The 72,089-nt window shown below is 34.7% G+C and overlaps 3 protein-coding genes, 2 long non-coding RNA genes and 1 pseudogene across 6 annotated transcripts; all 6 read right to left on the reverse strand.

Moving 5' to 3' along the window:
- Positions 1-10,168: 10,168 nt before the first annotated feature.
- LOC146899020 (PWWP domain-containing protein 5-like) lies at positions 10,169-10,558 on the reverse strand. Its single transcript, XM_085736676.1, has one exon. The coding sequence runs from the start codon at positions 10,556-10,558 to the stop codon at positions 10,169-10,171; it is 390 nt and encodes a 129-aa protein (XP_085592802.1).
- A 4,609-nt stretch (positions 10,559-15,167) lies between these two features.
- On the reverse strand, positions 15,168-19,449 carry LOC146899021 (uncharacterized; annotated as a pseudogene). Its single transcript, XR_015022539.1, has 6 exons — positions 19,316-19,449; positions 17,231-17,969; positions 17,004-17,136; positions 16,607-16,907; positions 16,394-16,498; positions 15,168-15,942 (listed from the first exon to the last, which is right to left on the reverse strand). The product of XR_015022539.1 is annotated as an uncharacterized LOC146899021 (transcript).
- A 656-nt stretch (positions 19,450-20,105) lies between these two features.
- LOC146899022 (uncharacterized) lies at positions 20,106-21,818 on the reverse strand. The gene has a single exon (XM_085736677.1). The coding sequence runs from the start codon at positions 21,816-21,818 to the stop codon at positions 20,106-20,108; it is 1,713 nt and encodes a 570-aa protein (XP_085592803.1).
- On the reverse strand, positions 21,714-23,564 carry LOC146899023 (uncharacterized). Its single transcript, XM_085733472.1, has one exon. The coding sequence runs from the start codon at positions 23,529-23,531 to the stop codon at positions 21,855-21,857; it is 1,677 nt and encodes a 558-aa protein (XP_085589598.1). The 5' UTR covers positions 23,532-23,564; the 3' UTR covers positions 21,714-21,854.
- Positions 23,565-54,820: 31,256 nt separating this feature from the next.
- Positions 54,821-58,337, reverse strand: LOC146899024 (uncharacterized). The gene is made up of 3 exons (XR_015021939.1): positions 56,976-58,337; positions 55,276-56,876; positions 54,821-55,139 (listed from the first exon to the last, which is right to left on the reverse strand). It is a non-coding gene; the product is annotated as an uncharacterized LOC146899024 (long non-coding RNA).
- An 8,629-nt stretch (positions 58,338-66,966) lies between these two features.
- Positions 66,967-69,577, reverse strand: LOC146899025 (uncharacterized). The gene is made up of 3 exons (XR_015021940.1): positions 69,414-69,577; positions 68,206-68,291; positions 66,967-67,266 (listed from the first exon to the last, which is right to left on the reverse strand). It is a non-coding gene; the product is annotated as an uncharacterized LOC146899025 (long non-coding RNA).
- Positions 69,578-72,089: the final 2,512 nt, after the last annotated feature.

A 72,089-nucleotide genomic window follows, 5' to 3' on the forward strand; every position in this document is an offset into this window, starting at 1 on the left:
ATTCAAAAGAAATTGTGCACTATATGTTTCACCTCAGATTGTTTGAGCTTCGTGCTGATAACGTGTTATGAAATTAATCAAAAGTATTGCAAGATATTGTACAACATAGAAGAGTAGAGAGAATGGGATAAAGAGAGAACAAAGAGAATGTTGTATTACTTCACAAGTGTACATTTACAATGGATTATAGGTCCTATTTATAGGACACAAATAAGTGAATGAATAGGAACTTTACAATCCACTTACTAGTGGGAGTTACAATCATGTGGAAGGGTAATGGATGGACATCCACTAACACTTATATTCATAACATTAATATTATTATTGGTTGAAAATGATAGGATGGACAGTGACATAATGAGATAATAGTGGTCTGGGGTGTGAATTATTAGTAATCAAATAAGTGGGGGAGAAGGAAGTAAAATTATGATGAGTGGAGAAAGAAATATAATAGTATGATGAGTAGCCCAATTCCCTAGTATAAATAGAGAAATATAAAACATAGAATAAACATTTTTGCTGAACCGGAGAAAAGAATAGAGGAGAGGAGGAAACCCTAACTAAGGAAAGAGAGACAAAGGCCGCATTTGGAAAATTCAAGGTATGGGGAATAATCCTTTCATTTTAGGGTATCTTATTTTATAACGGGGGTTGTTTAATTCTTAAGATGATGTTGTTGTTATGTTGTAAACTTTGATGAGAAAATGATGATGAACGAAGGTAAAAATGATGTTGAAAGACTTAAAATTAAGGGAAACTAGTTTAGGATTTTCGAATTGAGGATTGACCATGTGGAGAGTGTGTTAATTAGTAGGTTAATAAAAAATTAGTGTTTCAATGATATGGTAACCATAAGGTGATGATTAGTGACGAGTTTGGTGAGTTTTAAGTCAAAAACAGAGTTTGGGAAGTTCCCCTTAAGCTAAATCGCAACAAAACTGTGATTTCGGGTGTCTGACACGTGCTCATCTTATAGCCTAATTTCTTGTTTTGGGGGCGCACGGTCGTGCACCCTTCCAGGCTTAGGAAAACCACTTTTTTGACCACTTTGTGTTATGAATCAAGCTTAGGTGTCTTCATGAATGTTGTAGATATGGATGTTAGCTTTCAATTGGCTTTGGTTTGACCTCATTAAGGTATCCACAATTCGATTTATGATCAAAATACTACAAATGGGTCAACACGGTTGTGCACTTTCCCCAAGCATAGGGAAAACCAACTTTTCGTCCACTTTCAGTTCCTAGTTGTGTTTAGATGTCTTGATGAAAGTTGTAGATAAGATGTCAGCTTTAATTTGCCTTTGGTTTGACTCCATTTAGACATTTACAACTTGAGTTATGATTAAATTATTGTACTTGAGTCATGCTGTGTTTTTCATGAGATTTCAACACAACCTTTTCAATGGACTCTAAAACATCTATAAAAGCAATAGTGAGTTTAAGCCTGCCGTTAAAGTGTAAAGTAAAAGTAAGGGTCCTTAAACTAATATAACTAAATGAGAGATAGTGGTTAGACATAATTAGAAGTGATTACCTCAAAGTAATAGTGAGTCTAACACATAAACTGGTGAAAAGTGTATACGTGAGATAAAGAGAGATATAGAAGGGTAGTTCATGAATAACTGACAAAGATAGCAATAATACCTTAAATTAAAGGATAAGTTTAATGCTAAAACTACTTTGAAGAGTATAAACTAGAGTAAACCAAGAACACGGTGATAGAGGTCCAAAGTAATGAGCGACATTGATGAAGTGTCAATTTATGAATATAAGGTCTTAAAACTTAATAAAACCTAGTGTATATATGGAAGACATTATGCGGAATATTAATATGGAAGTAAACATTTTAATTATAATGGAGAATGAGGTATACTATTAGGATGAAAGTTGTAGTAATGGAGAGAACGAATGACGAGAGTAGATTCTAAAATGTAGTAATGACTAACGAAAGAAAGGGATGTGTATATATGCTCGTATAAGATGTTGATTAAGGATGAGAAGTAACTGTCGTATGATGATGATCTATGATGAGATAATAATTGATGAATGGTGATGATGAATGATCTAATAAATGGTACTTGTGAATGACGAGTAAAGACGATGACATACCTTGTTTTGGGTGACGAGTAAATGATGAAGTGGGTTGCGTTGTAAGTAGGAGTTAAAGCATTGGGTAAGGTCGGAGATGGTAATGAAAGTGAGAAAAGATATCAAGTTAATTAAGATTAATAAGACGAGACTTTAATAAAACAGTTAGTGTGGGTACATAGTGAGTCTAAAAATGCACGATTTAGTTAAAGGGGGTATAAGACGATAATAAAGGAGATTTTAGAGTGATGAGTTTTGGTAAATAAAAAACACCAAAGTAATTTCCTCAAAGCAGTTAAAGAGCCTCAGATAAATGTCAGGTATGAATGTAATGGGTTTAAAATGAATGAAGAATAGAGTGTGGTCGAATTAAGATGATGGATGATGTTGAGAGAATTGAGAAGACAAGATAGGAATAGAATAGAAAGTTGTGTGTTAAGTAATGAATGATGTCAAAGGTAACATTAGTGATGAGACAAGATAAGAGATAAAGACCTCAGTTAGAATGAAGTAAGGATGATGAGAGTGAATGAGGTTATAAATGACGATGAATGTGTGGCAAGGCACTAGGTTATGGTGTAGTTGTGACATAGAGTAAAGAGTCTGCTAATGGTGAGATGGAATCAATGTCTTATAAGGTTATTAATGTTGACAAGAGGTAATATGTCGTAATGTTGTTTTAAATGGGGAGAATAAAAATGATAGTTGTAACGATAATGGTAAGGTGAAAACTTAACTGAGAACGAAGAAAGAAGAGTTGTCGTGAGGATGAAGCACTTAGTGCATGGAGATAGTTAATGTAGAGTACATGTTTTAATCACGACGTTGAGTAATTATGATGTCGAGTGATAATTTAATGACTATGTTGTAAAATGTTGATTGATGAATAAATAACCATGTGTATAATGTTGTGTAGTGATGACGTAAATGATATCTATGATGATGAGTGATGACGAAATAACCCTTACCTATAACTATTAATGATGTGTTATATTTATTATTTAATGAGTCATCCCTCATGCATCATATCATATGTAATACCATGTTGAACGATGAATGACGAATGATGTATGTATGTTAAGTAACACAACTCTAACATGCAAATATTGATTATGATGTATGTATGTTTACTAACACAGCTCCGACATACAAATGTTGATTAGAAAACGGTACCGACATGCATATAGGTCTTAGGTATGAGTTGCATTTCCCGTCATACATGTTGATATATATTAATGTTGCTGTATTGTGAATGTTATGTGCATTTCTTTAATGTTTTGAAATTGATGAGTAATAGATAATGATGATGCATAACTTAGAATGAATGATTGTGAATATGTTGTAAATGATGACAAATGATGTTATGCCTATTTATATATTATTCATTTATTCCAACTAAACCTTATGATGTATATTCTCACCCCTTTGTTGATGTTGTATTTACGCGTCTGTACTCTTGGGGTACATATACTCAGAACGAGGAGCTCTAGTTGCGGGATACTTAGAAGGTGACGACAAGGATTTACTTCCGTTGTTATTATTTAGTAATTTTATGTAGTCGAAAAGTACGTGCTTTGATCTGTAAGACTAGGCTTGGGGTCAACGTTGATTGTTTAATTCTATGAAGTTTAAGTCTTGTGAAACTTTATGTTAGTTATTTTCCACAATAAATATGGAGGATCAGATTCTTTTATTTATGAAATATTTTGAAGTATTCGCCGCTGCTGAAATATGAGGCATTATTTATTTATTTAATGATATATTAATGAGTATGTGTAACATCCTTTTATTTAAATATATTCTTATTATTTAATAAATCAACGTTGTGAATTAGGGTGTTACACTATCCCTTAACCCAAGCGTAATAGATTAAGCCGAGATTCCCATGTGAGGCACGCAGATAGGGATAAGGCTTACGTTGTGACTAAAGGAGGCCTAACAAACTTGGGATCGTTCTCAAGGCATGACCTAACTAGATATGGAAAACCAAAGAGATTTACCCTAATCGTATGCTAGATACTCATATTGTACTCACTGCAAGTACATTTGACGTCCATTGCGGGGACTTGGTAAAACTAACATAGGCCAAATTCATCAAACCTAAACTCACATGTTATCTCAGACAACGTTGCAGCCATGCAACTGCTACTGGAGCAGCTGCAACAAAAAAAAGGAGAAGAAGAACAATAATGACATTGAGAATTGAAAGATGTACACCGAATGGTGATACGAAGAGACAATTGAATAGGCATGGATAAAAGAGAATTAGCCATTTCTCAAAACCAAAAAAAAGAGGATATTATTGTCTCTTAATATATTAAGGATATTAAAAAATAGGAGACAAATATTTATAATTAAAAAAAGTACAAGACATGTATTTATCATAGTTTTTTATGAGGTTTAATTTATCACTGATAAATATATAAATTAATAGGAAAAATATTTGTCAATAACAAATGCATAATAGATATTTGTCATTATAAATATATAAAAAAACATTGGATAAATATTTATCATTCAAAAATAAATCACAACAAAAAATATTTTTGGAGACTGAAAAATAATAGCTGGCCGCCCCTGCATTAACACAGTAAATTAATAAATTAATGAAAATAAAATGACTATCATTGAGAGATGCACAAATAAAACTACAAGAATACCAGGTTGCTTGGGCTCCAGTGGCAAGGAGCTCCTTTCAAGGACGTATCCGGGGAATACCGGGTTCGATTTACAGGAGGAACAACACTTGACCAATGCGCATGCCTCTACGCATGAGCCAAATTAGTCATCCACCCTTGGTGGGTCGGAAACCGGTGTGAAAGCAAAAAAAAAAACAACTACAGGAAGATGCGAGAGAGATTGTTAACCCTAAGCAAGATTTTCTAAGAAGTTAGTACCCATATTGTGAATAAAAGTGGTGCATAAATACATGAGTATGAATATTTGATGAGTTAAATTATAAACCGCTTTGTAAAAAAAAAATTGTACCAAATTATAAGTTGCTTTACGATAGCAATAAATCATTAATGTTACTTTTCCTATCATAACCTTAATTATTTATTACTCTCTTATTTCAATTCTTTAATTTATCTTTCTCATAACATTTATTAAGAATAGTTTTGTAAAACAACTCATATTATCTTTTTTCCGTACAAAATTAATTTATAGTATTTCTTAATACGTGTTAAATTCCTAAAACGTTGTATGATTTGAGATGGGGAATAATAAATTATGGTCCATTAAATGAATTTTAATGTCATAATTATATGGTTTGTTACTCTTTTATTTTTTTTCCGAATAATTTGAATGCCATAATTGTGAACATCGTATGTTTTAGATTAGGATTTTGGAAAAGATAAAAAAAGAAAAGTGAAAAGCATATGGAGCCAAGGGTGAAATGCCACATAAACAAGTGTTGTGATTGAAAATTTGAGAGGAAATGCAATTATTATTTTGCATGTTAGAAAAGACTCATTTATTTGTACCAAAAAAAGAAAAGAAAAGACTCATTTATTAATAGTTTAGATTAATTCTTCATTTGTGATACAAAATTACGTGATTCATTTGACACAAATAAAAAACAATGATTGCATAAAAACAAATAATGGGTATACCTTTTTTTTTATCCGATCAAGGAAATTGGTTTTTGCAATCAGAGCAAACAATGAATTGATCTAGGTGTTAAGAGATTAGTCATTCAAACATATTTGATTTTAAGAATTCGGACAAGTTTTCCGAAGAATATTAGTAAGTTACCAATCAACTATATATAATACTAGCATGTTAGCCAAATTAATAACTAATCAAAGTAATAATGTTGATATGTAAATAAATTAACAACTCAAAAGTCCCGTGAGCATAGCTCAGTTGGTAGGAGGACAATGATTTATTATATGCAGGGGCCGGGGTTCGAACCCTGGACACCCCACTTATTCACTTTATAAGTATAAGGTGAATTCTAGGACAAATAGGACAAAAAAAAAACTTTTGATGAGTTGTTAATTTTTTTTTGTCGGGTAGTCTAGTGGCTAGAATTCACCTTATAAAGTGAATTAATTTTTTTTTTTGTCGGGTAGTCTAGTGGCTAGAAAAAAAATTAATTCACTTTATAATGTGAATTCTAGCCACTAGACTACCCGACAAAAAAAAAATAAATTAATGAATTCTAGGACAAATAGGACAAAAAAAAAACTTTTGATGAGTTGTTAATTTTTTTTTGTCGGGTAGTCTAGTGGCTAGAATTCACCTTATAAAGTGAATTAATTTTTTTTTTGTCGGGTAGTCTAGTGGCTAGAAAAAAAATTAATTCACTTTATAATGTGAATTCTAGCCACTAGACTACCCGACAAAAAAAAAATAAATTAACAACTCATCAAAAGTTATTAAGAATGTTGATATTCAAATAAACTAACCACAAAAGATTACAGTAAACCACAAGATTTTCGAAAAAGAATTGTAAACCAATGCATCAAACTGCAGAAGCATCATACCCAAAACTTGATTGATTCTTGCTTTTCCTGCCTCGCTTTCCAGTACCTTTCTTTGGCTTATGAGGCAAAACCTTGAGATGAAAGCTTTGTAGTGCAAATCCAAAACGATACTTTCTGATCATATGAGTAAAAGCGCCATTAGTCTTTGCTAGCAGTTCAGTCTTAATTAAATTAAGGGCCCAAAGGAGCATAAAAGCTTGTTGAGAATAGCTGTTGAAGGAACAAAATATTTGTTTGTATATTTAAGAGTTAGAGAAGATTTCAAAGCATTATGCACTAAACTCAAATTTGGACTAATTTCAGAAGCTGGTGAAAGCTCCATCTCTAATGTTAACATAGATGAAATTCCAGCAGATTCTATTCTGAGAGACGTGCTTTGTTTATATTACCACATGCATTCATTTTATACAATTTTTAATAATGAGCCTTCAATGCTTTTTTATTAATTAGAGATGTATTACCACATGTATTCCTTTTGTACAATTTTAACAATGATCCTTCAATTTTTAATATTAATGCCCTTATTATATCTCACATACAAATGTCATTCTCAGGTGATATATATCTTTCGGAAGAAGTAATTCATTGAATATAATATAAGTTAAAGGTTTCTTTCAAAAAAAAATATATATAAGTTAAAGGTCAGAAATAAGTTAAGGGTTAGAACACTAGCTAATAGAAAAACACTAACAGAGAGGGTTCAAATTCGTTGTTAAACCACTTAAATTCTATCAAATCGATTTAATGATAGATTTAGTGACGATCGATGATTCGAAATGTTTTTTCTCCTCTCTAAATATTAGTGAGTGAAATAGAGCGTTCCATCACTATTGGAAACCGAAAAATCCGCCACTAATTCTATACATCCTGTAAATATGCAGTAGAAAACAACATTTTGATTTATATTTCTGTCATTATTTTTTTTTTTTTTTGCACAAACCAAAATGGAATTATATTAACACAACAGTAGCATTTTTCAAGCACAAGGTGTGCCTAAGAAACTATTACAAAATACAAAGTGTTTCAGAATCCAAAATAAAGAGAATCTAGCATTGGAGCTTATGATCTATTAACAGAAAATTTCCCTCTCCAATTAGGAAGAAGTATTCCATCACAAATTTTAGACTAAATACATTTCCGTCACTAACCAAAAATCATTAGTAAGGTTTTCTATTTTCTGTCATTAATTAGTGAGAAAATCCTACGCTTATATCATTCATGACATAATGTATGATTTCCTGCCCAATTCCATTCTTGATATTAATACTGCAAATGCATTCACCATATTAAACAAAATAAAAATTATAAATACAAAATAAGAAACCCTTTTAAAATTATGTTCATACGTATTACATACATTCATCCCCAAAATACATAGAAATTATAACTAATATTTATTTCTAGTACTAGCACATTGTTTTTTTTTTTTTTTGAAAGAATACTAACACATTGTTCTTGAAAACAAGTTTACAACCAAACTCTCAAAAAACCATATAGTATATTTGATTAGGGGAGATGCATTTTATAAACCGTTGCTCCTTGATTTGATTAGGATTGCATCTTTTTTTTTGAACAAACCAAAATGAGATATATTAACAAAAGCATCTGCTTCATAGCACAAGGAGTACAAAGAGAAGCAAAGCATAATTACAAAAACCAGTCTAAATAAGTCTAAAAAAGCAAAACACCAGTCAACCAATCCCCAAACAAACTAGGGGTTGATGCCACCATATATGATAACCAAAAGGAAAGCAAACATTTCTAGCTTTCAACCAGGTAAGAGAAGTGATTTTCACCTACTCCATAAGCTGCACTACCGATTTAACTTTATTAGAGAACAACCTATGGTTCCGTTCGCTCCAAATAACCCAAATACAACAGAGCCAAATTAATTGAAGGAATGAACGACGAGAATTATATCCACCGGTGGAATAAATGAATAGTTGAAAATGATCCATAACATTATGGGGATCCACAGAAAACACACCAATCCAATTTTCTTCACCAGTTGCCAAAGAGAGCCAAAAGTAGGACAATGAATGATTAAATGTGCTGCTGTCTCATTTGTCCACAGCCTGAAACACAAAGTTGAGAGTCAAGGGGAATAACTCCACGACGCCATAAATTGTCCTTTGTAGGCTACCTATTACGGAAAAGACGCCACACACATATAGAAACCTTTAAAGGAACACTTTTGTGCCACACCGCATCCAATATGTCATCATGATCGTGCATCTCTTGCCTCATAAGCATTTGATACACGCCACGCACAGTATAGCCATCACCTGCATCTGGACGCCACAACCAAACATCCTGTCTAGAATCCTGTAAAGACACATTAGCCAGTAAAATCATAAGTTCCCCCACTAACTCCTCCTCCCAGGCCATTAACCTACGCCTCCAACCCCAAGCATCCCCTCCGTCTTCCCAACCCAAAGCACACATCTCTCCCACCGTCTTGTCTTTATGAATAGACAAATCATATAACCTCCGAAAACACTCCATCAACTTCGTCGACCCTACCCAATAATCCGACCAAAAATACGAATTGAAACCGTTACCCACAACTTTCTTTACATTCGCTTCAAACCAACTCCCACCCTCCACACCTATACCCTCCTGAATTTTCACAATCTCTCGCCACCATGCCGATCGCATCTAAAACAAAATTATTTAATATCTTTGAAAAACCGGCTGACATGAATGGAAAACTTTTTAAGCAAATAAAAATCAATTAGAACTTTTAGTCATAAAAAAAATAAAAAAAATCAAATAGAACTTTATTTGCAACTCTATTTTTACTACGATCCTTCTCATTTTTAATTTTATTGAAACTTCATATCTTTATTTCATTTCTTTGTAAAATAAAATCTATATTTTTTTGGAAAAGAAATTTTTATTATGAATATAAAATTAACTCGTTATATAATATTTTACAATATTTACACACCATACATCAACTAATTGTGCTAAATTTGGATGGTATCTCTTATTTATATATATCATATAAACATTCAAAATAAATTATTTGATTTGAAAAAAAAACATATTATAAGTAAAATAAATCAATAATTTATCAGTTGAAATGTATTTTGTGTACTGCATTAAAAAGTAACACTACCAGAATCTTCGATTGCCTGTGGAATTACCTGCTGATTTTGAGAAACTTTACAGAAGAAAACCTTCATTAAGTAAAGGAGAAGACCAGCAATAGTAATTGAGTCTAACGAAAAGACACTTTTCAATCTTTCACAACGTTCAAACGTGATAAAAAAAATTAATAATAACTCATAGGTACAACCAAAATAAACAAAATGAAGAGTTAATCTAACAATTCGGTGGAATTATCATGCTAGCCAAATTAATAACTAATCAAAGTATGAAAGTTGATTTTTAAATAAATTAATAATAACTCATCAAAGTACATACGAACTACCCAAAAAAAAAATGTACTAACTTTTTTTTTTGGTAGTGAAAAAAAAAATGTACTAACTAAACAAATTAAGAATGTAGTTGATATTCAAATAAACTAACTAAAGAAGAACACAATAATTTCGACAAAAGATGCACAAAAGATTGAAACCAAATACATCAAACTGCAGAAACATCATGCACAAAACTTGATTGTTTCTTGCTTTTCCTGCCTCGTTTTGCAGTACCTTTATTTGGTTTATGAGGCAAAACCTTGAGACGGAAGCTTTTTAGTGAAGATCCAAAACGATACTTTCCGAAATGAGTAACAGCATTTTCTGCATCACAACGTTTCTGGAAAACAACTCTGACGCCGTTAGTCTTCGCTAGCAGTTCAGTCTTTGATTCAATTAAGGGCCCAAAGCAGCATAAAAGCTTGTTGAGAATAGCTGTTGAAGGAACAGAATCTTTGTTTGTATATTTAAGAGTTAGAGCAGTATGAGAAGACTCCAAAACATTATGCATTAAATCTAAATTTGGAATAACTTCTGAAGCTGGTGAAAGCTCCATTGTTAATGTTGACATAGAAGCAACCAGTAGCACTACTCTGCTTTCTACTGTGAGAGACGTGGTATATATACTACAAGTTTTCCTTTTATACTATTTTTTGACGGAATCTTTATTTTCTATGATCCTTGGTACGGTATTTTTTTAATAATCATAATGATATTTACGGTGGAATATTTTACTTACTTACTTACTTACGGATATTATAAATTATTGGTGTTATTTTTTTCAAAATTAAATTATTGATGATGTAAATATGAAGATTCGGTGGAATATTTTATTAGTTTTTATAATCAAATGTTTTTCATGTGTAAAAGAGAAATATCAAAATTTCATAATGATATTTTAAATATGACAAATAATATTTATACAACTATTTTGTGACAAATTTATCTATTATACTCAAATTATGTTTTTACTTTCTCTCTCTTTTACTTTGATATTTATGTCAATACCTACTTTTCTCTGTATATTTTGATTGTCAAATGAATCGTCCCACAAACAGTTCTTCATATAACACCCTTTCATTATATATTTCATTCCAAGTCAAAAGTTATATATTTCATTTCGAATTACTAATTCATTGTCTATAAGGTAAGTCAATATATATTTCATTCCAAATCAAAAAATATATATTTCATTCCGAATTACTAATTCATTATAAAGTAATTGTTTTTATTTGTTTTTTTTTACGGTGTAAGGTAAGTTTTTTTAATGACATTATATTTCATTCCAAATCATAAAATATATATTTCATTCCGAATTACTAATTCATTATAAAGTAAGTTTTTATTTGTTTTTTACAGTGTAAGGTAAGTTTTTTTTTAATGATATATATATATATATATATATATATATATATATATATATATATATCAAAAGAAATGGGAGAGACACAGAGTAAGAGATATAGAAAGCAAAAAATTCCAAAACATTTGAACAAGAAAACCCCAAAAAAGTTAAGAAAACAACCACACCAAGGTCTACAACCAGGGTCCGTTTAGTTTGCACCCATGGAAGTATAGGTCCAACTTGGACCACAATTTCTCACTATTAGATTCATCTATGCACAATACACCACCTGCACTTGATTTTTTCCCCCTTTTCTCTTCCAGTTTTCTCCATCAGGAACCCATACACCAAATACAAGCTAGCGACCCTCAACCGTCCTCCGCCGTGTTTCGAGTTCCGACCACCGCATTGTTGCTTGCGAGAAATCAATGAGTGATGATACATAATAAGAAAAAGAGTGAATATGCAAGTTTATAAAGGGTCAATCATCATTTCTATATCAAACCATATAAATCAAAACATATGTTTTTTGATATTATATTTAACTTATCTTTGGTAAAATAATTTTTATCCACTTGATCTTAGGTTCATCCACCTTCTCTTTCCAAATCCCCAATACTTAATATTTATCATATTGCTTCACTTAATTAACAACAATCATCAACATGATTTCCAAGATAGTTTATTGCTACAATTTTACCTCACATCTATTATTTCTTTAAGAAAATGTTCCTTCAATTTATGTGTTTTGTTTGTAGACCTCCATGGATCTGTTGATGACTGTTGTTTTAGTATGTGCGTGTGTGTCAAAGGTTTGTATTAATTAAGCAAAATCTGTTTGAATAAATATTGATTTTAGTTGTATTACTATAGGGTCCTCTTTGTGATTTTAGTTGCAAAAAATTACTAGTGAGAGTTTGTACTGTGAAGTGAGAGCGGTCATGGTTAGTGTATGGGTTCCTGGTGGAGAAAACTGGAAGAGAGAAAGGAAAAAATCAAGTGCACGGGGTGTATCATAGTATTATGTGCATAGACAAATCTAATGGTGAAAAAAAAAGGGTCTAAGTTGGACCAATACTTCAAGTGGTCCAAATTAAAATTACCCTTACAACCAAAGCAAACAGGCTCTACTGCAACAACACAGCCAACTCCTCAACGAAAAACTCAAAGGAGATATACCCCTACAAAAAGAAGAACAAATCTACGGGATGAGACACCCAAAGAAAGGAGGCACATACCCACCCCTACCCCCTCGCAATACGTCAGGCCGAGCACCACCACATAACCCTGCCATGTCCAACACATGATGTGATGCACCTCCCACTTATAGTAAGAGCAGAGCTAGCAATACGTCAGGCCGAGCACCACCACATAACCCTGCCATGTCCAACACATGATGTGATGCACCTCCCACTTATAGTAAGAGCAGAGCTAGCAGGACACTTTGCCAGGAACCACATTTAGGCCAGAAACGTAACTCTATCCACCAAACGCTCACCCATGGTCGAGCCACCAACAAAGATTAGATCATTTCGGGAAATTCAGATGGTCCCCATAATAACATTCCAAACTAAAAGCAATCGTATCATAACTCTTTTCTTCCAACCAAAACCAAGAAAGCTATGAAATTGACAGACAAGATCTCTTGGAGACACAAACTCCAACCTCAACCACCTAGCCCACTAATACCAAATTGGAGGCAAAAGGTACCCTACGTCTCACCAACTTTTATTGGGTTGGCACCGGAACCAGAAGTTTTTGCCAAGAAAAGGCAATACCTTTAGGAGGAGACCAAGATCTCTATACCTTAGTCACGACATAAACAATATGATCCTTCGATCTACCACCTATCAACACCTAAGATCCCAAGTCCAATGGCTACCTTCCCAGGACCCTAATTCTCCTACCAAGCCCTCTTTATGTTGGGGTAAGTAGAACAGTCTACTAAACCTCACTAAAAGGTCAATCCCACACCATGGATCATGCCAAAAAGAGGTCGTCATACCTGAACAAACAAGTGCTACTCCCTCTGAAAATCATTCCTGATCGGTAGCCTTTCTATCACCATAAATAGTGAAATATCAGTCCACAACGTGGATGCCTTCTGCAGACAACCAGGGTGACCCCGTAGGTGTGGAGAAGGAAAGCAATCTTCATACTGGGACTTGAGGACACTCTTCTAAATCCTAACTTTGTAATTGTTAAGTTTGTTTCTCCACTTACCTAGTAATGCCGATTCACATTATTCCCCTCATACCAAAACCACTGTCCCATTTAGGCAAACAAACATATGCCCAATTGACCCATGCTATCTTGTTCGCTTTCTTTGGCCCACTAAAAGGAAATCTCTTCACAAGGGGACAATCTCCTCCTCACCATTGTCGACATTTTCATAAGACAAGTAGAAGAAAGGAATTGAGTTAAGAACATAGTTGAGAAGAAATACCCTGCCGCCAAGGCTGATGTACATGTTACTCCAAGAACCGAGCCTACCTGCTATTAAGTTTATCAAGGGATGCCACCTGTTATGTGGTCAAGGATTAGCTCCAATAGAAAAAAAGATGTTTGGTTAACATTATAATATTCTCAGGAACCTTAAGAATATGGATTATAATATTACCAAATTTATTTCTAGGAATATAAAGATTTGAATTTTATTTTAAGGTATTCAGAAAAAAGATGTTTGGTTAACATTATTATTTTCTCAGGAACCTTAAGAATAGGGATTATAATATTACCAAATTTATTCATAGGAATATAAAGATTTGAATTTTATTTCAAGGTATTAAAAAAAAGATGTTTGGTTAACATTATAATATTCTTAGGAACCTTAAGAATGTGGATTATAATAGGTAGTTACACATAAATTTATTCTCATCTTCATGACAACTTTATTCCCACCCTTTTCTTGAGAAAATTTTTCTACTCCCAGAAACATTTTATACTTGGGAATAAAATTTAGTAAACTTACAACAAACGTAGACATGTATTATGTTAAGGGTAATTTTTTTTCTAAACAAAAGGGACTTGCTAGAGAAGCAAGACCATAATATATATATATATATATATATATATATATATATATATATATATATATATATATATATATATATATATATATATATCAAAGAGAAAGATACAAAAAATGAGGGGGGACAAACAACCAAACCCTCATAAAGAAATAACAATAATCTAAAACAAGTGAACCCCATTCTATTTCTAGAAAAATCTTCCCTAATCTGACTAGGAAGTTGATCCCACCAAAAAACGAGAATTCAAAGATAAACCAATGGCAGCCAACTTATCAGCACAATGATTCCTCTCTATAAATATAAGACACCATCACTACAAGAAATTCTGGATTTTCCTAGGAATTTTTTCCTCGGAAAACATCCCAAATTCGTCGGAAACATTGTTTTCCGAGGAAATTACCGAGGAAAGCAACCATAGGAAATTTTGGACTTGTTCCTACAACTTTCCGAGGAATTTCCGAGGAAAATATGTGTCAGAAAATTTCCGTGGAAATTGCCGAGGAACTGTTGGCAGGAAAACAGTTTGCAGACTGTCGTCTGACACATGCTTTCCGACGAAATGTTCCTAGGAAATAATTATATTTAAATTAAAAATTTAAATTCAAATTTTGATTTTGAAAAAGGCGCAGAATTATTCAAAAGAGGCGCCAAAATATTTGATATTGTTTCCGACAAAATTTTCGTCGGTAAATTAATTAATTAAAATAAAAAAAATTGGGGCAAAAACGCGTCAAAATTTCAGAAAAAACGAAAATAAAGATTACGCCAAAATTTCAAAAAAAAAAATATTTTCCGATGAAAGACATCATGTTGATAATTAATCACATAAAACAATATTCATAAATGCAACTAGCATTATCTTTGACAGTGGAACATAACCACTGCAAACCACCTAAAACACCCCAAAAGTGCCTGCCCCAAACTAGTCCCTAACCAAAAAACAGCAACTGAAATCTGCTAATAACAACAGCTGAAGACATTACCTCAAAAAAAAAGAAACTGTTGAATACACAACAAGAATAAAAATTACTCGCTATCATCATCATCCCTCACACCGTCCTCCTCATCATCAACGTTGTCGTCGTTGTCTTCATGTATTTGGTCTTCTTGAACCGATGGTGATAATTGACTCGATGGCGACGATGATTCAAATGTCTTCCTACTCTTCATGCCACCCATCCTTTTTGTAACCATCCTTTGTAATTTTCTCATTTCCTCTGCCTGTTTGGCCAACAATTCCCTTAACTCATTCTCTGATTCTTCTTTCCTTGCCAACGCCTCCTTTTGAGATTGCAACTCTTGGTTCATTCGTTGCATCATTGATTGCATTTCAAGAGGCAACTCTCTAGAACGAGATGAGGACTCTGGTGGAGGAGGAACATAAAACAAATTTCCATGTACCACATTGCCGGCTAACGGCCCAAGACCGTACATTCTACCCGGTCTTCCTTTTCCTGCAACCTTTGCCCATAATTTAAGTTTAATGGGGTAGGGAATTTCTGGATATGATGGAATCCCAGAATTCTCCGCCAAATACTTCGCTACATTCGTGTCATAATCATCCTATAAATAAAAGTAATAAATAATAAAGTCAAAATCGATACAAAACAAACACACAGCAGCAAGCTATTGTAGAGCATAACTTCTAGCTATTTGAGGATGTGCAGCAGCAACAACATAGTTTCTTCTCACTAAAGTCTAAACTACTAGAAATCCAATGTTTCCTGCTAGTGTTCTTAGAGCTGTGCTGTTAGCTCAACAACAAAACAACAACAAAACAGATGCAAAACAAACAAACACACAGCAGCAGCAAGCTATTTGTAGAGCATAATTTCTAGCTATTTGAGGATGTGCAGCAGCAACATAGTTTGTTCTCAGTAAAGGACCCAAATTTCCAACATACATTGCAACTTAGACAGACCTCATTCAGTCATCCAACCATAAACACAATCCATTAAAATGAATACTTCATCATTTGAACACAGCAGAGAACAGAAAATGATTACAAATTTACCCGGGTATTGCTAGCTCGAGCATCGACATACCGACCCTTACGCTGACTGAAACGAGTCTCTTCATGGATCTCTTCCGGATAAGGATCTCTTTGCAAAGTGTTTTTCTAATTGCACAAACAAAAATATTAACCAATTAGAACATTTGGCAAATTTAATATATACATATATAGAAATATAAATAGTTAAATATAAACAGTTAATATTTTTTTTACCAAATTTCTAGCATGGGTAGCGGTACTGACACAGCCTTGTGCGTGCAACTGTCCTCCTACATTGGATGCCCTATTCACCTTGTAAGCTTTGGACCGGTTGTTAAAATGTGGATCTTCCATCCAATACTTGTTTAATAACTCCCAACTTTTTTCTCCGATCCAAGACGGACGATAAATGCCCTTGCGTTTCTTCAATTCTTTCCGTTCATCATAATAAAAATCAGATAAACGTTTTGCAGCTACCTTATGAAAGTTTTTTTTCTACAAGAGCGTGATGATGAGGTTGCCATACACAAAATTTCTGCAATAAAAAAATTATTAGACACTCAATAATTTAAAAAATAAACCATATTATAAAGTAAATACAATTATTTAATATTCAATAAAATGTGTTTACCGAAAATTAATTAAAAAGTGTCGCCCTATCGTCGACAGTAAGATCTTTGTATACAGCCCAACACCTATTTTTAGGGTAAAACAAGTGGATCGCCAATCTAATATATTCTGATACTCCCTTGGATGGCTCCAACCTACAAAATTTGAATTGTTAATTAAATTATGCATTTAAAAAACTAATAAGAATTAAGTCAAACATAAGTAACAAATTAAATTTTTATTACTTACGTTTCAGGTGTCGGTGTAACCACAAGAAGATTATCCACATACTCCCATGCTTCATCGATGTGACGTCGTGGTGGTCGTGGTGGTCGTCGTTGTTGATCGCCCCCAGACGGTACCTCTTCATCTTGGTTGTTTTGTTGTTGTTGTTGTGGTTGTTGTTGTTGTGGTTGTTCAGCAAGTTGCATTAAGTCTAGGAAATTTCCCTCTCTCATAATGTCTTGCATCATCTCCATGTTTGATAATGGTGGTGGAACAGATGTGTTAAAGCCCTCTCGGACAATATATGGGGTGGTATGGGTGGTGTTGTAACCTGGCGAATGTGTGGATGGCGGAGTAAATTCGGGCATGGCAAAACCAGGCAAAGAATGTGTGGGGGGCTGACTAGTAGAAGCTTCTGAAAATGATGCGGGACGAATATATGAGGTGGTGTTGTAATTTGGCGAATGTGTGGATGGCGGAGTAAATCCGGGCATGGCAAAACCAGGCATAGAATGTGTGGGGGGCTGACTAGTAGTAGCTGCTGGAAGAATAGTTGGGAATGGAGTGGAGAAAGGTGGTGGAGTAGTAGCAGTAGGACTAGGAGTACCAGTCCGTTCATCAATGTTACGGAAGGCAACCCCCGTCGGCCGAACCCACTGTCTGGTAGGGTCTGAGGTTACATCTATTCTATTTCGAAACTTATTTTTCTTCCCACGAGGTGCAGCATGAGCCTTACCCCTATCCTTGTCTCGCCCAGACATCCCTGGCATAATTATACAATAAACAACAATTAATACACAGACACAAGAATCAGATGATAAAACACCAGACCTCAAATTTATGTCAATCATTTTTATAAGTTTTAGATAATTTTAAAATTGATAAAATGGAAACAACTATGGGTAATATAGAAAATACCATAACATCTTCTCAACGGCTGATTTTGTTTTGATAGCCTTTAAAGCCAAAAATAAAGTTCTAGCAACATCAAATGTAGGCTAACTAAGAATTTAATAAAAAAGGGAAGAGATTGAAATACTCCCAACATATTTTACCCAGTGCAGGAAAAGAACAGAAGTTTCAGCAAATTTGCTCACAAATTGCGCCATCCCTGTTAAAGGAGGACATTTTCGTTTCTCCGGTGGAGGTTTATACTCCAACGGTGGCCTAGGCTCAAACAGCTTCAACAAATTCGCAGTCAATCCAGTTGGATGACTCTGTCCAATCAGTTTGAGTTGAAGGACGTTGGCGCGATTCTGTGCTTTGGTGAGTAAGAGAATTCACAACAAAATGCCAAAAACTTATAGCAGCAAGACAAAACAAATTAGGAACTTGAATTCATAACAAAGTGAGATGAATATACTAAAACAAAACAAAGTGTGCAGCAACTATGTTGTACCCTTCAATTGGTAATCCTCAAATATACTAAAACATTCAATTTGGCATTCCCTAAAAAGCCCACATGATGAATATGATAAAGCAGCAATTGAAGATAATGAAGATGAAAGTTTAACCATTCCAGAAACACAAGTTGTCAAATTTTATCTAAAATTGCCACTCTAGTGTTGTCAACAAGAGTCTAATTATAGTACTGAGTTGTGAAACATTCGGCTGTAGATCATTAAATTATGAAGTCAACGTGCACACAAATTTACAACCAAAATAAATTAAGAATGAAAATTGGTTTTACAATGTAAACACTTTCAAATATAAAAGACTAAATTGACATAAGATTAAAAAATAAAAACTTTCTTTATAGCTTTAAATTAAGTTAAAGAACTCTAGATATAATTGTCTTATAGACTATATCTATCTATATAACTTCAATTATAAGACATCAGGTTCAAATTCAATTCCCCTCACTATCACTATCTCATAAACTCCTTATTTTTGTTATGTGGCCATGAACAACATAACATTCAAAGGCTCCGTAAAATATGTTTCATTTTTGGGTTATACATACATTAAAATCAAGAGTAAAACCCAATTTCTCACAACCCCTCTTCATTATATTTTTTACTTTAGGTTACAAATTAACTAATTAAATAAAAAATATAAAAAAAAAAAAAACAACATTACTGTGAGAAAGAAACTAGGGTTAGAGTGTACCTTGAGCTGGGAAAGGAGATTTGAAGCAGAATCGATTGAGTGAAGGAACCAAGGAACAGTGAAGAGTTATGCTTCGATTGAGTGAAGGAATGAGGAACGGTGAAGAAAAGGAAGTAGAGGAACAGCTCGATAGCTTCGATTCCGTTTTGGAGGTGAGATTGAGATTGAGGAATTGGAGAAGATGTCGCAGGGAACTCACAATTTGCTTCGATTACCATGCATGTGCGATTACCATGTTCGGACTCAATAACTCCAACCGATTGCTTCAATTCGGTTTTGGAGGTGTGTGGAGACTTAGGTTTTAGATTTCGGGGGAAAGTGAAATTTAGGGATTAAGTGTTTTGGAGGTGTGTATGGAGACTTAGGTTTTAGATTTGGGGGGAAAGTGAAATTTAGGGATTTGGAATTTGGAGGTGTGGAGGGAGACTAAAATTGGAATTTGGAGAAAGAGGGTGAGTGTGAAATCAAATTGGAATTTGGAGAAAGAGGGTGAAAAACCTGCGACCCTTCCTTGAGTAGTGAAACATGCGACCCTTTTTTTTATAAAATATAATTTGATTTTTTATAAAATCAAATTAATTTCTTATAAATAATTTAATTTCTAATAATTTAATTTCTTATAAAATATAATTTGATTTTTTTAATATATTAAATAGATAATAAATGATATGAAAAGTTAAATAAATACATTAGATAGATAACTATATGATAAAATCTTTACATTGAACATAAATGTTTCATTATTATGATAAAATAATTACATCAAAGACATCATGTGTTTTATCAAGGGTTATTCATCATTGTCACGATAAAAATCATCCACATTGTTGTCAGAGTTATTTGCATCTTCTCCGTTGTCTCTAGAATTGCTTGACTCTTCCCCACTGTCAGTGTCAATAAGTAACATTTGAGCTAACATTCCAGCATCAACTTGCTGACCGTCGACATTTCTGTCAACCAAATCTGTAACAGGATCAACTTCAATCACATTTGGAACATGTGATATTTCATCAACTTGGTAAGGTATTTCTTTATCTGGAACTTCTGTCTCAATTTGACCTCTTGGTTTACACTTGATAGCAGCACACCATCCATGTTTGCGTCGGTGATGAGAAGGATAAGGTACATAATACACTTGACTAACTTTACTTGCCAAAATGAAAGGGTCAAATGCATTATACATTCTGTTCATTCGTACATCAACAATTTTATGCTTTCGATCAATTTTCATCCCATTTGCAGGGTCAAACCAGTCACAATAAAACAATACAACTTTGTTAGGTTCATTTACATATAGGTAAGTTACTTCAAATATGTGTTTGATCACACCATAGAAGTCATCTTCACCTCCATCACTGATTCCTTTGACGTAAACACCACTGTTAATTGTTTTTTTGCCCACTGATCGTGATTGAGTATGAAATTTAAACCCATTGATAAAGTAAGTGTCCCATTGTTTGAGTTTTCTTACCGGACCTTCGACTAATCCCCTCAAATGATATGTTTGTGTATTCGGATGAGAATTTAACAATTGATGCTTAAACCATCCTTGAAAACTTGTATATATGTTACCGATATTTAATCCTTGAAATATCTCAATGTATGGTCCAACTTCGTTGCAATTAATCATCACATGAATTGTCGCTGACTGCAACTCTGCGTCGTTCATCCAGTAAAATTTCCCAGGATGACAAAGACGTCCGTGGTGACGAAAAACTGATAAGGCAGACTGAAACCCTTCACTTTCAACAATGACTTCATTTCGTGTATTTCTTGGGTTCAACGTCAGCCGATTGAAGTAATGAGAGATGAAATAGTTTGTTTCCCGACGCACGTAAGCTGCAATTATTGATCCCTCAACCCTTGCTTTATTTCTCACCATTCGCTTTGCATAACCCATGAACCTTTCAAAAGGATACATCCACCTATATTGAACAGGTCCACCGAGCCAAGCTTCATAAGCGAGATGCACCGGAAGATGTTCCATAGAATCAAAGAAACCCGGAGGAAAAACTTGTTCCAATTTACAAAGAGTGATAGGAACATTCTTATCCATTTTAACAAGTTCATCCATCCTCAAGGTTGAAGCACACAAGTCTTTAAAAAATTGGCTAATTTCAGTCAATGGGTTTATAACATTGTTTGGCAATGAACTAAACGCAATTGGAAGTAAGCGTTCCAAGAAAACGTGGGAATCATGACTTTTCATTCCACGCAGTTTTCCAGAGTTGACATCGGCACACCTCGACAAGTTAGAACAATATCCGTCTGGCATCCTCAATTCTTTCAACCATTGACAAACAGATTTTGCTTCATCAGCAGTAAGACTATAAACAACCTTGGGTTTTAGATATTTTCCATTTGGAAGAAATTGTAGCTCCATTTCTGGTCTGTTACAATGCAATGGCAAGTCCATTCTAGCCTTCTCATTATCTTTTGTTTTACCAGAGACATTCATCACCGTGTGAATTATATTGTCACAAAAGTTCTTTTCAATGTGCATCACATCAAGATTATGTCTTAGTAAATTATCTTTCCATTAAGGGAGATCCCAGAAGATACTTCTTTTTGTCCAATGGTGCTTTTCACCGTATTTTGGGTGTCTGACTCTTTTGCCAACATCTGTGAATTTTAAAAGTCCTAGTTCATTGACTCTACGGTATACTTCCTCTGATGTTGTCCTAGGAGGCGGACCACCTTTTTCTGTTTTTCCTTTAGTAAACAAATTTCTCTTCTTACGAAATTCATGTGTCGCTGGTAAAAATGGACGATGACAGTCAAACCACGAATGCTTTCTTCCGTGATGCAACCATATGGCCTTTGTGCGTTCCATGCAATGTGGACAAGCCAATCTTCCATGAGTCAACCATCCAGACAACATTCCATATGCAGGAAAGTTGTTAATAGTCCACATCAAAGCTGCCCTCATTCTAAAATTCTTCTTCCTTGCAATATCATATGTCGATACACCGTTCCACAATCTATTCAAATCATCAATTAAGGGTTGTAGATACACATCTATACCATCTAAGGGGCTCGTAGGTCCTGGTACAATACAACTCAAAAACAAATAAGGCTTTGACATGCACATCTCAGGAGGAAGATTATACGGGGTAAGAAGAATTGGCCAACATGTATAAGGCGTTGCTGATGCTTGGATATACGGAATAAATCCATCAGAGCATAATCCAAGCCTCACATTACGTGGATCTTCTGCAAAATCTTGATGTACTTGATCAAAGTGCTTCCATGCCACCCCGTCACAAGGATGTCGCATCACACCTGAATTAGTTTTATTGTAATAATGCCACGTCATTTTATCGGCCGTGTGAGTTGATGCAAATAATCTCTGCAATCTTGGTGTTATTGGCAGATAAAACATTGACTTGACTGAGACTTGTTTCTTCTTCTGAGAACCGACATCATCACATACTTCATACCTCGGTGCATTGCAAAATTTACACGCCACCAACGCCTCATCATTTTTACCAAATTCGTTGTCGTAAAATAACATGCACCCATTAACGCAACAATCAATAGTTTTAACTTCCAATCCCAACTTCTCCACCAACTTTTGAGCCTCATAATAACTCAAGGGCAAATTTTCCTTTATAGGAGTTGCGTCCCTCATGATTTTTGTATAACACTCTCCGCCTTCTTCAGCTACACTCCAATCTGACGCGGCAGCTATAAGCCTCGCACTCATGGATAACTTAGAATCAGACGACCCTTCAAACAACGGCTTGTTTACTTCTTTCATCATTTTGTAAAACTTCAATGCTTTCTCATTCGGGATTGTTTCCTCTTCACCACCCTCGTTGTAAGACAGGTTCACCCCAAGAGCATCACCGACCATATCTTCCATCACGCCAAAGTTTTCACACTCCATACGCGCCCCACTGCTTGAAGCGTGCATATTAACATCAGGCTCGGTATTATTTGTCGGCTCTTGTTCACCATGATAAATCCACACATAATAATTATCCATAAAACCAAGCTCCTTTAAATGGTTTAGAACATCTTTTGGGCTCCGAATCAACCTACACGTACATTTAACACACGGACATCTTATCCCTCCCTCCAATTGAAAGGCATCTTGAGACATGGCGTAAGCAACAAAATCACGAACTCCATCCACAAAAGCCGCCTTAAGTGTCCTTTTCCCCGGATATTTTCTATCGTACATCCAACTACGATGGAGAATATGCTGATCCATTTTCCGCGTCGCTGCAATTGACTCAAATTAGTTCAATTTTCTAATCACCTAAATATTTAGAAATTTGTACAAAATAAACATGCTATCGCATAAGAATTATATAATATTTTATATTCTATGACTAAAATATATAACATTTTCTAACTACAGCAACATTTTTCCTAACTTAATCTTTTAAATATATAACATATATAAAATGTATAATCACCTTTATTATACATTTTTCTTTACTAACTTAACAATATATAAAATGTATAATATTTTTATTACTAATCATACCATTGACGTAATTTTAAATAAATAAAAGATACTTTAAATAAATAAAAGATACTAACCTCAAATAAGCCAATGAACAAAGTGGATGCAAAAAAAGAAAGAAACAGCGGCCAGCAGCAACACCAACCTCAAAATGGATCGAAAGCAACGAAACTACAAAAAATAATGCAACATATTTTAATAACTAAATTAAGAATATATAAATAATATAATTTTATTACAATATAATTTTACTAACTATTTTCCTAATAACCATTTTAACTAATTAAACTACAAGATTTTCTACAAGCTAACACTTTCTTTATTATACTCTCAAACACTAATAAGTTTTTTTTTAAAGCAACACTAATAAGTTGAAATTTAATCTAACCCCACTGAATATTTTTTTTGAAGAAGTTAATCCGACTAGCATTTTTTTTTTTTTAGAAAAATCCCAATAACATTTTTATTTACAATATAATTTTACTAACTATCTTTCTAATAACTAATATTTATTACTAATCATACCATTGTAGCAATTATTTAAACTAATTTAGAAATATACCAACCTCAAATAATAAGTCGACGAACTAAGCGGAGGCAGCAAAATCAACGGCAACGAACAACAACACCAACCTCAAAATGGATCGGAACCAACAAAACTATAAAAAAAAAATGTAACTTATTTTAATAACTACATTAAAAATATATAAATTCAAACACATAAAATTGAAATCAATTATAAAAAAATAAAAATAATAACCTGAGCCAGCAACTTTAACAATGATAATAAAATGATGGAGAATAGTGTAAATAATGAAGAATAAAATTTGAATGATATTAAGAAAAATTTGATTGAGAATTAAGTGAAGAAAATGGTAAGGAAAATATTTGGAATTGGCCTGTGAGTTAGATCGAATGCAGAAGCATATCATATATACACAAGCTGCCAACGGTAACACCAACGGATCTCTGTGCTTTAATTTAATGTGTGGGGCCGGTGATTTCCGACGAAAATTTTCCTCGGTAAATATAGCCAATTACAAGCTGCCACGCACCCTTTTTTCAACGTTATTCTGCATGTAGGGCCGACGCTTTCCGACGAAATGGTTCCTAGGTAAGCACAGCCATTCAGAAGCTGCCACGCCCCACTTTTCTGTGTATATGGGACCCCCTTTGACTGGCAGATGATTTCCGACGAAATTTTCGTCGGTAATTCGTCGGAAAACATTTCCTCGGAAATTTCCTAGGTAACTTTCGTAGGAAAATCCAGAATTTCTTGTAGTGCATGGACATATAGGATATGAGGTTCAAACAATTTTCCCACCTGTTTCTTAAATTGCAAGGCATAATGGTTATAGACTTAAAATCTAGAATGACTAACATTGAATCCATTTCTAACCAAACAAGGTTCCAATCTTGTTGAGCAGCCATTTCAATTTTTATCATAGCACCATAAAGCTCAGTCATCAAGGAGTTTGAAGTACCCAGGTTATAAGAGAAAGCTCCCAGTAAATCAATGTTACAATCTCTAGAAAGACCTCCGCGGGAATATGGACCAGGATTTTCAATGGATGTTCCATCAATATTGCATTTGATCCAACCAAAAATGGGAGGCTTTCATAAAACTTCCTTAATTCTAGGAGCATTTCCCAATTTCAGCTTGACTGAGATAGTATTGAGAAGAACAAAATCTGAAATAGAAGATGTAGCAACCAAATTGGAATTATTGCCAGACATTAGAAATAATGAGGTTGATTGCTGATCTACAATTAATCTTCCTATACTTAAACATTCTTTGATTTCTACATAACCAAATTGTGTTGAGACAGTTAATGATAGCTAGGGGTTTACATATTCATGAACCAAACCAAACTGGATCCATATTTATGGTTTGGTTTAGTTCATTAACTACTTTTTTAGAAACCCATTTTATTTTGTTAATCCAATCCAGTACAGAACCAGTTCTTTAAATTTGAACCGGTTTTCTATCTGAACCCGGTTTTTTGTCATGAAATGGTTTTGTCAAGCTTAAAATTGGTTTTTTAAGTATCTAATTTCCAGAAACTGAGATTAATACAAACTTCAGCTATGCATTCGAATTTATTCACAGGTTTTTTATTCAACTTTATCAAGAAAAAATGAAGACAATCACTTATAATGGGTATTGGTTTCTTAAAATGGGTTCCGATTAACTGGATTTTTTTTAATGAAACCAACCGGGTCAGTTTTAATCCAACAAAAAGTGGGCTTTTATAAACAGTTGACCTAATTTTCCAGACCAGTTCATGGTTTCTGGTTTTCTTGCACACTCCTAATGATAGATGACATAACCACTAACTTGCAGAGGGGATACCAGCTTCTATTGAAAATATCAATTGCATTAGGTATTGAGTCAAAGTTGCATTTCATGCTCAAGATATTGCCAAGCCACTACCAAATAGATTATTGCAAAGAAACAATCAAAGAAGATATGAAGAGATGTTTCAGTGTGGGAGTTACATAGGCTTCACATTGATGGTAAAAGCCATCCTCTTCCAGGAGAGATTCTCATCAGTTGGAAGCTTGCTATGCAAGCTTATCCAAACCATTAAGATTTTGATGGAGGAATTGCATTGTGCCAAATAGCTTTCCCCCAAGGAATATTTTGGCCAACAAGACAATGGAAAAGATAAGCTTCTTTATTTAAAAGAAAGCTCACCATTGTGGGAATGAATCTAGATTAACTTGTCTTCTTTTTCAATCACAGGAATTATAATCTAGTCTATGCAGCTCTGCAAATTAGGAAAAAAATTGAATTATGCTATGAGGTATGTTCCATTTTGAGTTGTTGATGAAAAGGTTGACAGTTGACTGCACCCTTTGATGAATAAAAGGATGGATATGTAAAGTTCAGAAGTTTATATCAGCTCCATTGCCAAGAAGTCAAGAAGAGTTAAGAATCACCTCTGAATATTTGTATTTGATACTGCTCCAGATTGAAGATGAGATATGATGGTTATGTAAAACTCTATTTTTCAAAAAATGGGCCCAATGAAAATTGGATTGAGTTAGCTCCCGACAAAGCTTAAGATTAATTAGCTCATTCATTGATGTTTGACAGGGACCTTATATCTAGACCTCTCTCCTTTAGAGGAGACAAACCTCATGCCAAGCAATTGTAACTAGTTTCCTTTTGTTAATATCCCCACTCCAAATGAAGTTTTTGATCCACCTTTCCAACGTCTTGATTAAATTGACTGGCTATGAATAAATAGTAATACAGTGGAGGAGCATGTTGTGAATGACATTTCTTACTAACTTCACTCTACCTGCTAAGGGGCGGAGAGATGTTAATGGCAAAATATTTTTCGGGATTAACTTTCTATCCTTATAATCTATTATTTCATCCCTCTCTAAATAATAGTCGTTTAAGGTTTATGCACGATTATTAAGGAAATGATTAATTGTGTTGATTTTGATGGTAAAATTAGTATTATTTATTAAAACACCCTTACTAATTGTAATTAGTGGAGTAGTTAAGTTGGATGAAATTCAATAAATAAGGGTATAATAATGGAAAAAAATGCTGCATTGGTATTCTAAAGTGACAATTATTCTGAGAAAAAGAAAAAATAGTAAAGAGACAATTATTGTGAGACGGAGGGAGTACAATAAGTCTCGTTTTTTGGGATTACAATTTACAACAAGTATCATGATATGATCAAATAAACACGAAATAAGTTCTTAGAAGTTCCCATATAATGTTTTTAATTATATAATTTGATATTAATTAATATTTAAATCTTTGTATTTTTTTTTTGACAATATATATAGAGAGAGAGTGTGTGTGTGTTATTGTGAGATAAAATTGATCATTGTTAAATCAAGATCACAAACAATTGCTTAATTGGTTATAAGAGCAACTCTAATCCTCCTTGGGTAATATCCAAGGTTATGAGAACTAGAGTAGTGCAATAAGGGTGAATCATGATTACTCTATTATGTCCTATTCTCTGTCCTTTACCTCTTTATTTGATAGATTATAATCAAACACATTCATTAAATCTCTATAAGTAACAAATTAATTTTGATATGTACTTCAAATTATCAAATCTATCAAAGTTGAGAAGCAGTCAAAATTTTCAAAGAATCGCAATTCAACCTACTTGTGGTAAGCAATCTGAAGTGGCTTAGGATGTTCCTCAACATGACAGGAATCGGTTTACTTTGAATGGTGTACAAGCTCTGATCTGTTTCAGGAATCTCATCATCACAACATGATTCAGTATAAAGTGAATGGTAAGCAGCCTGTCCAGGCTAGGGAAACTAATAAGAACGCTCGACCTGTCATAAATCAAGTTATGTCACAGGGAGATTACTCTAAACACAAAGATGTTCGTGCTACTTCTCATGTTTCTGGCCCTACTGATGCTATGGATAGAAGCATTGAATGGGTCTTTTTGGACAATTCTGATAAGGAAGGGTTTAATAAGGAAGGAGATAATGTGGATGTGCCTGAGATTGCAGCAATCCAGAAGAGTGGTAACTCTTCAACATTATCTCTTCACAATTCTTTTGATTTGTTACAAGAAGAAAGTGAACTTCCTTCAGGGGAGGCACAGTTAGCAGACAAGGATCCTAATCACATTTCTAAGGCCACTTTGGTTCATAGTGCTGAAATTGTTGATAAGGTATCCGAGGAGATAGTTAATTTGAGTCAAGCTGCACACTCTAAGGATTCTGATGCTTTGAAAAATGTCTCCTACGAGTCTGCAATTTTGATCACAAACAATACTAAGTTGGTGTCTGATGATGGGTTGCCCGCATCCGTTCCAACATCTCTTGCGCAGTGCAGCAAGGCTGAGAGGCTTTTATTCCATGGCGTTGTCATTGTGTCTGCTAGCTCTGTTAAGGATCCTACTCTTGATATGCCAACTGCTCCACCTACGTAAGCTACACATGGTGATTATATTCTCTCACCTATCATTTCACCTATTACTTGTAACGTCCAATTTTAAAATTTTAATGATTGAACATTAACGAAAAATATCAAGAAATTTTCTAGAGAAGTATGTGAAAAATTAATTATAAATCCTTTGATAAACAAATTTCGTAAAATTCAAAATTCGTTATTATACATTCGAAATAAATCATAAATGGTTAGTATACTCAAAACTGGGCATTTAGTAACTACTACCAAAATCAGAGTACTATGTAGGCATTTTGTCCACTAATTCCCAAAATGTCAATCTAATATAATCAGCTTTCGATGTCATCGGCAATCTCCTTCCTAGTCTCTAAATCTGGAAAAAGAAAACACTCTAATGAGATACGAAATCCCAGTGAATAATACACACAAGTTTTAAAAACGAGTATTGTTCTCAGCCGGCGCGGTAACCGGAAAAATCGACCATGGTATCCGCTTACTTTCTAAAATAGTCTTTAAAGTATACATAGTTAATACAAATAAATCAATCAAAATATCATTGTTATATGAAGCATTAGCTCATCTAATATGGGGGTACAAGACCCATCCATATGGAGCACATAGCTCATCTAGGCAAGTAACTGTGGAGCACAAGACTCATCTGTATGGAGCATGTAGCTCATCCGAGTAAGTAACTGTGGGGTACAAGACCCATCCATATGGAGCACACAAGACTCATCTATATGGAGCACATAGCTCATCTGGGTAAGTAACTATGGAGTACAAGACTCATCCATATGGAGCACAAAGCTCATCTCATGTGGAGTACAAGACTCATCTATATGGAGCATATAGCTCATCCGGGCAAGTAACTATGGGGTACAGGACCCATCCATATGGAGCACAAAGCTCATCTCATGTGGAGCACAAGACTCATCTGTATGGAGCACATAGCTCATCTGAGTAAATAACTGTGGAGTACAAGACTTATCCATGTGGAGCACATAGCTCATCTCATGTGGAGTACAAGACTCATCTATATGGAGCACATAGCTCATCTGGGTAAGTAACTGTAGGATACAAGATCCATCTATATGGAGCACATAGCTCATCTGAGAAAGTAACTGTGGTGTTAAAGACACATCCGTATGGAGTATAAAGCTTTACTCATTCAAATATAGAATATACTATAACAATCATCTATTTAGCAGCAATTCATCAAAGAACGTGTGCATATATATATATATATATATATATATATATATATATATATATATATATATATACACGTTAATACAAGGTGGCCTTTTCATTCAAATAGGTTATAAATATGTATATAGTCAGTAATATATAAATGCAAAGAAACAATTATACTAATATATGAATCCAGTAAGATATATGTTCACATATAAATAGCAAATGCAACACTTTGCCTATATACGGTTCTGTCAAGAAGAAAAGAAGTATATATATGTATACGGAGGATATACCTTTTAATACTATAGATAGCAGCAAGGCCTTATGATTATCATATAAAGAATCACTCATATCAACAACAAACAGAAGAATATATTTATAACAGCAACCTAAGTCGATCATAGCCTGTATAAAATCAATTCATAGTCAATCTTTTAAAGAGCATATCAGCACCTCGCCGAGTTAATTGCTTCTCATAAAATCCTCCAATTGATAGGGTTAGGTTTTCATCAAATAAATCATTCAAATAAATTGTAATTCTTTTAAAAATCAATATACATGGAAGGGTTAAAGAGTGTGATTACACTCACCTGTTAAATCTAGACTGAATTGAAACCAACCAATACTTCTCTCGTCACCGACTCAGTGGTATTCGCCTATAGTTTCCCTTGTTTTTTCTACTTGTGGCCTCTAATTAGCATCCTTTTGTTTTGTTTCTGAGAGTGCTTTATATAAATCCAAACCACACATTAATAGGTAACTAACACACGGTTCCTTTGATATTAATTTTAATTTTATAGTATAACAACTATAGTTATCCATCCCTATAAGATAGCTGATTCGGTTTCCCATTTAAATGATATGCTTCAAGTTGGATTTCAACATATCATTTCATATAGTCTAGCTTCTACTGCTAATTTTATTTATAGACCAAATTCTTAAAAAAAAATAGCTATAATACAATAAATGTAAACCTAAGTTATCATACATTGTCTTATGTTAATTAAGATCATCAATCTAATTAAATTTAATCTTTTAAAATTACTATCGTAAATTTTCAAAGTTTAATAATTTATACTCCTTGGTTTTGGGATGTTACATTACCACCACTGATGAGAAACTTGGACCTGATAAAGGTAAGGTTACTATATCAGCTAATGTTGCTAATATTCCGAGGCTTGCAGGAAATGTGAGAAAATTCTAAGTAAATTCTGGGCAGATGATTTGAACACTGATCAGGCATCTGATAGCACATTAGAACCTGATATCAATGCTGAGACTGATGTTGATGTTGCCAATTATCTTCCACAAAATACAAAGACTTCAAAGAAGGGCAAGAGAGGGAGACCTAGAAAATTTGATACTCATATATTGTGATTAAAGGATTAGGAAATTTTGATACTCATATATTTTGCATACAGATGCTATATCTGATTAGATTTCTTTAGGGGCATGTGCAGCCCTATGCTTTTCAAGGCAGGCTTCACTTTTTTTTTTGTTACTTTAGGATGGCCTTTGGCTTCCTTTCTCACTTTTCTGTATACAGGTTCAGGTTCAGGCCTTAATCCTGATTTGCATTTTATTTTCATTGCTTTGAACAAAAAAAACCCTCCATGTGACGGCTATTTTTACTTCAAATACATGAGCTAACTGCTAAGTCATTATGAAAGTCGCAACCACTGCGATGGGATTGAAAACTAATGACTCCCATAAGACTGGCCCATCATTTGAAATGTCAAGTTGATTAAAAATCCTACAAAGGAATTCAAGAAAATAAAGTCAGAACCATAGTTGAAGGAACCATATGTGAGCATTCACGGTCTTAATATTCTGTGTTTATTAGTCGATCTAGAATGAACCCATACACATGTCCATATATAGATATATGTTTTTAAAAGATTTTTTTTTTTTGGCAAAATTTATTTAACTCTTGTCAATTTGATTACTCCAATGGTAAACTTAATCTCCTTTACAAATTAAGCGATATCATTGCCTAATCATTAGGTTAACTCTTTCTATAAATAGCCTCGGTTGAATATTGTGCTCCTTACCTTACTATCTATTCTTCCCCTCTGTTTGCTAAGCATTCCCTAATTCCAATAATTTTTTAATAGTTTTCCTTTCTTATTGAAAATCAAAATCTAAAAAAAAAAAAAGTCGTATTCAAATTCTCAGAGTTGGGATTTTCTTACTCAGAAAAGGCTTCAGTCTATTAGAAGTTCTTGTTGTATTGTTTATGAAGTTCATCATATGTACTGGTTGTGTAGCTATGGTCCAAGAGTTTTAGCTACTTGTTTACAAGTTTACCATCTTTTTGCTGCTAATACTCCTCATAGTTAATCATAGGCAATCATTCAAATACTCCTCCTTTTTCCTGCTAAAACCTACTAAAAATGAATGAAAAACATGCTAAGAATAACGTAAGATGACATGTCATCAGTTGTGAAGCTTCCAATAGTGTTTTTTGTTATAATCACTGAGAGTTTTCTGAGACAACACCCTGAGATTGTGAGGTCATATGAACTCCAAAGCAAAAAGGGAGTGACTTTGACTTTTGATTATAGACCACCTTGACATTGGCGGATCTTGAATAAATTTGTGGGGGGTACCAAAAATGTATGTATTATATGTTAAACGGTTTCAAGTTAAAACAAAGAGTAGATAACAGGTCAAGTGGTTGGTTTTTCTGGATCATAGTGTGGGGGAGCCGGTTCAAATCCCCCTGCAGGAACACTTTTTTATTAAAATATTAAAATTATTAAAATATTAAAATTACAATAGAATTATTAAAAATAAGAGGTTGTGGGACTCAAACCCTCACCATTTTGCTAAAAGAAAAGCCACCTTTCTATTGCGACCAAGTGAAACATGTTGTAGTAATAGGCGTAATATAATATATGTAGTAAACTTGGGGGATACCATGGCACCTGCGGGTCTCGAAAGAGATCCGCCCGTGGGCCTTGTGTCGGACCACATGTTCCAGACATTGTGATCTTTGCTGGTTTGTGTATGATGCTGGTTTGTGTATGATGTTTCCAAGAACAGTGTTTTCTTATGGCCTTGATATATTGTGCAAACAAAGGGGAGATGTATGTGTTTTGAGTAATTACTCTGATGTTTAGTGTGCTTATAATTCGGTATGTTCTCTTCACTGCTGATTTATATCTGATGTGGTGTGCCTCCTATGATGTTATCTTGGTGGTAGCAGATTTGCGTACTATATGGTAGTTATGATGGATGTTTTAACAAGATTTGTGAGCCTTTGATCTAGACATGTGAGCACTTTACATGCCTATAGCCTGTAACCTAATACTCTGTATGTTCTGCTACTTCTGTTCTTATATTTCTGTTTCTTAATGCATGATAGTTTGTCAGAATTTCTGGCTAAAAAGGGGGAGTAGTATATGCATGTGTTATGCTATTGAGGGGGAGTAGTTAAGTGATTGTGTTTGGTACATGCCTTATAAGGAAGTATTTCCTAAGGGGGAGTAGTATTTTTTTTCCTGATATACCATTGAATGGGAGTTTTATCTGTTAGCTAACTTGATGATGCCATGTTTAATTGATACTAGTTTATGTGCTTGATGTTTGGATACATGTGGGTGTGTTGTGTTTTGGTGTACTGATGTCTTACCATATGTGCTGACATCTTGATGTGAGCATTTATTTCTCTCTAGAGCTTTTTGTTTCTATGAGGCTAGGTTCTATCCATTTCTATTGCGTGTGCCTCTAATGTTCTGGATGATGTCTCAACATGTCCAATTATGCATTACTCTTAAAGTTGTCTCTTTTGAAGTAATGCTGAAGTTTCTTTTTACTTTCTTTCGTGATGAGTTCGTATGTTAAAGTGAAAGAAGGTATGACTGTATAATATCCTGCTCGTTTGTATCTATGCAAGTTCTTCGTTTTTTAAAGATATGCGCCATAAAGGTTGTTTAGCAAAAATTTGCTAAAGGGGGAGTTTGTTAGGTTTGTAAAATATAGTTGGCCGTATTTTGTTAAAACAAGTGTTCTAGCAAGATGTCTTGACATGTTGGTACGACATCATAGCGTACCTTGTTTTGCAATCTTGGAAGATTTGTTTAACATGAGATCACTGAAGATTTTATTGAAGATATGATTCACGTGGATTGTTGTCCAAAAATCATGTGATTCTAGAAGCTGCAGAGGTCGGTGTATGCATTACCGTATTTCCTAAAATGGATTTCAAAGACATTTAAGGAAATAATATATTTGCTCCTAGAAAACTGTGAAGACCATATTTTCGTTTTCCAGTGAAGAAAAGCCCATTCAGAATCATGACTATATAAAGGAAGGGTCTTTTAGGGTTTCATGTCTTTGTTAATCCTTGTGCTTTATTGTATACCTCTCTGGTTGCTGCTATTGATTATTAAAGCACATAGTTGGTTGGTTTTAGTTGAGTTGTATTGAGTCAAAACAATTGTTTGAGAAAATAGTCTTATTAGGGTTTTGATTCCTTGATGTGAGCCTCTCTTTGTATCACCTTGATGCATTAAGTTGGACTGTTAGTTGAGTTGTAAGCTTTGAACCACTCGTAAGCTTTTTAGCAAGAGTGAATTCTGTCTTTCACGGAGTGTGTCTCCATTTCATGTATAATTGTTGATTATCACTGGTGAGTGATTGAGAGGAAGTGAGAGGGAGGTCTCATATATAGGTGTGTCTTATATAAAAATACCACGGGTAGTGACTAAGTGAGAAGGCAGTGAGCTGGGATTGTTCACGTGTCAACCGGTGGTTGTTGAAGTGGATAAAATAGTCACAAGAAAGGGGGGTTTGAATTGTGACCATTTAAAAATTATCCTGCAACTTAAAAATTAATTCTCAAGTGGAAACTTGGAATAGTTAAGTTAATAGCAAACTTCAGAACGTTCTGATGTCTGAGTGCAAAAACAGTTTAAAGCAGACTTCAGAATGTTCTGATGTCTGAATGCAAAAACAGTTTAACAAAGTAAATGTGTTTGTGTGTGTTTGTGTTTGCAGTAAGTAAAGAGTATAGGGAAGAGAGAATCAACACACAGAAGTTTATAGTGGTTCACCCAATGTGGGTTAGTCCACTCCTCACAATCTTGTGAGAATTTCCACTATGATGCTTGAGATAACCTCTCAATTCCTGCACCTTACAATCTGTGTTCTGCTGAACACTTACAACTCTGTATTCTCTAAGCCTCAGCAGGCTTGCACCTTGTTGCTAAGTTACCCACTTAGACTTTTACAACCTTTGCTCAAACTAACACTTTAGTACCCGTAAAGCTAGATGAGACTTTTTCTTCTTGCTAAGTTACCCACTTAGACTTTTACACCTTTTGCCCAAACTAACACTTTAGTACCCCTAAAGCTAGATGAGACTTTACAAGATGTTTGGAGGTTGAATGTTTGAGAAACAAACAGAGGAGGGAGAAGAAGAAGTTATCTTTAGAAGAGATAACAAAAAGAATTGATTTACACTACAAAGAAGGTATACAGACCCTTCAGTGATGATCAATTCAGAGAAGAAAAGAGGGAGAACTTATCTGTAACAAGATAAGGAAGAATTGGTTTACACTACAAAGAAGGTAGAAGGAGCCTTCAGTGATGACCAATTCGAATGCTAAAGCTTCAAACATATTTAGGATGTTTTCTTGTATGCTTTGCATTGGTGCAAGTTTTGCTGAGCCTTAGATCTGTATTTATAGAGTCTTTGGGCTCAAATAGCCGTTGTAGGGTGTCCAATGGTGTTATGCCACGTGTCCTGGGCCCCACAAGCTTTTACTTGAAAATCTGGGTGAACATTCTGACCATCAGAATGTTGTTGCGTTCCCAGGATGAACATCAGAATGTTGCTGTGTTCTTTATCAGAATGTTGGAAATTCATGATGTTCTTCATCTGGGTTCAACATGGATGAATGTTGGATGAATTTCTGGGCTTGCCCAACACGTGATGTGAGATTTGTTTGAGTTTTATCATCCAAAAAGTAGCTTCTCCATATGCTTCAAAAGTTGCTGGAAAAGTAGGATAAAGTGAACCAAATCTGTCTTGGACTTTGTGCAGGAAAGAGAGGATAGTGGGTCTGCAACTTCAGGCCCATGCTTCCAGGAAATCTGCTTGATTCAGTTCAGAGTACAAGTTATCTCTGATGCAAGATCTCCTTTTGCTACCTTTTTCTTCTTTCTACCAACTACACTGTTCATGGCTGGAAGCATGTGCAGGAGTGAACATTCTGATCATCAGAATGTTTCATTTGTGCTCACTTAAGGATGATTTGTAAGATACGTTTGATGTAATCAATCCTAATAGTAGAGACACGACTGAAGTGCAGTGAATGCAACATCTAGGATGATATTCTCATTGGAATAATCCTAGTACTTTAATGTTCATAGTCTTGGATGAACATTAAAGATCCTTTTGACATAAATCTTTGTTCATGCCTTTATTGTTGATAGATCCATGAAGATGTACCTTTCTGGACCTCTAATTCATGTTAAGTGTGCTTGCATGCTCTTCACGTTCTTGATGAATCTGGGTTTGCTTATGAACAACCTTCTGGACTATTATCAGAACGTTCTGATCAACTTTCTGATCAAGATTCTGAACTAACTTTCTGAACTTCAGAGTTAGTTCATGAATTCAAATGTACTTTGATTTCTTGTATCTTGGTATGATTTAAACTTTGTTTGTGTCTTGGTTAATCACTCAAGAATGCACAAATACCAAGAACTATCAAAGTCCATTAATCTTTTAATCATCATAGATGCCTTTATTGCTTGATCCATGCAGAAGTACTTCTCTTGACATTTATTTATGTCACATGTGCCTTGCATGACCTTGATCTATGTTCTTGAGATTCTGGGCTTGTATAGAAGCAACCTTCTGATCTCTTGTGCGAACATTCTGATCTCTGAGCAACATTCTGATCTAACTTTCTAATCTCAGTGTTAGATCTTGAAATCAAATGTCCTTTGATTACTTGATTCTTGGTATGATTTAAGCCTTGTTCCTGTCTTAGTAAAACACTCAAGAGCACAAGTTAAATACCAAGGAAATAATCAAAGTCCATTAATTCTTTAATCATATTGGTTTATTATCTTTAAAATTAATTAGGGATTTTGCCTCAACAATCTCCCCCTTTTTGAAGATGATAAACCTATGATTTAGGATTAAGGATTTTGATTATATATATGAAGAATAACAGAGCTTGAAAATTTATTTTAATGCTCCCCCTCATTTTTATAATCCATTATCCAGAGTTTTTAAGAACTTTAAAAAGCTCCCCCTCAATTTCATAATATATTGCATAAAATAAACATATGCAGGATTGAACCAAAATCAATATTCATTCATTGATATAAAGCATGAAGTACATTACATGATATATATGGTTCAAAACAAAAAAGAAATTCATAGCATGTGATCAAGCAAAAAATGAAGTTTAAAAAACTTCAATAACTATTGATCACTAGACCTACTTAGGGCCTAAAACTAAGAAAAACTTAGGACCTTAAATCCTAAAGCTTCTCCCCCTTTTGTCATCTGCAAAAAGGATAGGGAGGATAACACAGACAGATTCAGGGAGTAGAATCCCCAGAATCAGAGGATGTTTCTTCATCAAAGATGGATTGGTCAACAAAGGTTGGTCCAGGAATGGCCAAACCAGGAGCATGGACTTTGACAGTCCAATCAGCCAAAGCACAGACAATTTTGTGAGTCTTGGTAGAGACTCTGAGTGCCCTAGAGGCTAGTTTCTCAGCCCTTGAAGGTTTAGAGGGAGGAGCAGGTGGAGCAGCACCAGAAGCTTCAGCCTTCTCTTTGTTGGCAGTCACAAAGGTATTGAGGGATTCAAAAAGAGCAGCTATGTTAGGAAGCTTGCTTGTAGTGGTGGTTTTCATTGGTGGTGGTGGTGGAGTGTATGAGGGGATGGTGTTTGGAGTGGGAAGATCAGAGACCAAGAAGTTGCTTGCACCAGCAACAGACCCCATAGTAGAAGAAGAGAGGTTAACATTCTGAGCTGTCTGAGCCATACGTTGAACTTCTTCAGATGGTAAAGATCCAGAGGCCAAAGGCATTGGATCTGCTGACATAGCAGGCTCATTTGAAGCATTTTGATCAATGTGTTGATCAGCAAAGAGTTGATTCAGCTCAGCACCTTGAGCATTTTGATCAACTGTTTGTGTTTCTTCAGCAGTTGGAGCAACTTCCACAAAGGGACAATTTTCATCAACTTGAATGGGTTCAGCAACTTGCACATTCTGAACTCCAGGTTCAGCAGCAGAAACTTCAACCTTCTGAGCTGCAGAAACTTCAACATTCTGAGCTGCAGAGACTTCAACATTCTGAGCTTCAGGAATTACAACTTCCTGAGCCACAGTTGATTCCTGACCATCTTGAAATACTTCATTGTTGAAGTCAGTATTGACATCTTCAATGTTAAGGTCAAACCTAGTTGAGAACTCCATTTGTGCAACTTGAGCATCTCCCTCAATTGACATGTTTGAAGCTAATATCTCAGCCACTTCCTGAGTATCTTCATCTACATTCTGAGTTTCCTTCTCAGTATTTTCTTCAACTCTTTGATCTGGATCAATAGAGTTTTCATCAGCAGCCTGAGGTATACCTTCATGAGCCTCAGTAGCTTGCTTAATATTCTCAACTTCCCTTTGAAGAGATGCATCATTATCCTTCTGAGCATCCTCTTCAGTTAGTGATTCTTCAAGCAAAGTTTTGAACTGAGAGCTTCCTTCTTCAACAATCTCCCTTGCAAGCTTGGAGACTTCAGAGAACATTTCCAATTCTGGTGGAGAGGAAGGTCTGATTTCTTCATTCTTAGGAGATTCATCTCTGATTTCCTCTACCTTTCTCTTCTTTCTGGTTTTCTGAACATTCTTATTAGAAGTCCTCTTAGCAGACCCAGAAGTTCCAGAAGTTGTGAAGGATGGCATGTTAGAGGTGGTGATGCGAAGTTGACCTAAAGTCTTTGATGTGAACTTCATGAAGTCAAGCTTTCGTTTTTCTCCCTCAAGAGGCACTTGTGCTTTCTGAAGATGGGGGTTAGGTGCATTCCATAGGGTAACCCAGCAACTGTTTGTTTGTAGGCCAAACAGGAATCAATCATATGTTGAATGATGATGAAGCAAAGGTTCAGCTTGGTTTTGTTCATGAGGTGGTAGATGATGCATAGGTCCATATCAGAGACAACATCAAAAGATCCACACTTGGGTACTAGGGTATGTCTAACCATGTTGTGAAGGATTTTTGGGACATCCTCTAGATTTGTGGAGTTAAAGGTGTGATTTTCTTTGGTGTACTTGACTATGAGTTGATTACGGTTAACTCTAACATCATTGTACCATGAACAAGAAAACAGTTTATTACCTTCATTTGGGATTTTCAAGGCTTCAGAGAGAAAGTCTTGAGTTATAGTGATCTGAATACCCTTGACAGATGAGATGAGAAAGTTCTCATTTTCATTCTTCTTCTGCTTCACAGTCAAGTTGGTGTAGAACTCTCTAACCAGATCTTCATATGTGTGTTCTTGCAAAGATACAAAGTTTGTCCATCCTTGTGGATCAGTGAACTCCTTCAGATTCCACCCCTTTGTTTCCAAACTCCCAAACTCAAAGTATTTTGTTCTGCTCATTGGTCTGAGAGCAATCTTCTCTGCTCTTTGAGCTCTTATAACTGCAGCAACCTTGGCAAAATCCTTTCCTTTGCCATGCTTTTTAGAAGAAGCTTCATCTTCAGCAGCCTCTACATCTTCTTCATCTACTTTTGTAGCATTTTCACCATCATGCTGAGATGAAGGTTTTTCCACTGAAGGAGAAGCAACTTTCTTTCCCTTCTTACAGGTCTTTCTTGCAGCCTTAACAATCTCAATGAGAGTTTGTTCAGAGTCCTCTTCTACTTTCTTTTCATCTTCCTTTTCAGGGATTTCCATTTCTTCTTCAGGATCTTCTTCAATTTCCTCTTCAGAATCTTCTACCTTTTCATCATCACTTGAATCTGTCTTCTTCTCTTCATCAGAGACTAGATTCACATGAGAGACCTTTGGTTCCTTTGAGGATTTCTTCATCCTAGTTGATCGTCTGGTAGGAATGGGTCTAGGTTTGGTGATGGGTTTCTTAGAGGATTTTGATTGGGAAGATTTGGGTGGATCACAAGCAGGGATAATCACATCTGGAAGAACAGTGTGCAAAGGAGTTTCATCCAAAGGTTGTTGATCAGAGGATTGACCAACAGCGTGTTTGGTGGTGGTGATTGAGAACGTTCCACTTGATTTGTTTCATCATCAGAGAACTTTGAAGTGGTTTTGGTTCTGGCCATGTTTCTTCGAAAAAAGTGAAGAACAGAGTGATTTGAAATTTTTGGAAATGAGAAGAAAGAAGTTTGGATTTGAAGTAGATGTGAAATAATCAGAGTTGTTACTGATTATATAGACCAAACGTGAAAAGAAGGAAGGAAAGAAAAAGTAGCAGTTACATTGGGAAGGAGGAAAATTGGAACGGACAGGAGAGAGAAGAAAGTAGCCGTTTTGAAAAGTGAAAGGGGATTGGTTGATTTGATAGTTAAGGTTTTGCATGGTGGTTAAACCTTAAATGTAACTTCTTATAACCAAGCATTAAATGCTTAAGATTATAGAAATATTTCTGGAGAAAATCAACACAAAATCTCACGCATGAGATTTCTGACCCAGATTTCAGGTTTTGAACATTCTGACCTTCATGAACGTTCTGACCTGATGGACATTCTGAACTCAGGAACATTCTGAGCTCTGGAACATTCTGATGAATGTCTAGATTGAGATAGATCTATCTGATTTGCATCAGATGACATCAAGGGGTTTAGTCTAAGGCCCTTAGTGATCTGTAATCAATCTTTATTGGGATTTTTCATGATTAACAATTTTTCTTTAAGAAAATTGAATCTATCCTCAACAAGGGATTTTGTGAAAAAGTCAGCTAGTTGATTTTCAGTATCAACAAAGCTTAATGCAATATTCTTTTCCTGATCATGGTCTCTAATGAAATGATGCTTTATTTCAATATGTTTAGACCTAGAATGTTGAACAGGATTCTTAGAAGGATTAATTGCACTTGCATTATCACAAAAAAATAGGAGTACTTGTGTACCTTAGTGAGTAATTTTGCAACTGATTTCTTACCCACAAAATTTGAGAGCAACAGCTAGCTGCAAATGCATACTCAGCTTCAGCAATGGTGTTTTGCTTTCTGCAAGACCATCCAATCAATTGCTTGTCGTCAGAGTTGACAAGAGCCACTTGTATTCTTCCTCTCAAATCAGCATCACTACAAGATCAAAACAAGAACCTTTTCTATACCAAAGGCCAAGATCAGTAGTACCTACTAGATTTCTAAAAATCCTTTTAACTGAAGTTAAATGAGATTCTTTTGCATATGTTTGAAATCTAGTACATATTGATGCTTACAATTTTATCTTTGTCTTCAATTTGCAATTAAAGTAAGATAATTATTCAACAGTGTTTAAAACAAACTTTTATGCTCAAAGCAGGGTCAATATAAGTTTAAGAGCAAACTATGCAGACCTTAGAGCAGTTTTTGAAGATTATAACAAGATCACACACAATATCAAAATGAGGATGAAGTATTTAAAAAATCTTCTAATGATCAATTCAAACATAAGATTCATTTGAGATCATGTTTGAAGAATGGTATTTTCATAAACCATATTGAAATCAAGAGAATGTCTTCACATTTCAGATTATTCTGAAGTTTGACAAATTAAGACATTTTTTATGTTTTAAATCATGATTCAACTTTTATGATTAAACATAAATCTTCCTATCAATTATTTAACACTAATGATGATTTAGTTTGCAACTCATGTTAATAATTCAGATAGAAATGTATCAAAATCATTTATTTCAAATGTGAAAAGATAAGTATTCACAAATTGATGTAACACATTTAAAGCATAAGACATCATGTAATGATTTTAAACATCAATTATGACTTGTGCAGTTGTAAATGAGTATCATACCATCATGAAAGGAGTGTGAACAAAGTATGAAACAATTATTGCATTTAAGTTTAAACATTTGATATAAGCATATATTAAACATGCATTCAATCATCATATTTATTATAGTGCAAATAAATGTGTACCTTATAGGATGATGTTCCTTACTTTGAGATTCAATGAAGAGAGCATGCTTCTCTTTCTTTGAAATACTTTCTCATTTGGATGGAGAACTCCAAGCATCAATAAGGATGTCCTTCTGAAGCAGTTTAATCATCAGTAGCCTTCTCTTCTTCTTAGTCTTTCCAACTTTCTAATCTGACTGTCTTTTAACATATCCAGATGTTTCAGACATATGATCAACAAATGAAATGCTTTGTTCATGAAGAATGTTTCCTTGAACATTCTGAACTTGAGTTGAAGGAATTGTTCCATCATTTTTCATCTGAGAGTCCTCAAAGACACTTGCATTGTGGTCTGAGCTAAATTCCTCTATATTCAGATCAAAACCAGCTTCATTTCCAGCTAGCTCATCCTCATCAGATTCTAGAACAGTTTATTGTTTATCAAACTGGAGTTCACTTATGATGTTTGTAACATCACTTCAGATTTTGAAATTGTTTCAGCAGTAGAAGATTTAAAGGATTCTTCTCCAATAAAGGCTTCTAGCTTTGTTAGCTTTCTGAGGTATTTTTCAGAAGCTTTTTCAATTTCATTAACTTTCTGAAGTTGTTATGCAGGAACTTCATCAACTTTTCTGAATTCATGTTTCAGTAGTTGAATCAGCTTCCTAAACCTTATTGGTTGCAATCTCAATATTTGAGGTATTGCTTTAACTTGCTGATTTCCATTCTCAGCAACATCAACTTCCTTTTGACGTTGTTCAACATTCTGAGCTTCATCAACTTTCTGAACAGCTTCCTTAGCAATGTCTGCAACTTCTTGGAAGGTTTCTTCAGGGATGTCTTGATCCATTGTTGGAAAATCCTCATTGTTGTCAAATTCTTTATGTTAAAGATTTGATAATTTTTTTTCATACACTTCACTTTTTCAGAGACATCTTAAAATGCTTGAATGTGAGTGTGAAATCCAATTCATATAGAATATGAGAAGTCTTCTTGTTCTTGCTTGAAAACAGAGGGATGAACTTTGAAGCTTTCAATTTTTTTGAATTGAGTAGCTTCATCATCAGGAGCATTTCCTTGAACATTCTGATCTGCAGACACCTGAACATTTTGATCTTCCATTTCAGATGTTTCTTGAATAGTCTGAACTGTTTTTCCCATCATCTTGAAACACATCAGTGTTGAGGTCTGAGTTTTAGATCATCTGTGTTGTGATCAAAACTAGTTGCAAATCCCATTTGCTTATCATCTAGTGTTTGAACATTTTCTCCACATATAATCTTGGAAGCAAATATTCCTGCATCACAGATTGACAAAGCTTTTGGTACCCATATTACTTTGGGTCCTTGAAGGTTAGTGTTTCTCTTTTTGAGAGATTCTTTCTTATGACCACATTCTGATTTAAGATAATCATATTTGTTGTAATAAGAACATCATGTTTTACCAATCTCAACCTTTTGAGACCAATATTAATTTAGGATAAAATGTCTTTTTGAAATGGTTGAATTCTTTTTCAAAATGATCATTTTTATTTACCTTCTCACTTTTGTTAGTGATAAGTTATGAAACCTAAACCAGCCTTTTTTTTTTTTTTTGAAAGGTCTTAACAGACTTTAAAAAGTTGAATATGTCATTTTCAAAATTTTACTTCCCTTTTAGAAATATCATTTTGTTTCAAAAATTCAGACTTTTCTAAATCTTACAAATTTTTGCATATTGAGAATCTTATGTTTCTCAAATATTTTAAAATGCATGAGTCACATTTTCTTTCTTTATACAAGAAAAGTTATTATTTTAAAAGTTCATACTTTTAAGATAAAATGCATGAGTCATATGAGATATTTTTAAACACTTTATATAAAAGATAAGGATTAGAATTTCTTTCCTCTTCACTTCTTGTGTTTGTCTTTACTCATGTGTTGACTTCTCTTTTTTCTTCAGAATCATCTCTGGTTGCCATCTTTGCATCTTCTTCTTCAGAGATCATTCAGATGTGACATGCACTTTGATTTGCAGGTTTTGACATCACTTCCTTATGGATCTTTTCCTCATACACTGTTAAGTGCTCAACCCATAGAGGCGGGCTCTGATGCCAATTGAAGTGGATAAAATAGTCACAAGAAAGGGGGGGGTTTGAATTGTGACCATTTAAAAATTATCCTGCAACTTAAAAATTAATTCTCAAGTGGAAACTTGGAATAGTTAAGTTAATAGCAAACTTCAGAACGTTCTGATGTCTGAGTGCAAAAACAGTTTAAAGCAGACTTCAGAATGTTCTGATGTCTGAATGCAAAAACAGTTTAACAAAGTAAATGTGTTTGTGTGTGTTTGTGTTTGCAGTAAGTAAAGAGTATAGGGAAGAGAGAATCAACACACAGAAGTTTATAGTGGTTCACCCAATGTGGGTTAGTCCACTCCTCACAATCTTGTGAGAATTTCCACTATGATGCTTGAGATAACCTCTCAATTCTTGCACCTTACAATCTGTGTTCTGCTGAACACTTACAACTCTGTATTCTCTAAGCCTCAGCAGGCTTGCACCTTGTTGCTAAGTTACCCACTTAGACTTTTACAACCTTTGCTCAAACTAACACTTTAGTACCCGTAAAGCTAGATGAGACTTTTTCTTCTTGCTAAGTTACCCACTTAGACTTTTACACCTTTTGCCCAAACTAACACTTTAGTACCCCTAAAGCTAGATGAGACTTTACAAGATGTTTGGAGGTTGAATGTTTGAGAAACAAACAGAGGAGGGAGAAGAAGAAGTTATCTTTAGAAGAGATAACAAAAAGAATTGATTTACACTACAAAGAAGGTATACAGACCCTTCAGTGATGATCAATTCAGAGAAGAAAAGAGGGAGAACTTATCTGTAACAAGATAAGGAAGAATTGGTTTACACTACAAAGAAGGTAGAAGGAGCCTTCAGTGATGACCAATTTGAATGCTAAAGCTTCAAACATATTTAGGATGTTTTCTTGTATGCTTTGCATTGGTGCAAGTTTTGCTGAGCCTTAGATCTGTATTTATAGAGTCTTTGGGCTCAAATAGCCGTTGTAGGGTGTCCAATGGTGTTATGCCACGTGTCCTGGGCCCCACAAGCTTTTACTTGAAAATCTGGGTGAACATTCTGACCATCAGAATGTTGTTGCGTTCCCAGGATGAACATCAGAATGTTGCTGTGTTCTTTATCAGAATGTTGGAAATTCATGATGTTCTTCATCTGGGTTCATCATGGATGAATGTTGGATGAATTTCTGGGCTTGCCCAGCACGTGATGTGAGATTTGTTTGAGTTTTATCCTCCAAAAAGTAGCTTCTCCATATGCTTCAAAAGTTGCTGGAAAAGTAGGATAAAGTGAACCAAATCTGTCTTGGACTTTGTGCAGGAAAGAGAGGATAGTGGGTCTGCAACTTCAGGTCTGATAGAGCCAAACCGCAAGTGCACGGCCTATCGAAGTAATAGTAGTAAGAAGAGTATCGTTCCACTAGGGAGTTGTGAATTCAATTAGCTTTTAGAGAATGATTAGAAAAGAAGAAAGATTATGAAATAGGGGGTTAATTGCTGAAGATAAATAACAATAATAATAAAAGAGCCTTGGGATTATTGGTTTATCATAATAACAAACCCTTCACTAGACAAGACTTAAACATCTAATTTCATGGTTTACACCTTAATTCCTAAAGACCGGTTTCCCTTAGCCCCTCACCTTTCCGATGAAAGTCCGATGAGAGTTTACTTCTAGTAACCAAGCCTATTTCACTGACATGATTACTAGAAGATGCATAGAGGATTGAAACTACTCTTTGTCTCAATAATTGCAAAGACTATTTCACTGTTTTGCAATTATTGTCTAGATTCACTTGTTCCAACATCAAAGCTCCGCTCTCGCTTTATGAATTGATGTTTGGGATGATGGATTAACGATTATCAAACCCTCCGCTTTCGCTTCCACAGTTTGATAATTGTTAATCCATGTTAAGACGGTGAATCTAGATTAGAAATTAGGGTTACATAGAAATTAGGGTTTAGGCTTGTTTTGTTTAGGATTGAGTCATTAGACTCCCCAATAATCCTAAGACGAAGAAGTCTACTCACTAACGTTCATTGTAGACATGGGGGAAGAAGAGAGAAAACAGTAATATAAAAGAGCAATAATATAAAAGTGAACTTTTATTCCAAGAACAAAAGATGAATGTTTATGATGGAGTGCTACTCTATTTATAGCTTTACAATTGACTTAGAAACTAAGCTACTATAAGGGCAAAACAGTAAAGCTGCAACGGAGTAACTTGGGCTTGAAGAAAAGCAGCAAAAGTGGTCCTGGAGGGTGGCACGGCCGTGCCACATGTTGGCACGGGCCGTGCCAAGCTTCTGACTTGGTAGAGACATATTTTTGTCTCGTATCTTCGTATTCTTGTATTGTATTTGCTCCAGTCCTCTTTCTTTTGCTCCAAGACACCTTCCATCATATATTCTTTCCTAAAATAAAATAAAAGACAATTTAAAGTAAAATATTCTAAAAGGAAATAAAATGCAATAAAATCAAATCAAATCTTAAATAAAACTAAACTAAATAAAGCAATAAAATAGACTATCTATGACTCATCAAACTCCCCCACACTTGAATCTTTGCTTGTCCTCAAGCAAAAGGCAATGGACATAGCAGCAACTAAAAGATTATTATGGCAATATTAAGAACATAAGTCTCAAAGAAAGGTTTTGTTCCAAGTACACTAATTACAATTTCAAACATTCCTCATGAACCTATTCTACCCAACATCAAGTCTCAATTGAGTGTGTGTGTGCAGTCCAACCCTTTTCTTGCTCCTGTATAAGACAGATATTATGAGGAACATGTTCTATCCTTAATGCTAAAGTAACCGAGAAAAGTCCTTTCTTCATTTCATATAAGAGTGATGGGAATTTAGGTTAAGATTGAATTAATTTAACAATTAAGCACAAGAGGCTGCAGATGCTTAGGGGCTATCTATCCTCATAGGAAGTCTTCTCGGATGTAATTGTCCTTTCCCCCTAGATTCAAAATCACCCTAAGCAGTGCTGCAAAATTATTATTTGTTTCATCTCCGCGTAGGAAGTCTTTTTGGATGTGATTGTCCTTTCCCCCTAGCATTGATGAATTTGTTTCATTTAAGTTCAAATTAAGGAGTCACCACCACAATTAGGAAGTTAGGATGTAATTGTCCTTTCCCCCACATGTTGGTGCCATTCTCCCGCCCCATTTAACATTAACAAATTAAAAAGAATATAACAATTAAGAACAATTTGGTTAATTTTCCCACACAAACTTATACTACTTTTACTCTTAAGACTTTAAAGGGTCTAAGTTAACACTAAAGATAGAACGTGTTCCTTAAAATACCTATTCATACATTTGCTCAAGGATTGCAACCGGGTGCTTTTCTCATTGGAGAATTTTTCACAATAAAACAAGACATAGGTATAGCAAGAACATAAGAAACACAAGAAACTACTTTCATGTACAAGAAGCAACCTAAAGAAGAGACAAAACAAAAATTTTCATGCCATATTTACATTAAAAACAAGCTACTAGTCATGCCTCTTGCTACAAAAACAAAACAAAAGAATAAAGTTCAAGGGAGTTTGGGAACACTACGACTCTAGACACTTTATTAGGCCCCCCCCACACTTAGGGGAAGCATTGTCCTCAATGATTCAAAGAAAAAGAAATTAAAAGAGAAGAAGTAGAAGAAGAGGAAAGAAGAGTAGAAGAGAGAGAGAGTAGGAGAAGGAGAGAAGAGATAAGGGAAGATAGGAAGAGGAAAGCTCACAATTGTACATTGAGGTCCATAAGGTGGACTTTGGAGGGTGAAGGTGTTGCGTCATGTTTCGGAGCATGTGATTATTTTCTTCATTTATTCAATTGCTCCTTTGGACATTGTTCCTTTCAACACCTTGTCCTTGTTTCTCGGTGCTTATTCTTTGAACTTTGGTTTGCATCTATGCCCGCCGTTCATCATTATAGCTTCCACCGGCTTCTTGTTCATGGTGCAAGTTTGCACCTACCTCCTCTTCATTACCATCATCATCACGATCATTATGTACCTGTGGGTTAGTACCAACATAAAGCAAATTTTCCACCACCTCCGGATTGGTTATGTCCGGATTAGGTAGAATAATCAAACAATAAGCTCTAATAATTCTCCATTCGTATTGGTAATTGTGAGTAGGTTCATGGGTTCTAAGGACAAAGTAGTGATAGTATATAAGTCTAGACAAAAGTTTCCCTCTATCCTCTTGATCCCTTGATTCACACTCACCCCAAACTTCCTAGCAAGAAAAATGATGATTCCACCTACCATTATATCACTCTTATCATCCAGTTTCTTTTTAACAATTGAAACAAGTTAATCAAGCAAATAATAGCAAATGTTATATGATGGTTATAAAGCATAGCCCACAACAGCTCATTAATCCTCATCATTCCTACCTCTATCCTACTTTATATGGTGTCATGGTGCTCTTCCTCTTAGTGCAAGTTAGCACCTTCTCCTACATCATGGTGCAAGTTAGCATCGTTTCCCTCATCATCATCTTGCTCACTAAGAACCTGCACATCATCAACATACAACAAATTCCACCTCGGTGGTAGTCCGAGACGGGTTAGGAAGTAAAAACATGATAGGCACATTAAACTTGAGTTGGTGATGGAGTGGTGGACGAGGTTTGATGAAATAGTAATGAGGGTGTCCATGTTAAGTCTATTGTTTCCCTCAATTTGTTTGATCCCCTCATCCTCACCAATGCCAAAATGCCTACCTATGTATGTAATGATGCCACCCACCACTATATCTCCTTTACCGGCCGGTCTAGTACCGACAACGTCTAGTGTAATCAATCAGATAAAAGCAAGTGTTGACCGGGTGGTTGTAGAGCATTGCCCATAACATGAACTGCTCATCGGTTCTAGTGTTCCCAAAAGGCAGCTGGTTGATAGTTATCCGGTTTTAGGCTAGGGTCCCAAGAATCATGAATATACCCCTCGTTTGCAAAACCTAAGGTATCACAAAAGTGCTGTAGAGACATATCATAATTAACATTCATTAACCAGAAAGAAACTCTATGCTTAGGGTTATCAAAATCCAACTTATTTTTAGTAAAAATAATTGAGTTGAGAAATTCATAAGTGAAATTTTCATAAACCCGCATAGGTTTCAACAAATCAGTCCAACCTAGCCTTCCTATAAGCCTATAAACATCAGCACTAAGCTCTAGCATATTCAAAGTATGAGAATCGGGATATCGAGAAGGATGCAAGGGTTTAGAGATTAGAATTTTATACCTGTCCCGTTGCTTGTTGTCTCGAAATTGGATTCCATGATTCTTTGCTTGTGCTTGCTTCTTTAAGGGAGGACCTCCGAAAGAGCTTGCTGGTTTCTTACCACTTCTTCTTGAAGCCATATGACCTTTGGTGTGGATTAGTTTTGAAGGTTTAGGGTTTGGGAAGATATTTGGTGGAAAAGATTGGTTTAGGGTTGGAGTTTATGTTTTAGTAAGGTTGATGGGTTTGGTTATGGAGATTTGTTGAGAATTTGTGGTTGTTAGGTTTAATGGAGAATAAGGTTTTGGTGAATTATAGGTTTGGGTGGATGAAAGTTATTTTTGATGGGAGGGTTTGGTTTAGGATGAAGTTTAGAATTGTTTGGTGAAATAATTGAGTGGATTGGTGAAGATTTGATGGAGATATGAAGGTTTGAGGTTTGAAGGTTATGGAGGTTTAGAGAGAGATTTAGGAGATGAAAGAGGTTTGTGTTGGAGAATGAATGGAGAAGAAGAGAAAAATTGGGTTTATAGAAGGCTAGAGGTCGGGCACGGCCGTGCCACCCTTGGCACGGGCCGTGCCAACTTTCTGTGGGTCTTGGCCAATTTTGCTTCAAAAACACTGGCACGGCCGTGCCAACCTTAGCACGGGCCGTGCCAACCTTCTGGTCAGGGGGCTTCAAAATTTTCAGTTTTTCTTGAATCATACTTGGACAATTACCTACAAAACAACTTAAAACAAAGAAAAACAAACAAAACAAAAGCAATTAAATGCGTGGGTTGCCTCCCACGAAGCGCTCGTTTAATGTCATTAGCTTGACGATCAAAAGGTTTCTCTATCCGATACCTAATCTCTCACTAAGGGACAATGGCTTCAAACTAATATTCTCCCCCAAATCACATGTTGTTCTTTCTATAGTCTTGGATCCTATGTCACATGGTATGGGAAAACTCTCGGGATCCTTAAGTTTGGATGACAATTTGCTTTGAATGATTGCAATAAATTTCCTAAACTGTTCATCTAACTTGGACTCAGCAAACCCTTGTGGGAAATGAATTTTTGGCTCATATGGTGGTGATATGTGAGGCTTTCCACTTTCTACTACAACTTTCTCACTTTGTGGCTTTTCACTCTCTACCTCAACCTCAATTTTCTTGGTTTCCACAACGGGGTCTTCTAATTGCTTACCATCCGTAGGTGTAATATCATTTATTGGGCTTTTGGGGTTGGTTTCAGTTTGACTCGGGAAGACTCCGGAGGGTTGTGGGTAAGAGGTTACTTGTTGGGCTACTTGAGGGATTTGAGTCTCAAGCATTTTGTTGTGAGTAGAAAGAGAATCCACATTTGCGGAAAGCCTATTGAGAGTGTCATTCAAAATTCCAGCTTTGACTTTAAACTCTTGGTTATGCCTAATGTTATCTAATTCAAAATTTTCTATCAAAAGTTCCAAGTCGGATTTTTGAGAGACTCTTTGGTTGTTTGCAAAACCGGGTGGTGATATTTGTTGTCCAAAAAGATTTTGAGGGTTTTGAAAAAAAATTTGACTATTCCTAAACCCATAGTTTACCTGCTCGGGACTTCTAACAACACTACGCAGTTGACATTCAACACCAGTGTGACCAAAAATTTCATAAGCTTTACAAGGTGGTGAAAGGGGAGAAAAGGTCCATTGATAAAGGTTTTGAGCCATGCCTGAAATCAAAACAGATAGAGATAGAATAGAAAAAGAGAAAGAGAGAGAGAGAGAGAGAGAGAGAAAGATATTTTTTTTTCTTTTTATAAATATATATATATTTGAAACAAATATAAAACGAAAATAGAATAAAATAGAATAAAGTAAAGATTTTTTTTTTTTGAAAGAAATATAAAAACAATAAAATAAAATAAAATAAAACAACGAAAAAGATTTTTTTTTTTTTTAGTCTAATCACTATTAAAAAGTTAATCAAATTACAACAACTCCCCGGCAACGGCGCCAAAAACTTGATAGAGCCAAACCGCATGTGCACGGCCTATCGAAGTAATAGTAGTAAGAAGAGTATCGTTCCGCTAGGGAGTTGTGAATTCAATTAGCTTTTAGAGAATGATTAGAAAAGAAGAAAGATTATGAAATAGGGCGTTAATTGCTGAAGATAAATAACAATAATAATAAAAGAGCCTTGGGATTATTGGTTTATCATAATAACAAACCCTTCACTAGACAAGACTTAAACATCTAATTTCATGGTTTACACCTTAATTCCTAAAGACCGGTTTCCCTTAGCCCCTCACCTTTCCGATGAAAGTCCGATGAGAGTTTACTTCTAGTAACCAAGCCTATTTCACTGACATGATTACTAGAAGATGCATAGAGGATTGAAACCACTCTTTGTCTCAATAATTGCAAAGACTATTTCACTGTTTTGCAATTATTGTCTAGATTCACTTGTTCCAACATCAAAGCTCCGCTCTCGCTTTATGAATTGATGTTTGGGATGATGGATTAACGATTATCAAACCCTCCGCTTTCGCTTCCACAGTTTGATAATTGTTAATCCATGTTAAGACGGTGAATCTAGATTAGAAATTAGGGTTACATAGAAATTAGGGTTTAGGCTTGTTTTGTTTAGGATTGAGTCATTAGACTCCCCAATAATCCTAAGACGAAGAAGTCTACTCACTAACGTTCATTGTAGACATGGGGGAAGAAGAGAGAAAACAGTAATATAAAAGAGCAATAATATAAAAGTGAACTTTTATTCCAAGAACAAAAGATGAATGTTTATGATGGAGTGCTACTCTATTTATAGCTTTACAATTGACTTAGAAACTAAGCTACTATAAGGGCAAAACAGTAAAGCTGCAACGGAGTAACTTGGGCTTGAAGAAAAGCAGCAAAAGTGGTCCTGGAGGGTGGCACGGCCGTGCCACATGTTGGCACGGGCCGTGCCAAGCTTCTGACTTGGTAGAGACATATTTTTGTCTCGTATCTTCGTATTCTTGTATTGTATTTGCTCCAGTCCTCTTTCTTTTGCTCCAAGACACCTTCCATCATATATTCTTTCCTAAAATAAAATAAAAGACAATTTAAAGTAAAATATTCTAAAAGGAAATAAAATGCAATAAAATAAAATCAAATCTTAAATAAAACTAAACTAAATAAAGCAATAAAATAGACTATCTATGACTCATCAAGGTCCATGCTTCCAGGAAATCTGCTTGATTCAGTTCAGAGTACAAGTTATCTCTGATGCAAGATCTCCTTTTGCTACCTTTTTCTTCTTTCTACCAACTACACTGTTCATGGCTGGAAGCATGTGCAGGAGTGAACATTCTGATCATCAGAATGTTTCATTTGTGCTCACTTAAGGATGATTTGTAAGACTACGTTTGATGTAATCAATCCTAATAGTAGAGACACGACTGAAGTGCAGTGAATGCAACATCTAGGATGATATTCTCATTGGAATAATCCTAGTACTTTAATGTTCATAGTCTTGGATGAACATTAAAGATCCTTTTGACATAAATCTTTGTTCATGCCTTTATTGTTGATAGATCCATGCAGATGTACCTTTCTGGACCTCTAATTCATGTCAAGTGTGCTTGCATGTTCTTCACGTTCTTGATGAATCTGGGTTTGCTTATGAACAACCTTCTGGACTATTATCAGAACGTTCTGATCAACTTTCTGATCAACATTCTGAACTAACTTTCTGAACTTCAGAGTTAGTTCATGAATTCAAATGTACTTTGATTTCTTGTATCTTGGTATGATTTAAACTTTGTTTGTGTCTTGGTTAATCACTCAAGAATGCACAAATACCAAGAACTATCAAAGTCCATTAATCTTTTAATCATCATAGATGCCTTTATTGCTTGATCCATGCAGAAGTACTTCTCTTGACATTTATTTATGTCACATGTGCCTTGCATGACCTTGATCTATGTTCTTGAGATTCTGGGCTTGTATAGAAGCAACCTTCTGATCTCTTGTGCGAACATTCTGATCTCTGAGCAACATTCTGATCTAACTTTCTGATCTCAGTGTTAGATCTTGAAATCAAATGTCCTTTGATTACTTGATTCTTGGTATGATTTAAGCCTTGTTCCTGTCTTAGTAAAACACTCAAGAACACAAGTTAAATACCAAGGAAATAATCAAAGTCCATTAATTCTTTAATCATATTGGTTTATTATCTTTAAAATTAATTAGGGATTTTGCCTCAACAGTTGTTTACATAGGACTTTGAATTAATACTATTATAGTGGATTTCCTTCCTGGCTTGGATCCCCCAGATGTTGGTGACGTTGCACCGAACTGGGTCAACAAATACCTTGTGTTATTTCCTTACTGCTCTTTACTTTAATTTATATATTGTGTTAAAGTATTTGTTGTTACGTTGTCCTGACATTGCATTCGACATTCTTGATGTCCTGACATCGTATGGGACATCGGTCCACTACGTGCCAGAATTTCATAAAGAAACCAAGTTATGCATGTTTTTGAAAAATGTAGATGTAGCATCTAAATCTCTTGAATTATTAAATTTATTGCATTATTATTGTTTCTGGGGTTTAGAGCGTTTTATTGTATCCTACACGTGTTTTACGAGAAGTGGCAGTTTTTGGAGTTAGTGGGAAGTTGAGAAGATTTTTCAAGAAAATAAAAGCCTATAAACTTCCAAAGGTTGTCATCATGGTGAAAAAATGGGTAAATGTGAGGTTTGGAAAAGTAATGTGTTTTGATAGGGAAGAAAAGAACTTTTGAGTTCTGATGCATTATTGCACTGCCACATGGTTGAGAGTATTGGCCCACTAAATCTTGAAGTCGTGCAGTGAAAGGAGAACTGAAAAGAATACTCTTGAAAGTAATAATTATCATGACATCATCCTCCAAAAATACATAAAGTGTTTTCAAAAATGGTAATATTTTCATTCATATGTTTAGTTAAAAATGGTATTTTTGGGGGGCAATTTGTTAGCTTGTAATTTCGACAAGCTCATTTAATGCAGTGAACGAGAGTTGACTTTTGTTCTTTCAAGAACTGAAAGGGTCATCTTCAGCATGAAGTGTTCGACACGGTCTGGAGTTTAGAAATTAGAAGAGTTCACGTGCTTTGAAGTTCGACAAGAGGCGATGCATAGAGAAGATTGGTCGAAGTCAAACAGTTGTTGTCGAAGTAAAAGAATTTGAATTCAAAACGCAACAGTTTTCCCTTTGAAGACGTGGGGGACATGCAGTTTTCGATGTATAAATGGTAGTTTTTCATATGAAAAAATAGGTGGCAAATCACTTATAGAATTCTACCAGTTGAAGTACCGGTGTCCAGAGAAAAGAGTCATACATAATGTATGTGATCTGATTTGTCGAACCACCTTTACATTAATGCAATGCAATTTACCTTTTCTTTAAGTTTATGCATTTAAACTTTTAATCCTTTTTTACTTCCATTTTCTTTAGTTTTCCCTGTCGAGAGACAAATATTTTCATACAAAACTTCGTCTTGTTCATAAAGAAACCTATTAATATGATGAACATTCACGCACTTTCTGGAAAAAGATTACACAATATGTCTTAGGATTTCTGGTTTGATCCTGCTTGCAATAATCAAAACTAGTCTTCTTGTTTACCAAAAACACCGGTAAACAAGCCCTTAGTAGCCTCTTTGTCGAAAACAAAATTGCACTTGGGGCACAACATGACCTCATAATTTTTTAGTCTACAACGATTGAGAAAGTCAATCAACTCCTCCTCAATCATAGGATAAGCCACTTTTATTTTTTCGGCAAACTGGGATTCAGTGATGACTTCATTATCTGCTTTGGGGCCTTCAGTAGCCTCCACCACCTGACATTCAACAACATCAACATTTGCTTTAACTAATATGTTTTCGACAACACCTATGATGGCTTCGACAACATTGAAGTCAGAAACTTCAGTATACATTGCATCAACAACCTTCATAGGATCAATATCAACTTACATTTGAGGCTTTGACTTGTCTCCAAATTTCAGCCTGCCTTCATTTCGAGCTCCTTGAACCCGATCGCTGAAAATAACACATTGTGAGGTTTTATGTCTCAAAAAATTATGAAAGTTGCAAAAACCACTCTTTTTACGTTGCTCTAATGGAGGAATATCGAAACCCTTGGGCACTATTACTTGACCATTAGCAACTAAAAGATCAAAAATTTCATCACATTTGGTTACATCAAATGTGTATGTTTTAGGAACATATTTTTCGTTTTTTTGGTTCGATATAATTTCTCCCATCAAATGGCCTCCACAATTTACATGTATAAGGAGGCCTGGGTTTTAGTTCAGCAACATTAACCTCACATTCTTCAACATGCGTATATTTTTCTCTTTTATGATACTTATGAGTTCTAGCTTTTTTAGCTTTTAGCCATTCGACCTGCCGTACTCTATCAGCCAGTTGGGCCATATCCCATAAGTGTTGAGTGTCTAACTTCTTTCAATGGAATAGTCTAAGCCACCAGCAGCCATTTCAACTAACTCATGCTCAGGGACTTCAACAATCTGAATTTATTCAAATAATCATTAATGGATTCAGGTGTTTTTCTTCTAACACTAGCCAATTCTTTCAAACTTATCTTACTTTGGCCCATGTAAAATTGTTCATGGAATACCCTTTCCAACTGAGTCCAATGCTGAATTGAATGTGGTGGAAGAGTAGTAAACCAAGGGAAAGAATTCTATAAATGACTTATGATCTTATTTTCCTATGAAAAACTATTATTTATACATAGAAGTCATAATTGCAAAACTTAAACTGCTAAGCACCATGTTCCCTCGACCATAAACTGCTTGTCTTCCACGTATTGGACACTTGAAACCAACTTCCTTCATCAAACTAAATGCATGTCGAATCGTTGCTTATGTCGAAATGGCCTCAGTATCAGTTGAACCCAGCAATTTCCAATCATGGACTTAGAGAATTTTGTGACTTTGACCCTTTTCCCCGTCGACTAACATAAGACAAAATACTAGTCTTATTATAATAATCAAATATTTTCACAGCTTTGAGCCTTCTTTTATCTGTCGAATGCACATAAGATAAAATACGGTCCAACAGATAAATAGGTGTTATTGTAATGACTCTTGTTTTACAAAGTCCATGGATTACGAGTTGAACACATTGTTCGAAAATGATTTATAATAGGTGGCATTTATTCTGGTCATCATTTTTGAAAAATACTTTTACTAAAAAAAAATTTGAAAATACTTTTGAAAGAAAAGTTTTACTCTGATTTTCAAAATAAATAAAAAAAATGCATTAGAAGATCTAATTTTTTCACAATTTAAGTATTCTACGATTTAAGTTCCTATATTTACCTTTTAAAGTCATCTAAATTTATGTAATTTACTTTGCAAATTCATTACATTTATGCACTTTAAATTTCATTGCAATTTACTTTTCAAGTTATTTACATTTCTTTTACTTTACACATAAACATTTTCCTTTTTCTAGGGAGCGGGATCTAACATAACACTTTGCTACTTGAGTATCCGAGCAGTACCATACATCTCTACAATCATGATCAGTAGTACATTCAAATAGGTCTGTAAAGAAAGAAGAGAATAAAAAGATGTTATTAAAATGTGATAAATATTATGTAGGAAGTAAGTAATAAAATTTGAAAAGGTTAAAAAATTACTTACAACCAGCATTCATTGCAACAGGAATTAGGGAAAGAGAAATAACTATAACATAAAAAAACTTGACAATTTGAGCTATGTTTTTTCCCCGTTGCATGTGAGAAATGGAATATGGTTTTATCACTTTATAATTTATAAATCTCATTCTCTCCTTTTATACATTAAATAGATTGCAGGGCTTATGGAGTTGAAAAAAAAAACTTCTTAAAATAAAAATTATTATTAAATGTCTCTTGAGTACATCAAACTATTGTGTTTGCCCCTTTAGCTCAATAAAGAGGTCACGTAAATAAATCAGAATAATTTATTCTTATTTTCAAAGTTTCCATTATTTTATAACCTTTTCGCAAGACACAAAAGGGAAACTAATGGGCTTTAAGTACACAATTTCTATAAAATAACAAAAAGTATCAATCCGACGAGGACTAGATTTGGTTACCAATTTCTTTTTCTGAATTGATTAGTTAGAAAGATTAGATTTCTGAGTGGTTAAATTTGGTAGATCATGATGAAACAAAATGGGTTTTGTACAATGTCTCTAAAATTCAGCTGATAACAAACTATTAAAAGAACAATCAGATATGCTAATATATGTTCAAGTATACATGATCATACACTAAAACTCAAATGTATTAAATCAAGCTCTGATACTTGAAGACCGTATACAATAGCAATTAGATTTTGAAGAAGCTTGACAAGATGCATTAACTAAAAAATAAAAGAAAAATACAAAGAAGAAAGAAGGAAAATTAGGTCAACACCTTTTCAAAAAGACAAAAATCTAAAGTTAGGCAAACTTAACCTATTTTTTATGTTTTCTACGTTAATTGGATATCATGAAAGGAAAGGGAACGAAACAAAAGACGAAAGTGCTAAATCAATATTAGCTAACTTTTCTTCACAAGAGTTCCCTTCTCTAAAAATTAATTGTTTTGAAAAAATATTAAAAAACATGGGTCAAATATTTATTATTGAAACATAAAAATAATGTTCATAATAAAAAAAGGCAAATGTTGTTTGTTAGTTAGTAAATATAAAAAATAATGAAAATATATTTTTCACTACAACATAAAAACATTGGTCATATATTTATCACTAACAAACATAAAAAGAAATTATGAAACATATTTCTCATCGTGGCATAAAAAAAACATGGATAAATTTAAAAAACTACGGGATAAATATTTCATTCATAAATAAGAAAAAAATCGGAGAATAAAAAAAATGGCACGTCACCCGTGCATTGCGTGGGTTTACACAGAGTAAATTAATAAATTAAAGAAAATAAAATGACTATCATTGAGATGCACAAATAAAACTGCAAGAAGAGGCAAGAGAGATTGTTGACCCTAAGCAATATTTTCTAAGAAGATAGTACCCATATTGTGAATAAAAGTGGTACATAAATACTCCTTCAAAAAAAAAAAAAGTGGTACATAAATACATTAGTTTAAACATTTGATGAGTTAAATTATATGTCTTAAATTATAAGTTACTTTACAATATCAATAAAATATTAATGTTATTTTTCCTATTATAATCTTAACTATTTATAACTCTCTCTGCTTTCAATTATTTAATTTATCTTTGTCATAACACATGTTAAATGCTCAAAACGTCGTATTATTTTGCATGGAGGGAGTAATAATTATGGTCCATTAAATGAATTTGAATGTCATAATTATATGGTTTGTTACTATTTTTTCTAATAATTTGAATGTCATTTTAATTGTGAACATTGTATGTTTTAGATTTAAATTTTGGAAAAGATAAAAAAAAAAATATGAAAAGCAGCAAGAGTGAGAAGTGCCACATAAACAAGCTGTGTTGTGATTGAAAATTAAGAGGAAATGCATTTAATATTTTGCTTGTTGAAAAAGACTCAATTATTATTAGTTTAGATTAATTCTTCTTTTGTGATACAAAATTACCGGATTCATTGAAAACAGTGATTGCATAAAAACAAATAATGGGTATTACATTTATTCAACAAAAAATAATGGGTATTACATCTTCTAATCCGATCCAAGTAATTGGTTTTTGCAATCAGAACCAACTAAGACAGGGGCGGATTTACCATCCAGCTAACCTGGACACGCGTCCGGGCTCAACCCATACTCTCTTTGTGTCGCTACAAGATATTTACAAGAAATAGTTAATAAATATAAAATGTGTGACAGAGATATCACACAAGCTGATTCGTCCTAGTGGTAGATGCGCGTGTTTGCATTGCTTAGGTTGTGGGTTTGATGACACCCAGAACTCACATTTTCTCTTTAATTGATTTTTTTTTTCCTTTTTAATTCTTTTTTTAAGCCAAAACTCATGTTTTTTCTTTAATTGATTTTCTTTTCCCGTTTAATTCTTTAATAATTTTCTTCTCATTTTTCTTCTTTAATTATTATTTGTTATTATGAGAGGGCTTTTGGATTGTTTGGACATAGTTTATGGATTTGAGACTGATATATCCCTAATCCTCTCTCCTATACAACCAAATTCTCCTTAACATATTAGATTATATATTTACAAATTCTTTTTTTTTTTATCTCTCTTATTTTAAATTGTACTTTTATCGACAAAATGACGAGTCTCTTTTATTTCGATTTATGACCATTTATATATTATGTCACTTGTGAATTTGCGGTCAATATTTTGCCCAGGCTCGATAAAAATCCTGGCTCCGCCACTGAACTAAGATACATACATACATGTGTGTCTGTGTGTATGTGTCTATATATATATATATATATATATATGGGGTTTTGCTAGAAGCCACCCATGAAGGTGTCTTTTAGCAAGCCACACCTCAAGTTGTGATTTCCACTTTTTAGTTATAACTTTGCTAAAAGACACCTTCATAAAAGGTGTCTTCTAGCAAATCTCATATATATATATATATATATATATATATATATATATATATATATATATATATATATATATGGTTTTGCTAGAAGCCACCCATGAAGGTGTCTTTTAGCAAATTACACCGCTTAAAAGTTACACCAATGTTACACAGTTCAATATCGTTTTACTCGATGCATATTTTTTAAATTTGACCGTTGGATTGTAAGTTTATATCACATAGATCATCCACGTAAATTTTTACAAAAATCTAAAATCGTTTCATATGTAATTGAGATACATCAAGATTAACGATTTATGCACTTTTATATAACGTACACCGTTAAATTTGTTGTATCTCAATAACATATCAAATGATTTTAGATTTTCGTAAAAATTTACGTGGATAATCTATGTGATATAAACTTACAATCCAACGGTCAAATTTAAAAAATATGCATCGAGTAAAATGACATTGAGCGGTGTAACATTGGTGTAATTTGATCCCTCCACATATATATATATATATATATATATATATATATATATATATATATATATCAAGTGAGAGGAGTTATTATCAGCCTTTGGATGAAAATGAAGGGTTGAGATTAAATTGTATGGATTAAGTGAGTCACGTGACTGCTGTTTGCCAAAATTAGATGTTGTTCCACCTTCTTTGTCTTTCATCTATTTTCCCCTCCTCCCAATTTCGACAGACAAGGGAGCAAGAGGAGGAAAGTTGATGTAGGGGACGCCATGGATTCTTTTATTCAATGTACCATTTTTTTTTCTTTGGTGCAAAAACAGTTGAAGATTCATCTTCCCAAATTCCAAGAGCAACCAAACCCATTTTTGTATCTACTATTTTATTCTTCTTTTTTGTTTGCTTTTACAAATTGTTGGGTGCAAAAAAAATTAAACTAAAAATTGTTAATCTAGAAAACGTGTAATTGGAACTAAGATGAAAAATCATTGTTGTTTTGATTAGATTAAAAGATTATAGGTTTTTTAGATTACCAGTTATTGTTAGTTCGATTGGGAGTTGAAGAAATAAAGACAAAAATTAATGGCGTTCGTAACAGAGAATAGGAAGAAGGAGGGGGTAGGATTAAGGAAGAGGCGCGTAGACCTAAAACGAAGCACGAAGGCCACATAAGAAGAAATCTGTGTCGGAGTTGTACGGTGTTGTGAACTAAAGAGCAACGGAAACTGAAAAGATCTTTGTTGAAAATCAATTCAATTCATTTCCTGCCCCATTGTTGAAAATAAATTTCTAGCTTGTATGAATCAAATTAAGATCCATTGTCGCTTGTATGAATCTTAATTTGATTGTTTGTTGGAACAAAATGTGTTTAACATTACCCTTTAGAGTTTAGATGATAACAAGGTATTAAAAATTGTCAATTGGATATGCTAATATTTGTTTAAGTGTGCAGGACCATAGACAAAAAATTTAGTGTCTCTTTAAAGCTTAGGTTCTGAAAGAACAAATGAGAGAAATGGAATCAACAAGAAGGAAGCTTGAAGCATCTGAAGGGAAGAGGTTCTGAAGACAAGTGCTCCTGAAGTGCTGATGTCATAAGAAGCACCTCATTAGAAGCAAGATCACCAGAATCAGATTTCATCAGAAGTTCTGAAGATCGTCAGGAGCTGAAGATCATCAGAAGATGAAAGAATTGGAGCTTCAAAGTTTGTTCAAGTGATTTAATCTCGCCCAACATTGCATAAGACTGGAAGAATAAAGCAACAACTAATGTAAGCGGATTTGAAGGCATTGGATGCTTATTCGTTGGAGAGAGTTGAAAAAGGACAATTACAAATTGTACAACCACTACCTCCACTACTTTGTTTTGTCTCTGCAACAGGACAAGAACAACAGCTATGCCTGCACCAGTGTTCCTCCAAACTTGGAATGGATTTGAAATTGATCCTTCATAGGACAATAACCATATCAAGCAAAAGATCATTGGTGATTTGATCAAGCTTCAAACGACTCTTTTTTTTATGTGCTGGCAATTTCACAACGTCTCTTTCACACCTCTATATAAAGGAGTGAAGACTTAGAGAATTGTAAAACTCAAAAACAATTTACAAGCGCCAAAACTCTGCTGAAATTGTTCTGCATCAAAAGTTCACTTAGAATTTCTTAACAACTTTCATATCTTAGAAATTCTAGAGTCTTAAGAGTCTGTATCTGATTTATATTGTGAACACCACTAATTGTATATCAAGTGTTCAACCTCAAACAAATTTCTTTGTAATTCTGTATGAATAGAAGTCTCTTGCAGTTGTGCTTGTGCGTAGGAAGTCTCTTGATTTAGTTCTTGAGCAAAGGAAATCTCTTGCAGTTGTGCTTGAGTAGTTTGAAGTATCTTGCTAGTTTTAGTAGTGAGCAATTGTAATCAGATATTACATTTGTAGTGACCTCTCCTTGGAAGTGCAACGTGGACATGACTACTTTTGGTTTGTGGAAGGAACCTGTATAATTGCTTTGTGTCTTTCTTCTCTCTCTCTGTCTCTCTCTCTGTCTCTCTCTCTCTCTCTCTCTCTCTCTCTCTCTCTCTGTGTGTGTGTCTGTGTTTTATCCGCTGCATTTAGAATCTGAACATCACTTCAGAAGTTGAACTCTATCTGTTTCTGACTAGTGATTTTAGTAAGAGAAAACGAAGAACTAGCTAACACAATTCAACCCCCTTCTTGTGTTTTTCTCACCTTCAATTGGTATCTAGAACCTTGGTCTGTTGTCTTAACACTTAACAGTGTAACAGAAAAAATCTGAGAAAAACATGTCTGGTGAAGGTTCCAGTTCTGGTTAGAACAACAACAATGTTCCAAAGTTTAATGGAGATCCTGAAGAATTTTCTTGGTGGAAAACCAAGTTCTACAGCTATGTCATGAGTTTATATGAAGAACTATGGGACATTCTAGAAGATGGTGTTGGTGACTTAGTCCTTAATGAAGAAGGAGCTGCTGTTGACAGAAAGAAACATACTCCTGAACAAAAGAAACTTTACAAGAAACATCACAAGATCAAAGGTTCACTTGTTCTTGCTATACCTCGTCCAGAGTATATGAAGATGAGTGACAAATCCACTGCAAGGCATTGTTTGCTTCTCTATATGCAAACTATGAAGGTAATAAGAAGGTCAGAGAGGCAATGGCTCTTATGCTTGTTCATCAGTGTGAGTTGTTCAAGATGAAGGATGATGAAAGTATTGAGGAAATGTACTCAAGATTTCAAACCCTAGTCTCTGGACTGCAAGGTTACTGCTATTGAGGAAAAGCTATGTTGCTTCTGATCATGTGAGCCAGATACTAAGAAGCTTGCCTGCTAGATGGAGACCTAAAGTTACTGCTATTGAGGAAGCTAAAGATTTAAACACTTTAAGTGTTGAAGATCTTGTCAGCTCTCTAAAAGTTCATGAGATAAGTCTAAATGAACATGAGCCTGCTAAGAAGATTAAATCTATTGATCTTCCATCTAAAGGGAAGTCATCAAAAGCTCTTAAAGTTATTGAATCTAAAGAAGAATCACCTGATGGAGATTCTGATTAAGATCCTACTGAGAAGATGGCTATGCTCTCCAACAAGATTGAGTATCTAGAAAGGAGGAATAGGAAGTTTCTGAGTAAGAAAGGTGGTTATAAAAGCTCCAAGAAAGAATAGCAGAAGGGATGCTTCAACTGTAAAAAGTCTGGACACTTCATTGCTGATTGCCCTGATCTTCATAAGGAGAAATCAAAGGACAAGTCAAAGAAATCAAGCTTCAACTCAAGGAAATTCAGGAAGCAGATTAAAAAGAGTTTAATGGCAACCTTGGAAGATTTAGACAATGAATCTGAGTCTGAAAAGGAAGAAGCTGGAGATGAAGCAAATGTAGTTATGAGGTTAATGACTACAGTGACTTCAGAAGCTGAATCTGACTCAGAATCTGAAGATGAAAATGAGGTATACTCTAAAATTCCCGGAGAAGAACTTATTGTGTCTCTTAAAGAGCTCCTTACACATTTTGAACTTAGAACCAATGAGTTGAAAGATTTAAAAGAAAAATATGTTTATTTAATGAATCAACAAGAATCAACTCTATTGGATCTAAAAGCTTTTGAAGAGGGACTTAGGGGCTTTGACTTCATTTGTAAAACCTATGAGGAAAAGCTCAAGTTTCTCTGTCAGAAGCTACAAGAAAAGTGTAATGAAAACCCTTAAGTAAACATGAAATTGCTTTTGATGATTTTATTATGTCTGGTATTGACAGAAGCAATGTGGCTTCTATGATTTACAACATTTATAGAAACAATGGTAAAGGGATTGGATTTTTTGAAGGGAAACCTAATGAAGTCAGTCTTAAAGCATGTTGTGAATGCATCAAGGAAGGGTTGAAAACCTTCTTTGTACCTGAAGGTGCTAAGTTTGAAATTGTGGTTCAGTCAGAACCTGAAGCTTCCAACTCTAAGGCTAATAATACTTCAAAGCCAAAGAACTTTAAGCCTAAGGTAATGAAAAACTCTGATTCTAAGACTTCAAAGATGAAGATTCTGAAGAGATCAGAACCTGTTTCTCAGAGTCTGTTGAAATCAGAGTCTGATATCTTAAAGTCTAAGTTTCAGGAGAACAAGACAGTTGTAGCTTCTTGTGAATCAAAACCAAAAGGTGCTAAACCTAAGGTACAGATCAAACAGAAGTTGTCAAACTCACAGCACAAGGTACAGGAAGTGAAGAGTAAAACTTCTAGTACTAACCTCAAAGGTCCCATAAAACCATGGGTACCCAAATCTGAAATTGTCAATAATGCAGATATGCCTAAGAGCAAAGGAAAAGCAAAAATCATGGTACCTAGACAACGGTTGCTCAAGACATATGACAGGGGAGAAGTCTATGTTTCTCACCCTCATAATGAAAAAAGGAGGAAATGTGAAGTTTGGAGGCAACCAATCTGGCAAGATCATTGGTACAAGAACTATTGGTAACTCCTCTATTTCTATTAATAATGTGTGGTTGGTAGATGGTCTTGAACATAATCTTTTGAGTATTAATCAGTTTTGTGACCATGGTTATGATGTGATATTTGGTAAGACCAACTGCACAATAATTAACAAGGATGACAACTCCATAGTGTTCAAAGGACAGATGATTGAAAATGTCTATAAAATCAACTTCTCTGAACTAGTTGATCAGAAGGTGATTTGCCTTCTATCAGTGAATGATAAGAAATGGGTATGGCACAGAAGGTTGGGGCATGCTAACTAGAGATTAATCTCTAAGCTTAGTAAGTTACAACTTGTCAAAGGCTTACCTAACATTGACTATCATTCAGATGCACATTGTGATGCGTGCTAGAAAGGGAAGATTGTGAAATCATCTTTTAAAACTGAAGACATTGTCTCAACCTCCAGACCCTTGGAATTACTTCATATTGATTTGTTTAGACTAGTTAGTACTGCATCTTTATATGGAAGTAAATATGGATTACTCATTGTTGATGATTTCAGCAGATGGACATGGGTTAAATTCCTGAGAAGTAAGGATAATGCTTATGATGTATTCATTAACTTCTGCACTCAAATACAGTCTGAAAAGGAAATGAAGATTTTAAAATTAAGAAGTGATCATGGTGGAGAATTTGAAAATGAGCCATTTGAAGCTTTTTGTGAAAAACATGGAATTTTCCATGAATTCTCTTCTCCTAGAACTCCACAGCAAAATGGGGTTGTAGAGAGAAAGAATAGTACTTTACAAGAAATGGCAAGAACCATGATTCATGAAAATAATTTGGCTAAACATTTCTGGTCAGAAGCAGTGAATACAACATGTTATATTCAAAATAGAATCTATATTAGACCTATCTTGGAGAAAATAGCATATGAACTCTTTAAGGGAAGAAGACCCAATATCTCTTACTTTCATCAATTTGGATGTACTTGTTACATTCTAAATATCAAGCTCTACCTAAAGAAATTTGATGCCAAGGCCTAAAGAGGAATCTTTTTAGGTTACTCTGAAAGGTCAAAGGCATACATAATGTATAATTCAGAGACATACATAATGTATAATTCAGAGACACTCTATGTTGAAGAATCAATGCACGTTAAATTTGATGACAAAGAGCTTGGAAATGAAACTCCAGAGCAAAGTGAAAATTTTGCAAATATACAGGTGCCTGAAGATACTTCAGAACCTGATCAGCTCCTGAGCCTGAAGAGAGTCCAGAAGCTGAATCCACTCCAGAAGCTCAAGTTGAAGTAGCTTCTGATGAAGCTCAAGATGTTTCTCAGCAAGCTAATCAATCCAAGAACACATTCAAGTACAAGTCTTCACATCTTGAGGATCAAATCATTGGAAATAAAGAAAGTCCTAGAAGAATAAGATCATACTTTGGACAAGAAGAGTCTATGATAGGACTGTTATCCGTAATAGAACCTGCTACAATTGATGAAGCACTATCAGATGATGGATGGATATTAGCAATGCAAGAAGAACTCGATCAATTTCAAAGAAATGATGTGTGAGATCTGGTACCCAAACCTCAATAGAAGAACATTATTGGAACAAAATGGGTATTTGGAAACAAGCTGAATGAACAAGGTGAAGTAGTCAGAAACAAAGCTAGACTTATCTCAAGGTTACAGTCAACAAGAAGGCATTGATTATACTGTAACATTTGCTCCAGTTGCAAGATTGGAAGCAATCAGGTTACTTCTATCATATGCAGTTAATCATGGCATAATATTATATCAAATGGATGTAAAGAGTGCATTTCTCAATGGAGGCATTTCAGAAGAAGTGTTTGTTAAGCAACCTCCTGGATTTGAGGATCTGAAACATCCTGACCATGTTTATAAGTTTAAGAAATCACTATATGGTCTTAAACAAGCTCCTAGAGCTTGGTATGACAGACTAAGTAATTTCTTGATCAAAAATGATTTTAAAAGAGGTCCGGTTAACACAACACTCTTCAGAAGGACTTTTGAGAAAAACATTCTTGTTGTGCAGATATATGTCGATTGTAACAGCCCGATTTTCAAAACAAGAGTGCATTTTTTTTTCTTTTTAAAATAACTCAATGCCATGCACTAAAGGATTCAGGATCGTCTTTAATTTAAAATCAGAGTAAGTAAAACATTTTGGAAGCATTACCAACAATACAATATGAATCAAATGTCACATTTTATAAACAATACTAGGCAATGAGCTTTTAATATCAAATCATGCACTGCGAAAGTATAAATTAGTGTTTGAGTATTCATTTCCTATGGTAGTATCATTTACAGCGGTGCCCAAACAAAAGAAGTAAAAATACATAAACATAAGACACCACAAGTAAAACATCTAAGCTGATCCTTAACTATGAACTGGGATGACATGGTACAAGATCCCACCAATGGCATCAAGCCTGACTGCCAAACAGCTACATCTCCAAAGCCTTTGCTATTCCCGCAAAGCACACTCCCTATTTGGATATGGGGCAAAGCCCGATCCACGAATTAATGTAAAGGGTCACGATCTAAAAACAACATAGTTACAAAAATACTGAAGGCATAACATACTAGCATGGTAAATAGCATCAACATAAACATTCCTCAATTAAAATATAATGATGCACAATTAGCCTAGCAAATGCAGACTCAATATGAGTGTGACACCTATCAGGGGTCGTCACATGAAACTGATTCCGGAATTGAATATCGCCACATAGGCCACCATAGGAGTGTTACATTCAAATGACTCTAGGATTGAATATCACCACAAAGGCCACCACTAAGGTGTTATCACCACAAAGGCCACCATAGAGGTGTTTTATTCAAATGACACTGGACTTTGAATATCACCACAAATGCCACCATTAAGGTGTTATCACCACAAAGGCCACCATAGAGATGTTTTATTCAAATGACACTGGACTTTGAATATCACCACAAAGGCCACCACTAAGGTGTTATCACCACAAAGGCCACCATAGAGATGTTTTATTCAAATGACACTGGACTTTCAATATCACCACAAAGGCCACCACTAAGGTGTTATCACCACAAAGGCCACCATAGAGGTGTTTCATTCAAATGACTCCAGAATAGATCAAGCCATACAGGCTGAATAACGCCACAAAGGCTACACCACGAAGGCATGTATACCACAAAGGCTAGAAAATGCCACACAGGCTAAACCATGAGGATTACAACTTTTAACATATCAATAGACATTTCATATATTTATTCACAAATCATATGAAAGCAAAGCACATCAACATATCATAATCACATTGATTGCAAACAAATCCCACATTGGGCAAACACATTCACTTAACATATTATATTCACAATACACACAATAGCACGTAAACCATCCAGGCATTTAAGTAACTATGGAGTTTCAAGAAAGTGCCCCTTACCTGAGCAAAGCATTCCTTACAACGTACTGCTCTACACTCGTAAGCATCTACAACAGGAACATCTCTAAACCCTCGAGCTAAGTATCCTAGCAGATACAGTGACTTAGGTAAATATCGGCTCTAAAACATTCTACCCGTTCTAGGCGAAATTCAACTCACTCGGAAATATGATCAACTTCAATAATTCCAAAAACTTAAATAAAATGTTTTCCAAAAGAGCCTTCGTCTCAAAATCCTTGAAAATACTTTAAGTCTTATCATGACCATAAACTTTCCAAAAGTGAGTCCAAGAAACTCTTTCCCATCAGAAACTTTTATTTCAAATACTCAATTATACAAATCATTTTGTTGTCAAGACAAAATCTCAAAATAACAGTGTTTCTAAAACACTTCCAAACACTTCGACGAGACTAATTTAAATAGTATTCTTCCTTGAAATTACACAAGAAAATATTTTCTCAAATACTCTAAGTCTTCTGAGAGACCTTAAAGATTTCCAAACAATTTGACAAATACTTTTCATGTTCAGGTGAATCCCAAAATATTATCCGTTTTGAAACATCTTTTCAAAACCACTAAAAAAAATAAGATAAAATGAATTTCACGAATTTTCGACAGAGTCTCCTTTGTGTTTACATCGCATACCAGAGCCTCTGGCTCAGTCAACCTAACACAAATTCACAGACAAAATATTTTCACCACTCAACAGTTCAAACATAAAAATATTCGAACTCTGATAGTGTCAGCAGTCACTTCCAGCGTCAGCTCAGACACATTATTTTTAGAAAATCATAATAAATTCATTCGTCGTCGGAACGTTGCAAACCATAGGTCCATTTCGACCGTCTCGACGACGCGAATCCACTTCTAAACTCATTTTCACAATTTAACAGTTTTAAAATGACGAAAATACCCTTGCACGGTTCAGCCCTTTCGTCCAGACAACATCTTTCAAAAACTAATCGGTTGAATCAACTTGTTTTCTCGTCTAAAGCATATATATCAAATAAAATTTACATTTCAACACTTTTCCAAGAACACTAAAATTTTAAAATGAACGGATCGTAAATTTTCTTTCAGATCTATACTCATACGAACTTACCCAACAACATTAATACATAACATCACGCAAGAAAATCGAAACTCGACACCTTACACCCACAAATGCTCAAAACCGAGATTTAAAAGAGGAAAACAGGGAGGAATACCTCATCTATTGACTGTGAATCACGCGTGAGAAGATAGGAATCGTCAAGGGCTTCGTTTTGATATCTCGTTTGCGCGATTCGGACAAGGAACGAAGAAGTTACGGCCCCGGAACGGTGGAGGATTGTGGGGCTGCGGGTTTGAGAGAGAAGTGAGGAGAGAGAAGTGTTTTGTGATTATGAGAAAAAGGTGGTAAGACCTCCTATATATAGTGTTTTAGTTTTGGAAATAAACCGAACCCGGTTCTTGTGGTTTAAGGCACACGTAACTGATAAAGTTCTATATAACTCCGATCAACTTCTAACCGGTCCCAAACATCTTAGAATTCCTTCTTCACTCAAAAACTACTATTCATCCTTTAATATTTTCTTATCGGAATTTTTTTCAACAGGTATAGTATTCCTAAATTCCCAAAACGTCATCTCAATGACAAGTAAATTCCTTGAATGAATATTAATGACTCCAAAGGTCCAATAATATTTCATTTGCAGACGAAAACATATTTGATTCTACCCCGAATCACCAACTCACAAAAATGCTCAAGATTAAGGAAAAACAAAATCTTGGCATATCACATAACACAAGTCACAAAAACATAGTCATTCTTAACAACATCATGAAAATCATACTCAATCACCCAGAATAGAAAAACAATATATGTGAGTCATTCCTAGATCTCACATAACTAACTTGCTCTTCAAGTTTCCATTCAAAATAATAGTTTTGGAATCAAAATAATTTTTCGACAAAATGTCATTTATTAACAAAGAAAACATCAAAACAAAATACAAACCCCTAAATTTAGTCGCAACTAAATTATGGGTCTTACATTACTACCCTCCAAAAAGAAGTTTCGTCCTCGAAACTAAGATAATAGTAACAACTTATCTAGTCATTACTACTACCAACAATGACATGACAATACACCTACTGTGACCCCTTACAAAGTCGTATAGACTTCAAACTCTAGACACACATCTAGACATCACAACTCGAGTACTCCACTCAGGATCACCTCAAAGAACACATAAATACAACACTAGGTCCCTCAAGAGCCTAGGTCCACAATCAAAATTCTTGATGTTTCCACGTCTACCCTCCAAAAATTTCACACTACAACACTGGATAAGATTGACTTGTTCCATTCAACATGATGTTCACTTTCTATCAACAACACATTAAGGATGATCAGTTCCCTAATTTGTCAATAGATAGCTAGCAGTCATGATGGTGGCGTAGACCATCTTAACCAAACTGTAATAGTGTTTCTTGCAACCTGCACTCAAGTCTATCCTAAGGCACAAGGAATATAATCATTCCAACATAAGATCAATTTCCATTAGTTTCTATAGTCATCTTGCTTCTTTTCGATAGAGAACAACCTCTAACATTCGACTAAGAACCTCCCAACATTCTCAAAATTTATTTATCAAGCCTCATACAAGGTTAAGATCCTCAATTCAAGCGCTATACTCCTTTAGCCTTCCATATCTATCATTTTAATCACATCTCTTAACGAAAATTCTCTCTTGAATTTTCTTCAGGCCTCATCATCCATTAGTTTTCCTCTCAGTTGAGGCCTCAAAACTACATAAACCTCTCGAATGTATCAAGTGAAGAACATTCGCCACGTCCAAGACAAAATACACAAACATTCACTGCTACTCCGACCACGAAGTTGATACAAGAACCACGAAGTTGCCGCCTCTATAAGGAGTTTTTATCCCTTAATAATATTCATACCTTTTTGACTTACGCCAGTCACGCAACTATACTGATATGAATTTCTTCACATAAGAATCCTATTAAAAATTCAAAACTTGTTGACAAGTTTAAACAAACACCATCTTAAATGGACCAAAATGTTACAACTAATGTCATACTATCACAATATTTACATCGTATTTTCGTCCAAGATTTTCAATACTCATATCATGCCTTAGCATCTTAAATCTTCAAATCAACACCTAATTTGTATCAACATACCATAACAAAAATATTTCGTTCCCCGGATCAACGTTTATCCTCACATGAACTCTTTATACTTTCCTTCAATAACCATGTGATGTCCCAAACAAGTCTTTCTCTCGTAAACTCCTATTTTCTTCTCAACAATCCATATCAATCTTAATCCATTTCAACTTTCGGGATTCTCATGAAATTCCATATCCAAAATATATGTTGAAACACTTCCATTTTCATCAATGTTCAACTATCAATGTTGCCCCCATCTCAGATCATTGGTTTCTTAACGTGCTTATATCACGTCTTGGTATACTTCACTAACTGTTTCATCATAGACGAAATCCTCATAACTCTACTTAGAACTCCTTCGTCCTACCTTTCTGAAACTCGTAAGTGCAACTTCAACATCCTCATGGATTTCCTACCATTATTCCTTACCAGACTTAAATTCTACCTGGTCAAATCCAAAATTAGTTTCCTTATATTCCCAAATTTCAGGTACACACTTTCTCCCGTTACATCTCAAAATATTACTCGGTCCAATCTTGAATTTTGTCGCGTTCTCTTAAACTATTAGGTTCCTCTCAAAGCATACCTAACTCCAAAAATTTACTTTACGGCTTTACGTCAAAGTACCACCGAAATCACATACTTCACTTATCTCAAAAACAATTGAAACTCCTGACCAAAATTCAACACTTGTTCAAGAACAA

The sequence above is a fragment of the Medicago sativa genome, chromosome 8 (assembly GCF_051527215.1).
Source record: "Medicago sativa cultivar Bolivia chromosome 8, Bolivia_mono, whole genome shotgun sequence".
In the NCBI taxonomy this organism is placed as follows: domain Eukaryota; kingdom Viridiplantae; phylum Streptophyta; class Magnoliopsida; order Fabales; family Fabaceae; genus Medicago; species Medicago sativa.

Coding starts and splice junctions, on each gene's coding strand:
- LOC146899023 (XM_085733472.1), bottom strand. CDS start 23,531: ATGGATCAGCATATTCTCCATCGTAGTTGGATGTACGATAGAAAATAT.
- LOC146899022 (XM_085736677.1), bottom strand. CDS start 21,818: ATGCACATTGAAAAGAACTTTTGTGACAATATAATTCACACGGTGATG.
- LOC146899020 (XM_085736676.1), bottom strand. CDS start 10,558: ATGGAGCTTTCACCAGCTTCAGAAGTTATTCCAAATTTAGATTTAATG.